Genomic DNA, 72,089 nt, shown 5'->3' with positions numbered 1-72,089 from the left:
CAGAAACTATTATCACCAGTTATTATATAACGCACACATATTCCGCAGCGCTGTACAGAGAATATTATTACCAGTTATTTATACAGCGCACACATATTCCGCAGCGCTGTACAGGGAATATTATTACCAGTTATTATATAGCGCACACATACTCCACAGCGCTGTACAGAGACTATTATTACCAGTTATTATATAGCGCACACATATTCCGCAGCGCTGTACAGAGACTATTATTACCAGTTATTATATAGCGCACACATATTCCGCAGCGCTGTACAGAGACTATTATTACCAGTTATTATATAGCGCACACATATTCCGCAGCGCTGTACAGAGACTATTATTACCAGTTATTATATAGCGCACACATATTCCGCAGCGCTGTACAGAGAATATTATTACCAGTTATTATATAGCGCACACATATTCCGCAGCGCTGTACAGAGACTATTATTACCAGTTATTATATAGCGCACACATATTCCGCAGCACTGTACAGAGAATATTATTACCAGTTATTATATAGCGCACACATATTCCGCAGCGCTGTACAGAAACTATTATTACCAGTTATTATATAGCGCACACATATTCCGCAGCGCTGTACAGAGACTATTATTACCAGTTATTATATAGCGCACACATATTCCGCAGCGCTGTACAGAGAATATTATTACCAGTTATTATATAGCGCACACATATTCCGCAGCGCTGTACAGAGACTATTATTACCAGTTATTATATAGCGCACACATATTCCGCAGCGCTGTACAGGGAATATTATTACCAGTTATTATATAGCGCACACATATTCCGCAGCGCTGTACAGGGAATATTATTACCAGTTATTATATAGCGCACACATATTCCGCAGCGCTGTACAGAGACTATTATTACCAGTTATTATATAGCGCACACATATTCCGCAGCGCTGTACAGAGACTATTATTACCAGTTATTATATAGCGCACACATATTCCGCAGCGCTGTACAGAGACTATTATTACCAGTTATTACATAGCGCACACATATTCCGCAGCGCTGTACAGAGAATATTATTACCAGTTATTACATAGCGCACACATATTCCGCAGCGCTGTACAGAGAATATTATTACCAGTTATTTATACAGCGCACACATATTTCGCAGCGCTGTACAGGGAATATTATTACCAGTTATTATATAGCGCACACATATTCCGCAGCGCTGTACAGAGACTATTATTACCAGTTATTATATAGCGCACACATATTCTGCAGCGCTGTACAGAGACTATTATTTCCAGTTATTATATAGCGCACACATATTCCGCAGCGCTGTACAGAGACTATTATTACCAGTTATTATATAGCGCACACATATTCCGCAGCGCTGTACAGAGAATATTATTACCAGTTATTATATAGCGCACACATATTCTGCAGCACTGTACAGAGAACATTATTACCAGTTATTATATAGCGCACACATATTCCGCAGCGCTGTACAGAGGATATTATTACCAGTTATTATATAGCGCACACATATTCCGCAGCGCTGTACAGAGAATATTATTACCAGTTATATTATATAGCGCACACATATTCCGCAGCGCTGTACAGGGAATATTATTACCAGTTATTATATAGCGCACACATATTCCGCAGTGCTGTACAGAGAATATTATTACCAGTTATTATATAGCACACACATATTCTGCAGCGCTGTACAGAGACTATTATTTCCAGTTATTATATAGCGCACACATATTCCGCAGCGCTGTACAGAGACTATTATTACCAGTTATTATATAGCGCACACATATTCCGCAGCGCTGTACAGAGAATATTATTACCAGTTATTATATAGCGCACACATATTCCACAGCGCTGTACAGAGACTATTATTACCAGTTATTATATAGCGCACACATATTCCGCAGCGCTGTACAAAGAATATTATTACCAGTTATTATATAGCGCACACATATTCCGCAGCGCTGTACAGAGACTATTATTACCAGTTATTATATAGCGCACACATATTCCGCAGCGCTGTACAGAGACTATTATTACCAGTTATTATATAGCGCACACATATTCCGCAGCGCTGTACAGGGAATATTATTACCAGTTATTATATAGCGCACACATATTCCGCAGCGCTGTACAGAAACTATTATCACCAGTTATTATATAACGCACACATATTCCGCAGCGCTGTACAGAGAATATTATTACCAGTTATTTATACAGCGCACACATATTCCGCAGCGCTGTACAGGGAATATTATTACCAGTTATTATATAGCGCACACATACTCCACAGCGCTGTACAGAGACTATTATTACCAGTTATTATATAGCGCACACATATTCCGCAGCGCTGTACAGAGACTATTATTACCAGTTATTATATAGCGCACACATATTCCGCAGCGCTGTACAGAGACTATTATTACCAGTTATTATATAGCGCACACATATTCCGCAGCGCTGTACAGTGACTATTATTACCAGTTATTATATAGCGCACACATATTCCGCAGCGCTGTACAGAGAATATTATTACCAGTTATTATATAGCGCACACATATTCCGCAGCGCTGTACAGAGACTATTATTACCAGTTATTATATAGCGCACACATATTCCGCAGCACTGTACAGAGAATATTATTACCAGTTATTATATAGCGCACACATATTCCGCAGCGCTGTACAGAAACTATTATTACCAGTTATTATATAGCGCACACATATTCCGCAGCGCTGTACAGAGACTATTATTACCAGTTATTATATAGCGCACACATATTCCGCAGCGCTGTACAGAGACTATTATTACCAGTTATTATATAGCGCACACATATTCCGCAGCGCTGTACAGGGAATATTATTACCAGTTATTATATAGCGCACACATATTCCGCAGCGCTGTACAGAAACTATTATTACCAGTTATTATATAATGCACACATATTCCGCAGCGCTGTACAGAGAATATTATTACAAGTTATTTATACAGCGCACACATATTCCGCAGCGCTGTACAGGGAATATTATTACCAGTTATTATATAGCGCACACATATTCCGCAGCGCTGTACAGGGAATATTATTACCAGTTATTATATAGCGCACACATATTCCGCAGCGCTGTACAGGGAATATTATTACCAGTTATTATATAGCGCACACATATTCCGCAGCGCTGTACAGAGACTATTATTACCAGTTATTATATAGCGCACACATATTCCGCAGCGCTGTACAGGGAATATTATTACCAGTTATTATATAGCGCACACATATTCCGCAGCGCTGTACAGGGAATATTATTACCAGTTATTATATAGCGCACACATATTCCGCAGCGCTGTACAGAGACTATTATTACCAGTTATTATATAGCGCACACATATTCCGCAGCGCTGTACAGAGACTATTATTACCAGTTATTATATAGCGCACACATATTCCGCAGCGCTGTACAGAGACTATTATTACCAGTTATTACATAGCGCACACATATTCCGCAGCGCTGTACAGAGAATATTATTACCAGTTATTACATAGCGCACACATATTCCGCAGCGCTGTACAGAGAATATTATTACCAGTTATTTATACAGCGCACACATATTTCGCAGCGCTGTACAGGGAATATTATTACCAGTTATTATATAGCGCACACATATTCCGCAGCGCTGTACAGGGAATATTATTACCAGTTATTATATAGTGCACACATATTCCGCAGCGCTGTACAGGGAATATTATTACCAGTTATTATATAGCGCATACATATTCCGCAGCGCTGTACAGAGAATATTATTACCAGTTATTTATACAGCGCACACATATTTCGCAGCGCTGTACAGGGAATATTATTACCAGTTATTATATAGCGCACACATATTCCGCAGCGCTGTACAGGGAATATTATTACCAGTTATTATATAGTGCACACATATTCCGCAGCGCTGTACAGGGAATATTATTACCAGTTATTATATAGTGCACACATATTCCGCAGCGCTGTACAGGGAATATTATTACCAGTTAGTATATAGCGCACACATATACCGCAGCGCTGTACAGAGACTATTATTACCAGTTATTATATAGCGCACACATATTCCACAGCGCTGTACAGAGACTATTATTACCAGTTATTTATACAGCGCACACATATTTCGCAGCGCTGTACAGGGAATATTATTACCAGTTATTATATAGCGCACACATATTCCGCAGCGCTGTACAGGGAATATTATTACCAGTTATTATATAGTGCACACATATTCCGCAGCGCTGTACAGGGAATATTATTACCAGTTATTATATAGCGCATACATATTCCGCAGCGCTGTACAGAGAATATTATTACCAGTTATTTATACAGCGCACACATATTTCGCAGCGCTGTACAGGGAATATTATTACCAGTTATTATATAGCGCACACATATTCCGCAGCGCTGTACAGGGAATATTATTACCAGTTATTATATAGTGCACACATATTCCGCAGCGCTGTACAGGGAATATTATTACCAGTTATTATATAGTGCACACATATTCCGCAGCGCTGTACAGGGAATATTATTACCAGTTAGTATATAGCGCACACATATACCGCAGCGCTGTACAGAGACTATTATTACCAGTTATTATATAGCGCACACATATTCCACAGCGCTGTACAGAGACTATTATTACCAGTTATTATATAGCGCACACATATTCCGCAGCGCTGTACAGAAACTATTATTACCAGTTATTATATAGTGCACACATATTCCGCAGCGCTGTACAGGGAATATTATTACCAGTTATTATATAGTGCACACATATTCCGCAGCGCTGTACAGAGAATATTATTACCAGTTATTATATAGCGCACACATATTCTGCAGCGCTGTACAGAGAATATTATTACCAGTTATTATATAGCGCACACATATTCCACAGCGATGTACAGAGGATATTATTACCAGTTATTATATAGTGCACACATATTCCGCAGCAATGTACAGAGATTATTATTACCAGTTATTATATAGTGCACACATATTCCGCAGCGCTGTACAGAGAATATTATTACCAGTTATTATATAGCGCACACATATTCTGCAGCGCTGTACAGAGAATATTATTACCAGTTATTATATAGCGCACACATATTCCACAGCGATGTACAGAGGATATTATTACCAGTTATTATATAGTGCACACATATTCCGCAGCAATGTACAGAGATTATTATTACCAGTTATTATATAGTGCACACATATTCCGCAGCGCTGTACAGAGACTATTATTACCAGTTATTTATATAGCGCACACATATTCCGCAGCGCTGTACAGAGACTATTATTACCAGTTATTATATAGCGCACACATATTCCGCAGCGCTGTACAGAGACTATTATTACCAGTTATTATATAGCGCACACATATTCCGCAGCGCTGTACAGGGAATATTATTACCAGTTATTATATAGTGCACACATATTCCGCAGCGCTGTACAGAGACTATTATTACCAGTTATTATATAGCGCACACATATTCTGCAGCGCTGTACAGGGAATATTATTACCAGTTATTGTATAGTGCACACATATTCTGCGACAATTTCCACACCTACTTCTGAACTGATGCTGATTTTAGTTCTACCAGCTATACCCTATTTATGCTGTATTTTATCACCACACCCTGTACGTTACCCTGTAATTTGTTTCTTGTTTGCTATGTACGGCGCTGCGGACACTTTGTGGCGCCTTATAAATAAACAAACTACTACTACTACAGTGATGGCATTGCTAGTGGACAGTGGTGAAACAGATAATCTGATGGGGCTGCACAGCTAACGGTGCCATAATGGTGCACATTTGGCAGACATGGAGGCATATTCAATGCCCTGATCTGCCGATAGCTCGCTGTCATAGCTCACCGTCAGTATTCAACCGCCCCCCCCCCTCTTCACTCGCCATTCTGAAAAGAACCAGTGAGGTGGAAACGGCGAGCGTGGCCATTAAAACGTTGAGGCTCGCCACAAATTGCGGCATTTTTGTCAAACCTCCCCATTTAAGGGAATTTCCATGGAACATTGAATAAAGCGAGTGATCCTCGCCTAAAACAACAGACCCTTTGCCAGAGCCGAATTTCCCATTAGGCACGTGAGGCACCGGCCTAGGGGCGGCACATGTTTGGGGGCGGCACTTGGATGCCTGTGATAGTACTGTCAGCCCAAAATGTACCAATAACTGCAAAATATCCACTGTACTGTACTATATTCCATCTTAAATAGAGTGTAAATGGATAGGGCATGCAGATACTGCCCCTATAAACTGTCCTACTTAGTAAACATTATTGTTGTGCCTAGGGGCGCCCTCATCCCTAAATCCGCCCCTGCCCTTTGCCGCACAAACACCCTCGCTGGCGGCATTGATAACCGCCCACAGAGAAACTCTGGCCCACAAAGCTTGCATTCTTATCATGACGCCCGGCACATCGACCGGCAATAAATATAAATCGGAGTATCTCTAACGCCACCTTTCCTTGTTTGAGCAAAGGTGACTTACTGTAATTAGTACCTCAGTCACTTTGATTTGACCATATGGACTCACGTTAATGCTATCCTTAATACCTGGACTGTAATGGCGGAGTTTGGGAAACCCTGTCCTAGCCTACAGGGAATATTAGAACTGCATACAAAGTCAAAGGTGCAGGTGCACAAATTAAACTCCCAATTTAAAAATGTTTGCAATAAAATTTTGCATTTTTAGCGAGGTTCTTCGCTTATTTATGGCCATAAGTAACGGCTTGCCCACCGCGTCCAGGTGACCTCAATTTTTAAATTGGGAGTTTAATTTGTGCACCTGTACCTTTGACTTTGTATGCAGTTCTACTGAAAGGTCTCCGCAGGGTCGCACCTCTCAATTGGTGTGCACCCCAGGACCCCACCCCTGTATATCTAAAGCCGTGTATTTCCATACACATTAGAAGGCCAGAGACCCCTTCTGCGCCTGGTGGTAGCACCCACGCCCACCTGTCCTATATATTGGTTTTAATTAGGTTCCTGACATTTCTTAGACTGCATGCAGAGCAAGGTGAGACCTGCACAAATGTTTAATGGATTATCAGATGGGGGGGTGCATTTCTGGGTTGTGGGCCCCCCTGGACTGGTGTGGCTGTTTGGCCTCAGGAGCAACACAAATTAACACTTATTTTCATTTTCACTTTCATCCCTATTGTGTGTTTTATTTCAATGTAATTCATTTCTCACCTTTACCTCTCACTACTTCACCTCTCACTACTTTATCTCTCATTTTTTTACCTCTCACCTACTTACCCCTGATATCTTTAGCAGCCTCTCACTAACCTATCCTCACTTTGTTTCACTATATATTTCTTTCAGTCTTGTGTTGCCCTGGGGTCACTCAGCTGCACCATTTTGGGGTGCCCTGTGCCCTAGATTTGTACCCCCCAAAATGTTAGGGACTTGCCCGACTAATGAGGTCACCTGGACGCGGTGGGCAAGCCGTTACTTATGGCCATAAATAAGCGAAGAACCTCGCTAAAAATGCAAAATTTTATTGCAAACATTTTTAAATTGGGAGTTTAATTTGTGCACCTGCACCTTTGACTTTGTATGCAGTTCTACTGAAAGGTCTCCGCAGGGTCGCACCTCTCAATTGGTGTGCACCCCAGGACCCCACCCCTGTATACAGGGAATATTAAGTATTGCTGGCTTAAAACCATTCTATTCTCGTTTTTTACTTCATAGCATCATATTTTCCTAGTTGGATGGGCACATTCATACAGCGTTCTATGTTTAGAACAGAACACAATAAAATGACTCTTCATACAATGTTAAAGCGCAGGAGGAGGGGCCGACACACGCAGATGTCAGGGGTCTGTCTCCTCGCCCAGCACTTACACGGACCTCCTACTGCTGCAGCCTTCTGTCCTGTGCTTGCAACATTTCTGTGTACATAGGGTAAGTATCTGAAATATGTCCCTGCCGCTGGTGACATCTTTGTTCCAAAGGGCGCCGGAATATCCAGATTGGCAGCACTAATAATAAATGCAAACGCATTGTGCAATCGGCTTTTATTTCCGGCCACAAAGCTATATTTATATTTGGTATGCGGACAGTGTCTACATAGACAGTCAAAAGGTTGAAGCCAAAATGTCGACATTGGCAAAAGGTCAATATGCACAAAGTCTGCATGCATACAGTTGACAATGACAAAAGATCAACACATCCAAATGTCAACACAATTTTTTTCTTCTTAATTTTTGGGACTTTTTCATACTTAACCATCACCGTGAACTCTGATCGGGAACGTTAAAGTGCACCGAGCGCAGTGATGACACAGTGAATGGCCTGACCTGGAGCATGAACGCTACACTAATCGGGGGTCCACCTGCTCCACCTGCTTACATGTAGACATTGACACAAAAAACCCCTGAAAAACTCATGTCGGACTTTTCATGCGTCAACCTTTTCCATTTGGACATTTTGCCTTTGTGCATGTCGACCTTTTGGTGTTGAACTATTGCCCAGCCAGACACTGAAGACCTTTTACTCCGGAACGTATATATAGCCCAGGAGCCGCACTTCTTAGTAAATCCTGGGGGAAAGGCTCCTGTCCCTCATTGCATGTAATGTCCCGGCCATCGCTGGGGAGAGAGAATGACGGAGATGTGTAATATGTGACGCACAGGTGTGAGACACAACTCTCTCCCCGCCGCAGGACTACATGGCAGAGGACAGACGCCATCTCTGCCTGAGGCCGCTACCTGATACCTGGTCTGCTACATTATGTAAACTCTCATCCCAGGAAGTAATCAGCAGGGAGACCGGTTCTATCGCTTATAATACAATGTTGTGGTCACATGTTCCCCTGCAACGCATGTCCCCATATATGAGCCCGTTACTTCTCCAGGTGCCCGATACTTGATAATGTGATGTCGATGGCAGGTTTGTCACCACTCCCAGTTACCGCCTCTGGCGGTCAGTAGCCGCCTGTTACTGAAGGCTCTTCTTCAGACGACCCGGCTGAGCCGTGAGCTGTTACCGGTGAGCCGCTGCTTCTGGAGTGAAAAAGCTCTTCTTTTCCAATCACTGACTGTCAGTGTAATGTGGGCTAGGTGACATGTGGGAGATTGCTAGACTAATGAGGGAGAGAGGGAGATTACTGCTATGTCAGGGAGTCTCCTGCAGAATGCAGGAGGGGAGGTAACTATGATGTAACAGTGTAATGTGGGCTAGGTGACATGAGGGAGATTGCTAGACTAATGAGGGAGAGAGGGAGATTGCTGCTATGTCAGGGAGTCTCCTGCAGAATGCAGGAGGGGAGGTAACTATGATGTAACAGTGTAATGTGGGCTAGGTGACATGAGGGAGATTGCTAGTCTAATGAGGGGGAGAGGGAGATTGCTGCTATGTCAGGGAGCCTCCTGTAGAATGCAGTAGGGGAGGTAACAATGATGTAACAGTTACATAATGTGGGCTAGGTGACATGGGGGAGATTGCTAGACTAATGAGGGAGTGAGGGAGATTTCTGCTATGTCAGGGAGTCTCCTGCAGAATGCAGGAGGGGAGGTAACTATGATGTAACAGTGTAATGTGGGCTAGGTGACATGAGGGAGATTGCTAGACTAATGAGGGAGAGAGGGAGATTGCTGCTATGTCAGGGAGCCTCCTGTAGAATACAGTAGGGGAGGTAACTGTGATGTAACAGTCACAGTGTAATGTTGACCTGATACCAGCATCACCAGGATGGGGGGGATGGGGGACCTAGTGACCCGATACCAGAGACCAGTGTCACCAGGATGAGGGGCCTAGTGACCTGATGTCGGAGACCAGCGTTACCAGGATGGGGGACCTAGTGACCTTATACCAGAGACCAGCGTCACCAGGATGGGGGACCTAGTGACCTGATACCAGAGACCAGCGTTACCAGGATGGGGGACCTAGTGACCTGATGTCGGAGACCAGCGTTACCAGGATGGGGGACCTAGAGACCTGATACCAGCATTACCAGGATGGGGGACCTAGTGACCTGATACCAGAGACCAGCGTCACCAGGATGGGGGACCTAGTGACCTGATGTCGGAGACCAGCGTTACCAGGATGGGGTACCTAGAGACCTGATACCAGCATTACCAGGATGGGGGACCTAGTGACCTGATACCAGAGACCAGCGTCACCAGGATGGGGGACCTAGTGACCTGATACCAGAGACCAGCATCACCAGGATGGGGGACCTAGTGACCTTATACCAGAGACCAGCGTCACCAGGATGGGGAACCTAGTGACCCGATACCAGAGACCAGCGTCACCAGGATGGGTGATATAACCCCAATGTCCAGCACACTGACGTCCCGTTATAATGTATGGTGATATAACCCCAATGTTCAGCACACTGACGTCCCGTTATAATGTACGGTGATATAACCCCAATGTCCAGCACACTGACGTCCCGTTATAATGTATGGTGATATAACCCCAATGTCCAGCACACTGACGTCCCGTTACAATGTATGGTGATATAACCCCAATGTCCAGCACACTGACGTCCCGTTACAATGTATGGTGATATAACCCCAATGTCCAGCACACTGACGTCCCGTTATAATGTATGGTGATATAACCCCAATGTCCAGCACACTGACGTCCCGTTATAATGTACGGTGATATAACCCCAATGTCCAGCACACTGACGTCCCGTTATAATGTATGGTGATATAACCCCAATGTCCAACACACTGACGTCCCATTATAATGTACGGTGATATAACCCCAATGTCCAGCACAATGACGTTATAATGTACGCTGATATAACCCCAATGTCCAGCATACTGACGTCCCATTATAATGTACGGTGATAAAACCCCAATGTCCAGCACACTGACGTTCCATTATAATGTACGGTGATATAACCCCAATGTCCAGCACAATGACGTTACAATGTACGCTGATATAACCCCAATGTCCAGCACACCGACGTCCCATTATAATGTACGGTGATATAACCCCAATGTCCAGCACACTGACGTCCCATTATAATGTACGGTGATATAACCCCAATGTCCAGCACAATGACGTTATAATGTACGGTGATATAACCCCAATGTCCAGCACACTGACACCCCGTTATAATGTCCAGCACACTGACATCCCGTTATAATGTCCAGCACACTGACGTCCCATTATAATGTACGGTGATATAACCCCAATGTCCAGCACAATGACGTTATAATGTACGGTGATATAACCCCAATGTCCAGCACACTGACGCCCCGTTATAATGTCCAGCACACTGACGCCCCGTTATAATGTCCAGCACACTGACGCCCCGTTATAATGTCCAGCACACTGAAACTATATAAAGCGCCCTAGTCCTGTGCCAATCCTGAGCACCTGGCAAAGGGGGGGAGGGTCCATACAGCAAACCAAAAAGCTGCTGCGGAACCTCTTTCGAAGCCTACACTAACGTTCTTCTAGAGGTGGCGGAAGAGTTGTTAAGGGCCCTGCTCTGGGGGCCCAGCGGTGAGTTGCACAAGTTGCGTAGCCATGTGTTCGCACGCCAGCCTCATTGCAGCTGTGCACCAGGCTCACTGCAGTCCAGCTGCCACGCAGAACGCTGGCATAGTATTCTACAGCAGCGGCACGCATTGCCCGTGCAGTGGGATGAGGCGAAGTACCCACCAGTGCCCCTCATCCCCCCAATATAACAGTATAAGAGGTAACTCACGCCCTAGCGTTCGGGAAGCCCATGGATAGGAGTATCTCCAGGGATGATCCATGCTTGATGGTCCCGCTGCGGGGCTGCCTGTTCCTCTTCGGGATGAGTTTGCTGTACAGGTCCTCCTTTGCAGCCATGGTCGGGAGAGGGTTAATGCACCATCGCTCAGCATTCAGCCATGTCACACACAAAGGGCTGTGATAGGAGACAGCACCAGCACCCTGTATCTGCAGCGTGGAGCTTCCTGGTGCTGCAGTCACACACAGCATAGGAAGTGACACATTGCTGTGAATGCTCCTGCAGCAGATCCCACACCCTCCTGTCTGCAGCCAGGTAGTGGGTCCTCTTCCAGTCATGTGTCAATGGATTAAAATATGTGTCTGTAGGGCATGCTTGCCCCCCGCCACTCCTTCTTAAAGTGGCAGTGTATGCATCCTATTTGTCAGTCAGAAGGAAATCATAGCAAAAGGGAGCTACTGCCCATTCTCTGCACATTCAATTCTTCTGAGACACATTGTTCCTCTCCAGATGCCCCCTGGTGGTAGAAGGTGACTACTGCAACAGGATACAATATTCTCTTGTGAATGGTGCACAATGGCCCTTATTCTGGTCGGTGCTGATATATCCGCGTGCGTTCGTGCCGCCGATGTTTTGTGTCTGCGCATGTGCAGAGGCGTCTCTGCGCATGTGCGAGCGGGGCGTATGGCCAAATCCCGCATGATATGTGAACACTCCGAACAGGGGGTGGAGAGGGGCGTGAAGGGCTATTTGGGCTCATTACCATATGCATACGCCCCGCGTTTCATGGGCGTTCCCATGCAAACGCTGGGCGTACGTATGGTAATGCGGCCGTGACGCACGTGTAGGGGGCGGACATATGACATCGCCGGATGTCAGCTGCCCGCCCAGATCCCTGCTTTTGCACAGAAACATGTCCGTGTGGTCTGAGGTTGCGGGAGCTGGTGGAGCACTCGGTCCTGCATTCGATGGTCTGCGACCATCGAATGATGGGGGAGGTTCCCTGAGATGGAGGAGGCGTATTCCGTGAAAAATACACGTGCGGTCCGTTCGGCCAGCTTCTTAGCGCATACGGACGGAGTTGGCGATCTGTATGGAAGGCGGGGTTTCGCACGCACGGTCCTGGCCGCATAATCGGACCCGGCCGCACCGATCAGAATAAGGGCCAATGTAAGGAATTGTATATTTGTAATTGTGTGTTTGAAGTGTTATTTCCTAATTGTCTATTCCACAAAGAGTGTAGAAAATGGCAATTACTCCGCACCAACTATGCTTCAGGGCCTGGACAGACATAGATTAATATGTGAAATGTTCAGATTCTCCATTTATTACCAGTTATTATATAGCGCACACATTTTCCGCAGCGCTGTACAGAGACTATTATTACCAGTTATTATATAGCGCACACATATTCCACAGCGCTGTACAGAGACTATTATTACCAGTTATTATATACCGCACACATATTCTGCAGCGCTGTACAGAGAATATTATTACCAGTTATTTATATAGCGCACACATATTCCACAGCGCTGTACAGAGAATATTATTACCAGTTATTATATAGCGCACACATATTCCGCAGCGCTGTACAGAGACTATTATTAACAGTTATTATATAGCGCACACATATTCCGCAGCGCTGTACAGAGACTATTACCAGTTATTATATAGTACACACATATTCTGCAGCGCTGTACATAGAATATTATTACCAGTTATTATATAGCACACACATATTCCACAGTGCTGTACAAGGACTATTATTACCAGTTATTACATAGCACACACATATTCCGCAGCGTTGTACAGAGAATATTATTACCAGTTATTATATAGCACACACATATTCCACAGCGCTGTACAGAGACTATTATTACCAGTTATTACATAGCACACACATATTCCGCAGCGTTGTACAGAGAATATTATTACCAGTTATTATACAGCGCACACATATTCCGCAGCGCTGTACATAGACTATTATTACCAGTTATTATATAGCGCACACATAATCCACAGCGCTGTAGAGACTATTATTACCAGTTATTATATACCGCACACATATTCTGCAGCGCTGTACAGAGAATATTATTACCAGTTATTTATATAGCGCACACATATTCCGCAGCGCTGTACAGAGACTATTATTACCAGTTATTATATAGCGCACACATATTCCGCAGCGCTGTACAGAGACTATTATTACCAGTTATTATATAGCGCACACATATTCCGCAGCGCTGTACAGAGACTATTACCAGTTATTATATAGTACACACATATTCTGCAGCGCTGTACATAGAATATTATTACCAGTTATTATATAGCACACACATATTCCACAGTGCTGTACAAGGACTATTATTACCAGTTATTATATAGTGCACACATATTCCGCAGCGCTGTACAGAGACTATTATTACTAGTTATTATATAGCGCACACATATTCCACAGCGCTGTACAGAGATTATTATTACTAGTTATTATATAGCGCACACATATTCCACAGCGCTGTACAGAGATTATTATTACCAGTTATTATATAGCGCGCACATATTCCGCAGCGCTGTACAGAGACTATTATTACCAGTTATTTATAAGCGCACACATATTCCACAGCGCTGTACAGAGAATATTATTACCAGTTATTATATAGCGCACACATATTCCACAGTGCTGTACAGAGAATATTATTACCAGTTAGTATATAGCGCACACATATTCCACAGTGCTGTACAGAGAATATTATTACCAGTTATTATATAGCGCACACATATTCCGCAGCGCTGTACAGAGACTATTATTACCAGTTATTATATAGCGCACACATATTCCACAGCGCTGTACAGAGAATATTATTACCAGTTATTTATATAGCGCACACATATTCCGCAGCGCTGTACAGAGACTATTATTACCAGTTATTATATAGCGCGCACATATTCAGCAGCGCTGTACAGAGACTATTATTACCAATTATTTATATAGCGCACACATATTCCACAGCGCTGTACAGAGAATATTATTACCAGTTATTATATAGCGCACACATATTCCACAGCGCTGTACAGAGACTATTATTACCAGTTATTATATAGCGCACACATATTCCGCAGCGCTGTACAGAGAATATTATTACCAGTTATTATATAGCGCACACATATTCCGCAGCGCTGTACAGAGAATATTATTACCAGTTATTATATAGCGCACACATATTCCACAGCGCTGTACAGAGACTATTATTACCAGTTATTTATATAGCGCACACATATTCCACAGCGCTGTACAGAGAATATTATTACCAGTTATTATATAGCGCACACATATTCCACAGTGCTGTACAGAGAATATTATTACCAGTTATTATATAGCGCACACATATTCCACAGTGCTGTACAGAGAATATTATTACCAGTTATTATATAGCGCACACATATTCCACAGCGCTGTACAGAGAATATTATTACCAGTTATTATATAGCGCACACATATTCCACAGTGCTGTACAGAGAATATTATTACCAGTTATTTATATAGCGCACACATATTCCGCAGCGCTGTACAGAGAATATTATTACCAGTTATTATATAGCGCACACATATTCCGCAGCGCTGTACAGAGACTATTATTACCAGTTATTATATAGCGCACACATATTCCACAGCGCTGTACAGAGAATATTATTACCAGTTATTTATATAGTGCACACATATTCCGCAGCGCTGTACAGAGACTATTATTACCAGTTATTATATAGCGCTGTACAGAGACTATTATTACCAGTTATTATATAGCGCACACATATTCCGCAGCGCTGTACAGAGACTATTATTACCAGTTATTATATAGCGCACACATATTCCGCAGCGCTGTACAGAGACTATTATTACCAGTTATTTATATAGCGCACACATATTCCGCAGCGCTGTACAGAGACTATTTATTCCAGTTATTATATAGCGCACACATATTCCACAGCTCTGTACTTAAATTATTATTACCAGTTATTATATAGCGCAGACATATTCCGCAGCGCTGTAGAGAGACTATTATTACCAGATATTATATAGTGCACACATATTCTGCAGCGCTGTACAGAGATTATTATCACCATTTATTATATAGCGCACACATATTCCGCAGCGCTGTACAGAGACTATTATTACCAGGTATTATATAGCGCACACATATTCCGCAGCGCTGTACATATATATTACCAGTTATTATATAGCACACATATTCCGCAGCGTTGTACAGAGAATATTATTACCAGTTATTATATAGCGCACACATATTCCGCAGCGCTGTACAGAGACTATTATTACCAGTTATTATATAGCGCACATATTCCGCAGCGCTGTACAGAGACTATTATTACCAGTTATTATATAGCGCACACATATTCCGCAGTGCTGTACAGAGAATATTATTACCAGTTATTATATAGGGCACACATATTCCGCAGCGCTGTACAGAGACTATTACCAGTTATTATATAGCGCACACATATTCTGCAGCGTTGTACAGAGACTATTATTACCAGTTATTATATAACGCACACATATTCCGCAGCGCTGTACAGAGACTATTATTACCAGTTATTATATAACGCACACATATTCCGCAGCGCTGTACAGAGACTATTATTACCAGTTATTATATAGCGCACACATATTCCGCAGCGCTGTACAGAGACTATTATTACCAGTTATTAAATAGCGCACACATATTCCGCAGCGCTGTACAGAGAATATTATTACCAGTTATTAGATAGTGCACACATATTCCACAGCGCTGTACAGAGACTATTATTACCAGTTATTATATAGCGCACACATATTCCGCAGCGCTGTACAGAGAATATTATTACCAGTTATTATATAGCGCACACATATTCCACAGCGCTGTACAGAGACTATTACTACCAGTTATTATATAGCGCACACATATTCCGCAGCGCTGTACAGAGAATATTATTACCAGTTATTATATAGCGCACACATATTCTGCAACGCTGTACAGAGAATATTATTACCAGTTATTTATATAGCGCACACATATTCCGCAGCGCTGTCCAGAGACTATTTATTCCAGTTATTATATATAGCGCACACATATTCCGCAGCGTTGTAGAGAGACTATTATTACCAGATATTATATAGTGCACACATATTCCGCAGCGCTGTACAGAGACTATTATTACCAGTTATTATATAACGCACACATATTCCGCAGCGCTGTACAGAGACTATTATTACCAGTTAATATATAGCGCACACATATTCCGCAGCGCTGTACAGAGACTATTATTACCAGTTATTATATAGCACACATATTCCGCAGCGCTGTACAGAGAATATTATTACCAGTTATTATATAGCACACACATATTCCGCAGCGCTGTACAGAGATTATTATTACCAGTTATTATATAGCACACATATTCCGCAGCGCTGTACAGAGACTGTTACCAGTTATTATATAGCGCACACATATTCCGCAGCACTGTAGAGACTATTATTACCAGTTATTATATAGCGCACACATACTCCGCAGCGCTGTACAGAGATTATTATTACCAGTTATTATATAACGCACACAGATTCCGCAGCGCTGTACAGAGAATATTATTACCAGTTATTATATAGCGCACACATATTCCGCAGCGCTGTACAGAGAATATTATTACCAGTTATTATATAGCGCACACATATTCCACAGCGCTGTACAGAGACTATTATTACCAGTTATTTATATAGCGCACACATATTCCACAGCGCTGTACAGAGAATATTATTACCAGTTATTATATAGCGCACACATATTCCACAGTGCTGTACAGAGAATATTATTACCAGTTATTATATAGCGCACACATATTCCACAGTGCTGTACAGAGAATATTATTACCAGTTATTATATAGCGCACACATATTTCACAGCGCTGTACAGAGAATATTATTACCAGTTATTATATAGCGCACACATATTCCACAGTGCTGTACAGAGAATATTATTACCAGTTATTTATATAGCGCACACATATTCCGCAGCGCTGTACAGAGGATATTATTACCAGTTATTTATATAGCGCACACATATTCCGCAGCGCTGTATAGAGACTATTATTACCAGTTATTATATAGCGCACACATATTCCGCAGCGCTGTACAGAGACTATTATTACCAGTTATTATATAGCGCACACATATTCCACAGCGCTGTACAGAGAATATTATTACCAGTTATTTATATAGTGCACACATATTCCGCAGCGCTGTACAGAGACTATTATTACCAGTTATTATATAGCGCTGTACAGAGACTATTATTACCAGTTATTATATAGCGCACACATATTCTGCAGCGCTGTACAGAGACTATTATTACCAGTTATTATATAGCGCACACATATTCCGCAGCGCTGTACAGAGACTATTATTACCAGTTATTTATATAGCGCACACATATTCCGCAGCGCTGTACAGAGACTATTTATTCCAGTTATTATATAGCGCACACATATTCCACAGCTCTGTACTTAGATTATTATTACCAGTTATTATATAGCGCAGACATATTCTGCAGCGCTGTAGAGAGACTATTATTACCAGATATTATATAGTGCACACATATTCTGCAGCGCTGTACAGAGATTATTATCACCATTTATTATATAGCGCACACATATTCCGCAGCGCTGTACAGAGACTATTATTACCAGGTATTATATAGCGCACACATATTCCGCAGCGCTGTACATATATATTACCAGTTATTATATAGCACACATATTCCGCAGCGTTGTACAGAGAATATTATTACCAGTTATTATATAGCGCACACATATTCCACAGCGCTGTACAGAGACTATTATTACCAGTTATTATATAGCGCACACATATTCCGCAGCGCTGTACAGAGACTATTATTACCAGTTATTATATAGCGCAGACATATTCCGCAGCGCTGTACAGAGAATATTATTACCAGTTATTACATAGCGCACACATATTCCGCAGCGCTGTACATATATATTATTACCAGTTATTATATAGCTCATACATATTCCGCAGCGCTGTAGAGATTATTATTACCAGTTATTATATAGCGCACACATATTCCGCAGCGCTGTAGATATATATTATTACCAGTTATTATATAGCGCACACATATTCCGCAGCGCTGTACATATATATTATTACCAGTTATTATATAGCTCATACATATTCCACAGCTCTGTACAGAGACTATTATTACCAGTTATTATATAGCGCACACATATTCCGCAGCGCTGTACAGAGACTATTAGGTACTCTTTACTTAGACTGGCGCCCGTCGTGGTGATCGCGGGTACATTTATGTCTGGCCACGACGCGACCGACGCGATGCCCGCGATTTCCCATTGAAACCCATGTTAAACATGGAAATCGTGTCGGTCGCGTCGCGGCCGGCCATAAATGTACCCGCGATGCCCGCGACGCGATGCTCCCGATTTGCCATAGGAATCAATGTTAAATGGGCCACAGAGCCCAATTAAGCACAATTAACCCTTAAATGTCCCCCCCAATTTTTAACGCCACCCCACGATCCACGCCAACCCGAAGCGTGGCGAGCGCAGCGAGCCCGCGAGGGGCGGCGGTACGCGTCCTCCGACCTTTTCATGCCCTACTATCCACTAGGGCGTGGAGTGAGAATAGAATAGTGTGGCGAGCGCAGCGAGCCACCGAGCCCGAAGCGTGGCGAGCGCAGCGAGCCCCGCGAGGGGACGCGGATACCTTCACAGGTAGACGCGTCCCCTCGCGGGCTTCACAGGTGTCCGTGGCGACGCGGACACCTGTGAAGCCCGCGAGGGGACGCGTCTACCTGTGAAGGTATCCGCGTCCCCTCGCCACGCTTCGGGCTCGGTGGCTCGCTGCGCTCGCCACACTATTCTATTCTCACTCCACGCCCTAGTGGATAGTAGGGCATGAAAAGGTCGGAGGACGCGTACCGCTGCGCTCGCCACGCTTCGGGTTGGCGTGGATCGTGGGGTGGCGTTAAAAATGTGGGGGGACATTTAAGGGTTAATTGTGCCTATTTGGGCTCTGTAGCCCATTTAACATTGATTCCTATGGCCAAATCGCGGGCATTGAGGCATTTTACATGAAAATCGCGCTCAATCAGCCTTTTTAACATTGTTCCCTATGGGAAAATCGCGGTCATCGCAGGTAGCAGATTTTTATGTACCCGCGATTTACCCGCGATGACCGCGATTTTTACCCCCGACGCCCGCGATTTCAATCGCGGGCGCCCATCTAGGTAAAGAGTACCGACTATTATTACCAGTTATTATATAGCGCACACATATTCCACAGCGCTGTACAGAGACTATTATTACCAGTTATTATATAGCGCACACATATTCCGCAGCGCTGTACAGAGACTATTATTACCAGTTATTATATAGCACACACATATTCCGCAGCGCTGTACAGAGACTATTACTACCAGTTATTTATATAGCGCACACATATTCCACAGCGCTGTACAGAGACTATTATTACCAGTTATTATATAGCGCACACATATTCCGTAGCGCTGTACAGAGACTATTATTACCAGTTATTATATAGCGCACACATATTCCACAGCGCTGTACAGAGACTATTATTACCAGTTATTATATAGCGCACACATATTCCGCAGCGCTGTACAGAGACTATTATTACCAGTTATTATATACCGCACACATATTCCGCAGCGCTGTACAGAGAATATTATTACCAGTTATTATATAGTGCACACTGTGGAAGTCGAGTTGCACACACGCCATTTTAGGATAGTATGGCCGCCATTTTGGTTCGCAGAGTTGCGCAAATAAAGTTTCCATACCCGAGTATGTGTGACAACGTGGACCAGAAGAGTAGCCATACTATCACACATAAATTCATAATAACATACTTACACTAAATAAAATATAGTTAAAGGTTTAGAACGCCACACATAGCTTAGTTAGCATTGCATACATCTATCTGTATAGTGTTTAGTACCGTTCCGTTCCGTTTCTTACGCGCAGTATTCCGGTCATTGCGAATATTTCGCAATAGACACGGCCCGATAGTTATGGACATAATTCCATATTCCCAAGACAGTTTCGGTTGAAAGTATATAACAAAGGAATCTAGATGTAACCGGTTTCTACAGCTATTTACGACTCCTGACGACGATACCGACAAACAAAGGACTCCTAAAGTTCACTCCCCTGCACCTATTCAAACCAGGTGCCTCATCTAACCCCCAATCACAGTGGACCTGACATACGATCTCTGACCAATGGGAATGGCCTTTGACCTCCCCTTTCTGACCCTATAAGATAGGCGACCCAGAACAGCCACGGTCACTTCGGCACATCTTTCTTTCCCTGACCTTCAACCGGGCTATAGTTCAACCCTGAACGATAGCGAGCTCTGACCGGACTGTGCTTCGCATATTTGATGAGACGGTAACGGTTGCATTCACGGTACTTATACTTATTGTATTGTTGGCTGATTGTATCCTGTATCTGTTTTTCTTCCCTTAGTAGAGCCTGATTATTGTATTCATTGTTAGTCTATTGCATTACTTGTTATACCTGAATCTTTTATTCCTGTAACCCCCTTTGTCCATTAGGGACTTAAATACAACCTTTTTGGGAGTTCTTATCTCCTTGTTTCTATACAGTGGTTTGTGTCTGTTATTCGCATTTAGCGATAAAGGTATATTACGGACACTGTCCTTAAAAGGTATATTCGCAGATTAGAGACAAAGTACTGCGAAGGGATCTCTTATTAAGGTATTGGTTCTTGGGTGTATAATACACAATAAAGGTACGCTACGCTTTGTTCGCACATAGTTAGGTATAAAGGGTACGCAGGTTACGGACATAATACGTAACCTGCGCTTTTCACTTATTGTTTCTTTGGTCATAATTCATCGGCATTAACAATTGGGGGCATCGTCCGGCCGTTTCACATTCCAGAACTCAGTACCAGGCGTGCGGCCCGACCTATACCAGCAAAAGGGTGGAAGTATTATTATTATCCATTGCTGGATAGGCCAGGTCCGCGGCGGTGCGGGGTTCGGGAAGTGCTAGCGTTGAACCCGAAGCACAATAAGTGAAAGCCACGTGTTTTAAAGCATATCATATCTAAGTGTTTAGTAAACTGTACTTCTGCCTGCCACAAGTAGTTTAACGGGGTATAGTGTCTTGGGTTGCTTGTTTATTACAGTATATTTGCCACGTGCGATAAAGTTCGCACACGTGGAAACAAAGGCCTGTGTTTTATTATAGTACATAGAGGATCCCTTCTGTGCAAAACTATAACTTTTATTGTTAGTTACTGCAGGGCCAGGGACTCCGCCACGTGGCGATAAGTTCTGGGCCTTTTACAGTAACGTAAAGCGTCTATTGTATATTACGCAAGGTGCGCGCGCACGTGCCCATATCGGGAAATTTTCGCATCTTTGTACGTGATTTACGGATTAAGTGCGGGATTTATTTCGCATCTTAATACGTAACTTTCGGACGGAGTTAAGGGATTTATTCCACATTTAGGCGCAATTACTGCGTATAGCGAAACCCGAGTGCAACCTTGCAAATACACTATAGAACACGTGGGTGGCCGATTTCATCAGCGGCCTGTGAACAACGCACGTACACACGTGGCTGTTCATTGGCACTGCACATGCAGCACACATAGGAACTCAAAAGGTGAACAGTGTTAAACCACTAGCCTTATTTAAAACAGTATAGTAATATACTGTGGATAAGGCGGTGATTAATAAAAGAAAATAAGTTTTTTTTCTTTTTGTTCATTTTCCAAAAACAAGCAACTCAAGCATTATTTTAATAGATTCCTATAGCTTTTTATAAGGGATTTATACCTGCATAAGTATCTAGTGAAAAGCTACCAGCCTGGGAAGATTTTCTGTACAGAAATATTTCAAAAATAAGCATAAGACCAAGGTGTAACTAGCGCCCAGTGTGAAACATAACTGAGGCGAACGGGTGTGTGACGGCACGACTCAAGCACAGTGTAGTCCAGTGTAGGACAGTCCAGGTAGGACAGGGTGCACGTGACGACGTGCCCATAGGAACTGCCCCTTCAGTGGAACTGATCCGCTAGGAGGGTACAAGAAGATACATCGGAACCCAGTGATCCGATTAGCTACTTTAGAAAATCCAGTTTTTGGGGGTACAGGAAAACAAGTTTGTTGTACCCTGGAAAAATTAGGCCGCACCTTGCAAGTTGACTAGAAGTTCGATGCTAGTTGAAAGACTTGGTGATTGAGTATCATACCTTGTATCCTTCGCACCCGCTTGATTGTGGGACTGTTCTAGGAAGCTGAAGAAGTGAGTGTTTGGGGAGCTCTCAGACAAGTAATAACCCACCGGTATCTATTAAGCTGTGAACGTTTATTCCTGTAATTATGGGTAATAACGGGTCACGCTGTGATAACGTGCAAGTTAGGGAGGAAGCAAGCCGACCAAAAGGATCGGCGGCTTTTATTATGTGCTGTAAGCACGGTGAACGAGCAGTTGTTTACCAAAATAAATGGAGAAAAATGACACAAGGCAGCAAGTTAGAATTTCCCAGTGTTGGTAGCTTCGATCCAGAAATCTTATCGGCAGTAAAAGATGAAATATGTCTACTCTCCAATCGTAAGAAGAGAGTTAAGCACATAGAAATTCTTAAATTGTGGCAGAAGGAAGGGCAGGAACAATGGGGAATCAGATGTCTGGCAGTGCCAGATACAATCAGCCACAATAAAAATGCAACCGTAGCCGCAACAGCTCCCCCACCCCCATATGTGCCGAAGGGGTTAATGACTAATAAGCGAGACCTGAGTAGTAATTTACCTGTTGCTAATTTGTACCCTGTCTTATCCCCTTATAAGGAAACCCGAGAGGAAAACGAGCAGCTGTTGGCACTGGCCGTCTCCCATGCAATTAACATGATTGAGGGAAAAGCTGAACCGGCTAAACCTGCTGCTGGGGCTCCAGCACAGGAAGAGGAGACGGCTGATGCCAACAGCATAGTATTGGACCCAGGTAAGAAAGCACTGCACAGCACAGACACAGACGACTCCCAAGAAGGTCCCAGTAATGCAAATGTGGTACAAACATACCCTGTACGCACACTGGAGGTTCCCTATGGTAAGGCAGACAGAGAGGGTGTGATACCTACCAGAAAGATGACCATGCTAAACCCATGGACACGGTTAGAGCTGCGGTCCATCATTACAGATTTCCCTGATCCTAGGAAAGATCTGGCATTGTGCCGGAAATTTGTAAGGGATCTGGGAAACTCTGATGAGCCCACCAACAAGGATTGGAGAATCATGTTGAGGGCCTGTCTCCCCACTCACATAGACATCCCGAAATTCATTCAGGATAGTGGATTGAAAGTGGACAAGGAGATAAATGATGAGATCAACCAGGAAAATATACGCCTAATCAACTTACAATTGGGAGTATATTTTCCTGCGGCAGTGGAATATAGCAAGATTTTCACCATCAAACAAAAGGATGGCGAAACTGCTGCTGATTATTTCACTAAGGCCTTACTGGAGGTATCAAAATACACTGGTGTCTCCGAGCCTAAGGATGACCCCCACCTGAGGGAGATGATTGTCTCTGTGCTGGTGGAAGGGCTTAGGGAAAACCTGAGAGCCAGAGTCCAAACTTCTTTCCCAAATTGGCGTGGAATGACTGTGGATGCCCTACGGGAATCTGCTGTGGACCACGACCGCAACATTAAGAAGCACAGGGAACTGCAAACTGACAAACTGATGATGGTTAGCATCCAAGCCCTTACAAATGCCCCAAATAAAGCTGCATACCAACGAAACACCAGGGACACAGGTAGAAAGCCAATTATCTGTTACAACTGCAATAGGGAAGGTCACTACTCAGCTCATTGTAAGTCAGGAAACCCCAGGAGTTACAAAACACATAGGCGAGAATGGGAGCCTCACCAGGGTGAGACAAGGAAATACCCAACCCCTAGACAATGGGAGGAGACAGACAGGTCACGCAACATGCCTCCTCCCCATCTGATGGCTGACACTGTACTAAGGGCAACCCAGGTAAGACAATAGGAAACAGGTCATACCTGTATCCTACAGCCAGTTAGACTAACACAACACCTTAGAGAGGAACCTCAGGTGGAGGTTGATATAGTTGGAGTAAGGCAAACCTTCTTGGTTGATACAGGGGCGGCCAGATCTGTTCTCAACACTCCTCTTCACTTGGGTTTCACTGACCAATCAGTAGCAGCAATTGGGGTAACAGGAAAAATACAACATTACCCACTGACGAAACCAGCAGAGGTTACAATCGGGCCTCTGCATACCAAACACTCTTTTCTGTTGGCTGCAGCAGCCCCGACTAACCTCCTGGGTAGAGATTTACTATGCAAAATGGGATGTGTCATCTATTGCACCCCCGATGGGGTATTCCTGGACACTACTAAAAATCTTACACAAGAAGTGCAAGATATGCTGGACAGTCCTCAGAGGTTAATGTTGTATTCCACTGTTGTAGAGTCAAATCCATCTAGGGTAGCTGAAATTACAGCACAAATACCGGGTTCCCTTTGGACTAAAGATGGACAGGATGCTGGGCTGATGGCAAATGTAGCTCCAGTAGAGATCCGCTTAAAAGAAGGCAGGATAGCCCCAAAAATACCGCAATACCCTTTAAAACCTGAAGTTGAGCTAGGAGTATTCCCAGTGATCCAACGATTGCTCCAACAGGAAATCCTAGTTAGAACTTCCAGCACGGCCAATAGTCCCATCTTTCCTGTGAAAAAGAGCGGGGGGAGGGGCTACAGACTAGTGCAGGATTTAAGAGGGGTAAACAAAGTAGTTGAGAGCCAATTCCCCGTAGTGCCAAACCCAGCTGTCATCCTAATGCAAATCCCACCTCACTGTACTCATTTCACAGTCATTGACTTGTGTTCAGCGTTCTTCTCTGTCCCTTTACACCCAGACAGCCAGTATCTGTTCGCCTTTACCTACAGAGGAGTACAGTATACCTGGACACGACTCCCCCAGGGATTCATAGACAGCCCCAGCATCTTCTCCCAGGCCTTGCATGATTGTTTGCAATCCTTTCAACCCCTGAGTGGTTCGATACTGATACAATAGGTCGATGACTTATTGTTGTGTTCTGAGTCACTGGAGTCATCAGTGGATGACACTAGACAGCTGCTGATGCATCTCTCAGAGACAGGACATAAAGTATCAAAGGATAAGCTGCAATTATGCCAGACCAGGGTTAAGTATCTGGGCCACTGCCTTACCCAAGGGCTGAGACACCTCACCGACGACTGAATCCAAGCGATTCAGAACATGGTACTGCCACAGACCCAGCACCAGATCCGTACGTTCCTAGGCATGTGTGGATACTGTCGCAATTGGATCCCAGGATTCTCTATTCTGGCATTACCACTACAAGAGATGGTTTCCTCAACTAAGCCAGATCGGGTCTCTCATACTGAGGAATCTGAGCTGGCTTTCGAGGAACTAAAGGTGAGCCTAACAAAGGCCCCAGCACTGGGAATGCCAGATTATGGGAAACCCTTTGAACTGTACGGAACTGAATCAGCTGGGTGTGCGGCAGGAGTACTTGTACAAAAACATGGTGATGCCAACCGACCAGTAGCGTACTACAGTGGCCAGCTGGACACAGTAGCACGCTCCCTCCCAACTTGCTTACGAAGTGTGGCCGCAATAGCACAACTAGTAAGCAAGAGTGAGGACGTGGTGTTGGGACACGATTTAACTGTTCATGCTCCCCATGCTGTCTCTGCCCTCCTAAATTCTGCCTAAACACGTCATGTGTCCTCAGCACGGTTCACCAAGTGGGAACTGGCGCTGATGGCCCCAGTAAATATTACCATCAAAAGATGCAACACACTAAACCCAGCCACATTCCTTCCTCATGTGCCCTCCAAGGCACAAAGGGTGGAGAGTGATGGGAATGTTGCTGAAAATGGTAAAGCAGAGTTTAGTGATGGTGAGGATAAGCATGATTGCATGACCTACCTGAATCAGACCTTTACAGCACGTCCTGACATAAGCGACAGCCCATTAAGAGAGGTAGACATAACCTTATTCACAGATGGTAGCTGTCAGACAGACAGAGACGGGAGAGCTGTGCACAGGCTACGCGGTAGTAGATGGAGAAGGTATTGTGGAAGCTGAACCCTTGGGACCACCCCACTCGGCACAAGTAGCGGAACTGGTGGCATTGACCAGAGCATGTGAACTGGCCAAAGGAAAATCAGTTAACATATATACCGACTCCACATATGCTTTCGGAGTAGTACATGATTTTGGAGCCCTATGGCGCCTCCGAAATTTCATGACGGCGGCTGGCACACCAGTGGCGCATGCGACATACATTAGGAGACTTCTGGGAGCTATCCAGCTTCCAGACAGAGTGGCTGTTATCAAGTGCAAAGCTCATACATCAGAGAAGGACCCGGTGTCACTTGGTAACAGCCGCGCTGATGAGGCAGCGAAAAGGGCCGCATGCCCTGTAAATATTTTCACCCATCCTACCAACCTTTGTACACTGAACATGGTATCCACATCCAAACTGATAGACATGCAGAATTTGTGTTCCCCACAGGAAAGAGCAGTATGGAAGTCGAAGGGATGTGGCCAAAAGTCCACCGGACTTTGGAGAGATGGACACGGGAAACCAGTGGCCCCCAGGGCATACCTTCCTAGTCTAGCCGAGGCGGCCCATGGGCTGACACATCTTGGGAAGGAAGGTATGTGCAAGCTGGTAAAGGCCTACTGGTGTGCACCAGGGTTCGCTTCTCAAGCAGGTAGAGTGGCAATGTCATGCCTCACCTGTTTGAGGAAGAACGTTGGAAAAGCCATCCCAACAGAGCCATCCCACATCCCTCCTACAGAAGGCCCTTTCCAGGTAATACAAATCGACTTCATACAGTTACCACCCTGTAGAAATTTGAAATATGTATTAGTTTGTGTTGACATGTTTTCCAGCTGGGTGGAGGCTTTCCCCGCTGCCTCCAACACTGCTACCTTTACAGCAAAGAAAATATGTCAGGAGTTTGTCTGTAGATATGGTATCCCAAAGGTCATTGAGAGTGACAGAGGCACTCATTTCACAGGAGAGGTCTTCCAAATCATGTGTAAACTCCTGGGGATTAATAGTAAACTTCATACTCCATATCGTCCCCAGGCGAGCGCCAAAGTTGAGAGAATGAATGGTACTATTAAGAACAAATTGGGTAAAGTTATGGCTGAAACAGGGTTGGTATGGCCAGAGGCATTGCCTATTGTGCTGTATAGCATTAGGACCACTCCCAGGACTCCGCTCAACTTGTCCCCCTTCGAGATATTGTTTGGTCGGCAGCCACACATCATGATAGACCCACAGGATGATCTCAAATGTAATAATGAGTTAACTGTACAGTATATCCTAAAGCTAAACAAACAGCTAAGGAAACAACAAAAGCAGCTGAATTTACTGAACCCCGATATGCCTACCGAGAATTGTCATAATCTTAAACCAGGAGACTTTGTTATGATCCGAAATTTTTTACGCTCAGGTTGTTTGATAGACCGTTGGGAAGGACCGTACCAAGTTTTGTTGACCAGCACTACATCAATTAAAGTCGCAGAGAGAGAGACTTGGATACATTCGTCCCACTGCAAGAAAGCCAGTAACCCAGAGTCCCAGTGTGCAGAGAGCGAAAGAGAAGAAGTCTCGCTAGAAGCATTGTTCCGGGAAGACTGAGAAGCAGCCAAGGTCAAGCAACCTGAGCGAGCAAAGGTCCAAGAGCAGAGCAAATAAAAGTCCCCTGGTAGAGATGATGGAAGGACTCCAAGCAACAGGTTCACAGTTATGCATCTATTTCTTTGTTTTCTTTCTGTTCCCTCTTCTTCATCCAAGGATACTCGGTGGCTGCCACATTCTAGAGCGATCGGAGCGGAGTTCTGACAGTGTAATAATGGACCCAGATAGGGGTGAGGTAGAATCCCTAAATCAGCTTGATACTTTGCCCATGACAGGAGAAGGTAAAAAGTATGAGGAAATCGTAGTTCAAGGGCTATGTGATGGGTTATTGTCTGGTGAGTACTGTGTCTGTAGATATTGTCAACCTAAAATGGAAGAAGAATGCATCCAGCGATGTCAGTCGACAAGTAAGGCAACTACCGGCCGACATCCCTTGAGTGATTACCACTCACTAGTGGGTAAGGTCTTAAACCAAACAGAATGCTGGGTGTGTTCACAAGTGCTACATAAAAGGAGTAGTGTAGGCCTAGTCCCATACCCGCTTAATATTTCTGAGATTAGTGTACTAAATAAAGGGAGGCCACTGGATAAGAGATACCTGTATACCAGGTCCCCTAGTCTTAGATTACACCCATACCAAGTGGACAAATCCCTGGTATGTATGAACTTCTCTAGTTCCAGAACGATTGGTACTTGGGAAGTGACATGGCACAACCAGACAATAACTTACTCCCAGCGTCCAGATGGAGAGCCTATTGATAAGGAATTATTGTTAAAAATCCGAACCAGTGGGAGACACTATAAATATGTCTACACGGTGAAGAAAAGTAAAATGATGGCCGGCAGAGTATCAGCCGGCTACTGTAATATGACCCTACAGCCAGAAACTTGTGAGGAACAAGTCAGGGAGCAGGGGACGGGAATGTTCTTATGGATAATGTGTGACAAGATCATGAAATACTCTGTCCCTTATTTTCTCCCTGACGACGTTTATTATATTTGTGGTAGAAGGGCGTACAAATGGCTCTCCATGAACTACGTTGGTATTTGTTATTTAGGCAGAGTATTACCTGAAGTGATGACCCTCACACATGATGAGATGGTGAGCATACACAGAGGTATACCTCCTCCTTACACTCATACCCATTATGATCAAATCCACAAAAGGGATTTAACAATCAAGAAAGAACCCCTAGCTTCTGAAATGATACACGAGTCGTTCGGTATCCAACTCCTCATTGCATTAGATATCACCCATACCGCCAGAGGAGTCATAAATTTTAAATATATACAAGCATTAGCCAGCTTGATAGATAACATCACTGAGATTTATGATGACACTTTTACATACACTGGGAGGGAGTTGCAAGCGTATAAAAGAGAGCTAGTCCAACATCGGATGGTGTTGAACTATCTGACAGCTATGACAGGAGGATATTGTGTCACCCTCTCTACACAGTTTGGGGTGAAATGTTGTACATATATCACCAACAATACTGAAGACCCAGAAGAAATCATCGATCATCGGATGGATGAGATTCTTCAGCTTAAATGGGAATTTAGAAGGGAACATAATATCAGCCTGGCAGAAATAGGTAACAAAGTTAGCGAATGGACCTCCTGGTTGAATCCAATGCACTGGTTCTCCGGTTTAGGAGAATGGGCGCAAGGAATCATCGCTAACATAGGGAAACTCCTTCTCTGTATCGGTGGTGTCATCATAGTCTTTGTGCTATTGTTCAAATGTTTAAAGGTGGTGACCCGGGGAAAGACAAAACGTACCGAAATCATGAGTGTAAGAACGAGAGATACAGAGGAAGACCAGGGTTTGGTATATGACCCTAGAATCAAAACCACCTCCCTTTAAAGAAACCATATTTGTGAAAGTATATATGTTGTAACCACCCCTGTTTTTATTTTTATCCCAAAATTGTACATTATCCTTCGTGACCCTGAGTAGATTGTTCGATAAATGCGGCCCGATAAATGCGGCCCATCGTTTATCCATGATCCTGGATCGGCCGAGAGCAGATGGTTTACTCCCCTTATATGTTTAATTCATGTATCCCAATTTCTCTGTTAGGATTATGAATTTCTGTATTGCTGTGTAAAATGTTTTGTATTGTAACAGTTTTATATTTACTGTTAAAGGGTGGACTGTGGAAGTCGAGTTGCACACACGCCATTTTAGGATAGTATGGCCGCCATTTTGGTTCGCAGAGTTGCGCAAATAAAGTTTCCATACCCGAGTATGTGTGACAACGTGGACCAGAAGAGTAGCCATACTATCACACATAAATTCATAATAACATACTTACACTAAATAAAATATAGTTAAAGGTTTAGAACGCCACACATAGCTTAGTTAGCATTGCATACATCTATCTGTATAGTGTTTAGTACCGTTCCGTTCCGTTTCTTACGCGCAGTATTCCGGTCATTGCGAATATTTCGCAATAGACACGGCCCGATAGTTATGGACATAATTCCATATTCCCAAGACAGTTTCGGTTGAAAGTATATAACAAAGGAATCTAGATGTAACCGGTTTCTACAGCTATTTACGACTCCTGACGACGATACCGACAAACAAAGGACTCCTAAAGTTCACTCCCCTGCACCTATTCAAACCAGGTGCCTCATCTAACCCCCAATCACAGTGGACCTGACATACGATCTCTGACCAATGGGAATGGCCTTTGACCTCCCCTTTCTGACCCTATAAGATAGGCGACCCAGAACAGCCACGGTCACTTCGGCACATCTTTCTTTCCCTGACCTTCAACCGGGCTATAGTTCAACCCTGAACGATAGCGAGCTCTGACCGGACTGTGCTTCGCATATTTGATGAGACGGTAACGGTTGCATTCACGGTACTTATACTTATTGTATTGTTGGCTGATTGTATCCTGTATCTGTTTTTCTTCCCTTAGTAGAGCCTGATTATTGTATTCATTGTTAGTCTATTGCATTACTTGTTATACCTGAATCTTTTATTCCTGTAACCCCCTTTGTCCATTAGGGACTTAAATACAACCTTTTTGGGAGTTCTTATCTCCTTGTTTCTATACAGTGGTTTGTGTCTGTTATTCGCATTTAGCGATAAAGGTATATTACGGACACTGTCCTTAAAAGGTATATTCGCAGATTAGAGACAAAGTACTGCGAAGGGATCTCTAATTAAGGTATTGGTTCTTGGGTGTATAATACACAATAAAGGTACGCTATGCTGCGCTACGCTTTGTTCGCACGTAATTAGGTATAAAGGGAACGCAGGTTACGGACATAATACGTAACCTGCGCTTTTCACTTATTGTTTCTTTGGTCATAATTCATCGGCATTAACAACACATATTCCGCAGCGCTGTACAGAGACTATTATTACCAGTTATTATATAGCACACACATATTCCGCAGCGCTGTACAGAGACTATTATTACCAGTTATTATATAGCGCACACATATTCCGCAGCGCTGTACAGAGATTACTATTACCAGTTATTATATAGCGCACACATATTCCACAGCTCTGTACTTAGATTATTATTACCAGTTATTATATAGCGCACACATATTCCGCAGCGCTGTACATATATATTACCAGTTATTATATAGCGCACACATATTCCGCAGCGCTGTACAGAGACTATTATTACCAGTTATTTATACAGCGCACACATATTCCGCAGTGCTTTACAGAGAATATTATTACCAGTTATTATATAGCGCACACATATTCCGCAGCGCTGTACAGAGATTACTATTACCAGTTATTATATAGCGCACACATATTCCACAGCTCTGTACTTAGATTATTATTACCAGTTATTATATAGCGCACACATATTCCGCAGCGCTGTACATATATATTACCAGTTATTATATAGCGCACACATATTTCGCAGCGCTGTACAGAGATGCCCTACAACAGCCAGCATTGGCCACAGCGGTAGGGCCAGTATAACAATGGAGGGTCACTTCTCCCTGCTTATCCTTTTGGACCTATCTGCTGCCTTTGACACTGTGGATCACCCTCTCCTCCTCCACACACTCCAAAACATTGGCCTCTCTGGCACAGTCTTCAACTGGTTTTCCTCTTACCTCTTCAACCGTTCCTTCTCAGTCTCTGCCTCTGGCTCTACCTCACCACCTTCTATCCTTCCTGTCGGGGTCCCTCAGGGTTCCGTCCTTGGCCCCATTCTGTTCTCTCTGTACACCTCCTCTCTGGGTGCACTCATTAACTCCTTTGGCTTCCAATATCACCTCTATGCAGATGACACCCAAATCTACCTCTCCTCTCCTGATCTGTCCCCCACTGTTTTCTCTCAAGTTTCCAACTGCCTCGCTGCCATCTCTACCTGGATGTCTGAGCGATTTCTGAAGCTGAATATGGACAAAACCGAACTTATTATCTTTCCCCCACCCAGAGCTATGCCCCCTACTAATATCTCTATCACTGTTAACAACACCATCATCTCCCCTGTTCCCCAACTCCGCTGCCTGGGTGTCACACTTGACTCCTCCCTCTCCTTTGCACCCCACATCCAAGCCCTGGCCCATTCTTGCCGGTTCCAGTTACGCAACATTGCTCGCATCAGGCCCTTTCTCTCACAGAGTGCAACTAAGCTGATCATCCACTCATTAGTCATCTCACGGCTTGACTACTGTAATGCTCTTCTCACTGGCCTCGCTCAATCCCAACTAGCTCCTCTCCAATCTGTCCTCAATGCTGCAGCCAAGCTTATCTTCCTCTCCCGCCGCTCTAAAGGTGGACATACATCAGAAAGATATTGTACCCAATCATACAATCTCAACTGATTGTAAGATGGATTGTATGCAGATTGTGTGCACATCTTATGTACATAATCATACAATCAATCAGCAGATGGATTGTATGACTGATTGTAAGATGGATTGTAAGATGGATTGTATGCAGATTGTGTGCACATCTTGTGTACACAATCATGCAGTAGATGGATTGTATGATTGATTGTATGATCGATTGTATGATCGATTGTGTGTAGGTTGTGTGTCCAAAAACCACCAAGGACTGCCGGGGATTTCAAGGGAAATTGTACACAATCATGAGCGCAATCGATCTTAAGATCGATCTTTCTGATGTATGGCCAGCTAAACTCTGCTACTCCCCTTCAACAAAATCTGCACTGGCTTCCATTCCCCTACAGAATCCTCTTCAAACACCTCACACTCACATACAGGGCCATCTCTAATTCCATTGCTCCATATATCTCTAACCTCATCTCCATTCATACACCCTCCCGCCCTCTACGGTCAGCTGACGACTGTCGTCTCTCCTCCACCCTGATCACTGCTTCCCATGCTAGAGTACAGGACTTTGCCCGTGCTGCACCCCTTCAGTGGAACGCACTCCCTCGCTCCATTAGACTCTCCCCGACCTTGCAAAGCTTCAAACGGGCACTGAAAACTCACCTATTCATCAAAGCGTACCCTTCCACTGCATAAACCAGCTGGTTCTCCGACCCCTTGCCTGTTTCCTGTTTACATCCTGCTATCTAACCACCACCCCCTCGCTTGCACCTCTTGTAATCTGTCTGTTTCCCCTTCCTACTAGATTGTAAGCTCCTCCGAGTAGGGCCCTCTTCCCTCCTGTTGTCAAAGCCCACTTCTCTTCACATTTCACTCACAGCTCTCCTTTACTCCAACACTCAGTGACCATCTTCATACTCATCTCCATCATTGGCCTCAAGCCTCTAGTTGTATGTTGATTGGGTCCTCACTACTTACATTTAAGCTGTAATGTGTATTGAACTGTGGTGCTCTTTATTTGTACTGTATTTTTGTTATTTATTCAATGTTATGCCAAGTTTTTGTCTCCCTGTAATGTTCCTTTGTACGGCGCTGCGAAACACTTGTGGCGCCTTATAAATAAAATTATAATAATAATAATAAAATGATGATCACCACACACCAGCTGGCCAGAAGTATAAGTAATTTTCACCATGTTGAGCTTTTCCATGAGTTGACCTATGGCCTGCCGACCACACCCAGTAGTGTATGGGTTGTACATGACTACATGGCATCTGTCTCACCTCCCCCTTATCTGGCCCTGCACAGTGGGCAGAGTGTGGGGATCAATACCATGAAGTAGGAGCCGCTGGTTGAGTCCAGGAAGATTCTGCTTCCTCCACTACATCAGTTTGGGCCTTATGGATACTTATCTCCCCTCTCAGATTCTATCTGCCCTGGTGCAGTGGCCAGAACGGGCAGCATAACAAAGGAGGGGGAGTCATGTCCCAATAATGCAATTCTATGCGAATCGTGTCATTTTTAGCTCCACCTCTACAAATTTAGTCCAGTTGCGGTATTTTCCCTGCACAGGGTGGAGCTTAATGGCACAATTAGCCCGACGCCCCCCACCTGCTTCTACTCCCCAGGTCAGGGCCATCTTAACATCTGGGCTCAACAGGCAGCTTTGCATGGGGCCCTTAAGCTGTGGCAGATTGGGTTGTGGGCAGTGGCCCCCTGAGCTTCTTGGGAGGCAGTAGAGAACGCTGCCTGGTCGCCCTGATTGTGCATCTCACACAAACAACCAAGCAACCTTCACTTCCTGATTCCCAGCCTACAGCCAGACAGTGATTGGAGGATGGCTGGAGCTATTAACCAATCAGAGCCAAGCATTCTCTACCTACCTCCCAGCCTACAGCTAAACAGTGGATGGCTGCCAGCATGGTGATTGGTAGATAGCACCATCCTTCCACCATAGTGCCGACAGCCATTATCTGTATGACAGTAAGTGGAGATATGGCGCATGGGCACAGAAGGGTTTATGATATTTTTGGTCTCCTATTTTTGTATTCGTGAATGGGTGCGGAGGGGCCCGGAATGCATTGCTTTGCCCGGGAACAAATTTCACCCAATGACTCAACACTCTAGAAGAGGATTCCACGTTGGAGACTGGATGTCCCTGGAGTGCAGAGGATTTGATGGTAGCTTAGTAGCCTGCACCTTAGGTCTGGTCCGGGTAGGAGGTGAAACCTGCTAAGATGGTTCCCTTATTGAGGTCCAGCGGTGGAGGGGATTCAATAGAGAGATCGCTACTTGGGGTACCAGTGATGCATTTTGCCGGGTAACCCAGCTTTTTCCTTTGGAGTCTGAATACTCTCAGACATCATAACGAGAACATGATGGAATAGAACCGCCTGCGAGAAGCAGGACATGCAGGATTTCCTGAGAGAAGTGGCTATCATTTACAAACCACAATCACATCAGGTCCCAACCAATTCCCACACCTCAACGCACAAATCCAATACTAATGATCAGTGTGTCTGATGTTCCATCCAAATGGGGGATTTCCACCCTAATTCTACCCTCACCCCCTTCTGTAGTGCCCACCCACATCATTGAATTGTTGACGACCATGGTATGATATGGAATGTGCACGCATATCTAAGTGATTGTCATGTCACAGGCCGATTGCCATGGGAACGTATACTCACCTACACCATCAGGATTCCTCCCTGCACGATGCCAGCGTCAGTATATATAGTGACCACCGGTCATCCGTATGTATCCCCTGATCACCGGAAGCCAACAGCAGGTACATTTGATGCCTTGTTACCTATCAGGGGATGCAGTCAAAATCCCGACATATAGAATGTACAGGTGAAACAGTCAACATGACTTTCCATCGCAAGGTCGACATGGGTTTTTTCACTGTTTTTGACCCGACATGTGCCGACAGGCGGTATTTTATGGCCTACCATTCACAAGGGCAGGGCAACACCAGCTCTCCAGATGTTGATGAACTACAGATCCCAGCATGCCTTGCATCAGTTTCAGCATGGCCACATAGCGAAACTAATGCAAAGCAACCTGGGATGTGTAGTTCATTAACATCTGGAGGGCCGGTGTTGCCCAGCCCTGATCTAGGGTGTGGTGGGAGAATAAAAGTGCGCCCGAAGCATTACAAGCGATGCGAGGAGCTGCGGTTTACTTCCAACTGTGTCCATGTCGACATTTGGGTAAAAAAAAGTGAAAACCCATGTCAACCTCAAACCTGTCGACAGAAAGTCATGTGGACTGTTTCACATGTACATTCTATATGTCGGGATTTTGTCCTTGTCGGGATTTCATACCGAATCCCCTATCGGCCCTCTGGTGCACCTGCCTGCGTGTGATCTGCCCCCTTCGCAGGGCCATGGAGAACAGACAGGACAGCCACTTGCACCAGTGATTCGCCACAATTCACATCATTCCTCAGTGATGCTCCTAATTAGAAACACCATAGGTATGTACCCCCAGGGAAGTACTGTGCCATAGCCCAGGCATCCGACCACTGTGCACCGCTGCACTCATCAGTCTGTCTCCTAGCGTACTTATTCAGCTTTATCGGGTGCCAGAAAGAGTTCAGTGCCTTAGAGTACATATATAACGTGATAACACGATGTAACATACATGACATTAGCACACAAAACATACTAGAGATGTTGCCAGATGGTGGTGCGCCAGTGCTGAACCGCTGGCACACCTACTTTCTAGTGGCTTTCCCATGAGAGCCCACGCCAATAACGCTGTGCACCATTACTAAGGTCTGGCTTACCGCTACTATATCCCCAGCAGCCACCTCGCTCCTGTCCTCAGAGATCCTGTGGTGTAGGTGTCCCACACATATCGCTGTACAAATCATTTCTGGAACACTCCATCCTCCTTCCAACCGTCGGGTCTAATTCAAGGATCCAGAGTTCTGCCAGTGGCATTATCTGGGATGGGAGGTAATAGAACAAAAGTACTGGTCCAGTACAAAACTGAGAAGCATCAGATTCTACCTGAACCTGCACCAGTGACCTATACTGAACCAGGCACAGTATCTAGATGAGGCCGCACCAGTGACCTATACAGAACCGGGCACAGTATCTAGACTAGGCCACACCAGTGACCTATACAGAACCAGGCACAGTATCTAGACTAGGCCACACCAGTGACCTATACAGAACCGGGCACAGTATCTAGATGAGGCCGCACCAGTGACCTATACAGAACCAGGCACAGTATCTAGACTAGGCCACACCAGTGACCTATACAGAACCGGGCACAATATCTAGTTGAGGCCGCACCAGTGACCTATACAGAACCGGGTCCAGTATCTAGATGAGGCCGCACCAGTGACCCATACAGAACCGGGCACAGTATCTAGATGAGGCCGCACTAGTCACCCATACAGAACCGGGCACAGTATCTAGATGAGGCCGCACCAGTGACCTATACAGAACCGGGCACAATATCTAGATGAGGCCGCACCAGTGACCTATACAGTACCGGGCACAGTATCTAGATGAGGCCGCACCAGTGACCTATACAGAACCGGGCACAGTATCTAGATGAGGCCGCACCAGTGACCTATACAGAACCGGGCACAATATCTAGATGAGGCCGCACCAGTGACCTATACAGAACCGGGCACAATATCTAGATGAGGCCGCACCAGTGACCTATACAGTACCGGGCACAGTATCTAGATGAGGCCGCACCAGTGACCTATACAGAACCGGGCACAGTATCTAGATGAGGCCGCACCAGTGACCTATACAGAACCGGGCACAATATCTAGATGAGGCCGCACCAGTGACCTATACAGAACCGGGCACAATATCTAGATGAGATCATACCAATGACCTATACAGAACCGGGCACAGTATCTAAATGAGGCCGCACCAGTGACCTATACAGAACCGGGCACAGTATCTAGATGAGGCCGCACCAGTGACCTATACAGACCCGGGCACAATATCTAGATGAGATCATACCAATGACCTATACAGAACCGGGCCCAGTATCTAGATGAGGCCGCACCAGTCACCTATACAGATACGGGCACAATATCTAGATGAGGCCGCACCAGTGACCTATACAGAACCGGGCACATTATCTAGATGAGGCCGCACCAGTGACCTATACAGAACCGGGCACAATATCTAGATGAGGCCGCACCAGTGACCTATACAGAACCGGGCACAGTATCTAGATGAGGCCGCACCAGTGACCTATACAGAACCGGGCACAGTATCTAGACTAGGCCACACCAGTGACCTAAACAGAACCAGGCACAGTATCTAGATGAGGCCGCAGCAGTGACCTATACAGAACCGGGCACAGTATCTAGATGAGGCCGCACCAGTAACCTATACAGAACCGGGTACAATATCTAGATGAGATCATACCTATGACCTATACAGAACCGGGCCCAGTATCTAGATGAGGCCGCACCAGTGACCTATACAGAACCGGGCCCAGTATCTAGATAAGGCCGCACCAGTGACCTATACAGAACCGGGCACAGTATCTAGACTAGGCCACACCAGTGACCTACACAGAACCGGGCACAGTATCTAGATGAGGCCGCACCAGTGACCTATACAGAACCGGGCCCAGTATCTAGATGAGGCCGCACCAGTGACCTATACAGAACCGGGTCCAGTATCTAGATGAGGCCGCACCAGTGACCCATACAGAACCGGGCACAGTATCTAGATGAGGCCGCACTAGTCACCCATACAGAACCGGGCCCAGTATCTAGATGAGGCCGCACCAGTCACCTATACAGAACCGGGCACAATATCTAGATGAGGCCGCACCAGTGACCTATACAGAACTGGGCACAGTACCTAGACCGCACCAGTGACCTATACAGAACCGGGCACAGTATCTAGATGAGGCAGCACCAGTGACCTATACAGAACCGGGCACAATATCTAGATGAGGCCGCACCAGTCACCTATACAGAACTGGGCACAATATCTAGATGAGGCCGCACCAGTGACCTATACAGAACCGGGCACAATATCTAGATGAGATCATACCTATGACCTATACAGAACCGGGCACAGTATCTAGACTAGGCCACACCAGTCACCTATACAGAACCGGGCACAGTACCTAGATGAGGCCGCACCAGTGACCTATACAGAACCGGGCCCAGTATCTAGATAAGGCCGCACCAGTGACCTATACAGAACCGGGCACAGTATCTAGATGAGGCCGCACCAGTGACCTATACAGAACCGGGCACAGTATCTAGACTAGGCCACACCAGTGACCTATACAGAACCGGGCACAGTATCTAGACTAGGCCACACCAGTCACCTATACAGAACCGGGCACAGTACCTAGATGAGGCCGCACCAGTGACCTATACAGAACCGGGCCCAGTATCTAGATGAGGCCGCACCAGTGACCTATACAGAACCGGGCCCAGTATCTAGATGAGGCCGCACCAGTGACCCATACAGAACCGGGCACAGTATCTAGATGAGGCCGCACTAGTCACCCATACAGAACCGGGCCCAGTATCTAGATGAGGCCGCACCAGTCACCTATACAGAACCGGGCACAATATCTAGATGAGGCCGCACCAGTGACCTATACAGAACTGGGCACAGTACCTAGACCGCACCAGTGACCTATACAGAACCGGGCACAGTATCTAGATGAGGCAGCACCAGTGACCTATACAGAACCGGGCACAATATCTAGATGAGGCCGCACCAGTCACCTATACAGAACTGGGCACAATATCTAGATAAGGCCGCACCAGTGACCTATACAGAACCGGGCACAATATCTAGATGAGGCCGCACCAGTAACCTATACAGAACCAGGCACAGTATCTAGATGAGGCCGCACCAGTGACCTATACAGAACCGGGCACAGTATCTAGATGAGGCCGCACCAGTGACCTATACAGAACCGGGCACAGTATCTAGACTAGGCCACACCAGTGACCTATACAGAACTGGGTACAGTATATAGATGAGGCCGCACCAGTGACCTATACAGAACCGGGCACAGTATCTAGACTAGGCCGCACCAGTGACCTATACAGAACCGGGCTCAGTATCTAGACTAGGCCGCACCAGTGACCTATACAGAACAGGGCACAGTATCTAGACGAGGCCGCACCAGTGACCTATACAGAACAGGGCACAGTATCTAGATGACGCCACACCAGTGACCTATACAGAACCGGGCACAGTATCTAGATGACGCCACACCAGTGACCTATACAGAACCGGGCACAGTATCTATACTAGGCCACACCAGTGACCTATACAGAACCGGGCACAGTATCTAGATGACGCCACACCAGTGACCTATACAGAACCGGGCACAGTATCTATACTAGGCCACACCAGTGACCTATACAGAACCGGGCCCAGTATCTAGATGAGGCCGCACCAGTGACCTATACAGAACAGGGCACAGTATCTAGATGACGCCACACCAGTGACCTATACAGAACCGGGCACAGTATCTAGATGACGCCACACCAGTGACCTATACAGAACCGGGCACAGTATCTATACTAGGCCACACCAGTGACCTATACAGAACCGGGCCCAGTATCTAGATGAGGCCGCACCAGTGACCTATACAGAACCGGGCCCAGTATCTAGATGAGGCCGCACCAGTGACCTATACAGAACCGGGCCCAGTATCTAGATGAGGCCGCACCAGTGACCTATACAGAACCGGGCACAGTATCTAGATGAGGCCGCACCAGTGACCTATACAGAACCGGGCACAGTATCTAGACGAGGCCGCACCAGTGACCTATACAGAACCGGGCACAGTATCTAGACTAGGCCGCACCAGTGACCTAAACAGAACCGGGCACAGTATCTAGATGAGGCCGCACCAGTGACCTATACAGAACCGGGCACAGTATATAGATGAGGCCGCACCAGTGACCTATACAGAACGGGCACAGTATCTTGATGAGGCCGCACCAGTGACCTATACAGAACAGGGCACAGTATCTAGACTAGGCCGCACCAGTGACCTATACAGAACCGGGCACAGTATATAGATGAGGCTGCACCAGTGACATATACAGAACCGGGCACAGTATATAGATGAGGCCGCACCAGTGACCTATACAGAACTGGGCACAGTATCTAGACTAGGCCGCACCAGTGACCTATACAGAACCGGGCCCAGTATCTAGATGAGGCCGCACCAGTGACCTATACAGAACAGGGCCCAGTATCTAGATGAGGCCGCACCAGTGACCTATACAGAACCGGGCCCAGTATCTAGATGAGGCCGCACCAGTGACCTATACAGAACCAGGCCCAGTATCTAGACTAGGCCGCACCAGTGACCTATACAGTGACATTACTACTTCTTTCTTCGTGCTGCTTATTCCTCTCCCTATGCACCAAGCGTCATACTTGTCTTCCTCATTGCTTACCTGCCTTTTGGTCACCAGAGATACTGACTACTAGATCCCTTTCCTCCTCATCTAGATTCCCTTACCCTGGGGACATTTGATAACATTAAGCAGATTATCAGACTCTCCGGCTTGGTGGTTATAGTAACTTTTACACAAGAGCTAGAACTCCAGCAGAGAACACCGCTGACTACTCTGGTGTCAGCCCATATACTGGTTTGTACAAGTGCCCCATTACCGCCTGTGTAACTACTTTGTGACATTCCAATTCTTAGTCATTTGTATAGCAGATGTGAAAGGATTTTTTTTATTATTAAGTACAAGAATTTGCAATAAAGTTTTTTTGCAGAAAAAAAAAAAAAGCCAGAGACGGGCCGGCACCTGACCACGATAAATAAGGAACACGATGCAATGGTGTAGAGCAGGTATCTTTAATGATCGCTTCCAGCAACATTTATGCCACTAGTACACAAGCGCCACCAACTCCCTTGATCTTCTCCTCTGCGCGTCGACTGAAGAATTTTGCCTTAACAATCACTGGCTGTTTGGGGAGCTTTCCTTTACCGAGCACCTTGTAATAACCCTGAGGGACGGATGGAGGAGTTAGGCATGACGTACAGAAAAGGATACAGGTTATACGGGCAGGACACAATGCATCTCACTACAGCCACTTACCGCATGTACGGCATCAATGATTGGTGCTGGCCCATCGGGTTTGTTGGCGTGGTTCAGCCTGGTCTGCTCACTGACCAGAGTCCACAGCTTGTCCAGGTTGATGGTGGGACAGAAGTGCTGGTTCTTCTTTAAGTGGTAATGTCTCATACCGACTTTACCGAAGTAACCGGGGTGACTGGAAAATAAGAGGAAGTCTTAAGGTCTCAAGTGTGGCGTTTGTATATTCTCCCCATGCCTGTATGGGTTTACTCACGTTCCCTCCCACAACCCAAATATATACTGGTGGGTTAAATGGCTCCCAACAAATTAACCCTAGTATGTCTGTGCGTGTACATGTGGTAGGGAATATAGCCTGTAAGCTTCACTGGGGCAGGGACAGACTTCAGTGTTCAAATATTCTCTGTACAGCGCTGCGGAATGTGTGCGCGCTATATAATAACTGGTAATAATATTCTCTGTACAGCGCTGCGGAATATGTGTGCGCTATATAAATAACTAGTAATAATATTCTCTGTACAGTGCTGCGGAATATGTGCGCGCTATATAAATAACTAGTAATACATTTGATCAACATTCATCAGCAAGGAGATACTCGTGGGTTCTTAATGACTAACATAACTGGGGTGCATGAGATTCGAGCAGCAGGGAACAGCTCTTTCTGGGAGTCCCCATTGCAGCCATGTGTAAACAATTGGAAGGAGCTTGAGCCCCGAGGTGCTTTTCTGTATTGCCTGTAATATGAGGGGAGGAGTTTACCATTTGAGACTGAGAATGTTAGTTGTGGTTTTCTCCTGTCCTATAGGATTATTGAGGGGAGGAGTTTGCAGAGTTTACAGATGCTAAGCAGATTTAGTTCCTCCCTGATCTGGTTCACCATCCCCATTCCTGTTCTGTGAGACTGGTTCAGCTCAAACCAATAAAGTTACTAGGCAACAAGAATGTGAAACTACCAGGGGGATTCCCTTACAGTTGGCATTTTTTCTTAAAAAAAAAAAAAAAAAAAAAAAAAAAAAGCACCCCCCCCATTAAGGTGGTTTTAAACACACATTTGTTTAAAAATCAGCCAACCTGGTCTCAAACCAAGTGGTAACTCCTGTAGACCTTCAGGCACCATTTGTTTATACAGTCAGGGCAGCCCGAGGTGCCACGGCTTGGCACAGCATCTTTGGGTGACGGGGCTAAAGTTTCAGCACAGTTTGAAACATAATGTTCTATTTCTACATAATTAGGCAGAATGGTCACAAAGGCAGGTATTCAATCCGTTATTTCCCCTTGTGCAGCGAATCCTGTTTTGGATTCGCTGCACAATCGCCAGGTTCCGGAGGGCTGCAGCATTCGCTGCCAGCCCTCCCTCACCCCCTATTCAACACCTCAGGGGCTTGCTGCCAGGGCGGCAAATTTTAACCCCCCCCGGTGAATGCCACCGGGGGATGGCTGTAGGCAGGGAGTCTCCCTGCCTGCGCCGGACACTGTGGGGGTGGAGGGCTGTGGGGGACACAGGGCGAGCCCCCCAGAGCTGACAGGGGGCTGCATTAGGGAGCCGCAACACACTGGTCCCGATCGTGCATGTGTAATGATCGGGATCAGTGTGCAGTTTATATGAATATTAGTGAGCGGCTCCCGGCTCGGCCCCCTGCTGGTGAAAAACCCCAATGAAAACCACTGGCGAATTGCGGAGAATCACAAACGGCAAATCGCCAGACATTCGCTCTTCATTTGCAGAGAATTGTGTCCATTGAATAGGGCGAATAGTTTTTTCTGTGAGAATTCCCTGTAAACCCGGGGAATTGCCTGATTCCCCAGAAAATATGACGAATCAGAGGCATTGGATACTGGCCAAAGTGTCACTGAACCGGTGACTGGTTGAGTTACATTAGGAACCAACCAGTGAATAAAGTACAGTGGTTACTCTCCGAGTACTCTAGCACACCAAAGCCATTAGTAAAGCAAAGATGTGACTCTAGTCTCAGGTGGGGGGGACATGGCATCAGACCAGTGGCTCTCTTCTCCACTATGAAAATGACTTCATGTTTCCAGGGTTTCCATCGTGCCAAAGTGAGTAATTATACCACTTGCCTATGGAGCAGGAGTAAGACAGCTGTAAGGCTTGGACCACGCACAGCAGCCAAGCAGGTTCCGTTCAGCGGAAACCATTTGGCTGGAGGGAGGCTGTTTGGAGTCACAGCGTTGTGGACGGATCATGCAGAACTGGATTTCAACGGGAACACAGTATAGCTGCACTGTGAATGCATACATTCAAATGTATGTTCACCTGGAAATCCAGTCATCCCGTCCAACCAAGGCATGCTGCAGTAGGACCCAGCAGCTGCGTCCCCGTTGCCTACTTGTGGATGCTGCATAGGAGCCTTTGTGCAGGCTACTTCTGACCAAGCTGGTCGCACCCACGTGGCTGCTATGTGTGGCCCCAGCCATAGCAATTAGGAGAGGAGAACCACAGGTCGCAAAAAAGTATGTAAGGAAGCATGCATGTGTGATGTCATTTAAGGCAACAAGATTCAGAAATAAAGGAAGTAAGTAGACCGGCCCTATTAAAATGCTCAGACTGATCAGAACCATGCGTATCAATAAAAAGAAGTTACTTAAGTAATTTGCACACTCACTATTTATCAAAGTTAATTCTGTGGTGATGCATACCACCGGCATTACCGCGTCCACCAGGATGCTTCCTGTGCTTGCCTAGAAACAGAATATTATAAAATCACATAATGATTAAAAAATCCTAATCCACAGCCCAAAACAAATTCCTAAGCATTATATACAGAGCAGTCATCAGAACAGACCCTGCGGTTGTCACAGGCAGGAGACGAGACTGAGAAATAACAAAATGTCACTGAGCCGGTGACTGGTTGAGCTACGTTGAGAACCAACCAGTGAATAAAGATCAGTGATTAATCTCCGAGGACTCTAGCACAGCACAGACATGGTCAGGCCTGAGATGTGACTCTAGTCTCGTAGGAGAGACCCCCACTCATTCTGTAATGCAGGATTATAGGGACACTCAAGAGTTTTGCGGTATTGTTTTTGGCAGACACATCACTGCTATATTGAGAATTGTACCAAGCTAGTGGAGTAAGCCAATAGCATCATAAGTACCTACCCCAGGGCTTGACAAATTTTTAAAAAAATCTAGGAGCCAGGATGAAAATGTAGGAGCCAGAAAAAAAAAATAGTGACAATGCCCATTACGCCACACACTGAAAAACCTTTTGCCTACTATACCACACACAAAAATGCCCATTACATATACCCCACACACCGTAATGCCCATTACGGTGTAAACCAAACACCGTAATGCCCATTACATTTATTACCACACGCCGTAATGCCCATGGCATTATGCCACAGTGCTGCTTACCTACATGCTCATTGCTATGGGTTTGTGGCTTGATGCCAGGCAGGGGCAGACTGAGAAAAAAAACCTCTGTTCTCTGGAGCCTCTGCATAAGCAGCGGGTCCCCATGGTGGGTTATAGTGTTCAATGCAACAGCCAGCATAGTGGCAGCCCGGTAAAACACAGGAGATGGACAAGGAGAGGCAGGGAGCTGGCAGCAGCGTCTGTAAGCAGCAGGTCCCCGTGGCTGGCTATCCTATCAGCACTTACAGCAGCCTTGGGTGCCCGTTTCAGACACGTAAAAAGATGGCGCCACAGTGGGTTAATGTTCAATATAACAGGCAGCACGGCGGCAGCCCGGTGCATAACTTTCCCGGCTGCCGTTGTATCAGCAGGGCGCCTATTTCAAAGCTCAAGCACAGCTCCCGATTAGCTCGTGTAATAGGCGCGCTGCTGACCTGCTCTGATGCAGCAGCAGCTGAGTTCCGCACCGCTCTGCCGCCGTGCTGGCTGTTCTATTGAACATTAACCCACTGTGGCACCATCTTTTTACATGTCTGAAACAGGCACCCAAGGCTGCTGTAAGTGCTGATAGGATAGCAAGCCACGGGGACCCGCTGCTGCCAGCTCACTGCCCATCTCCCGGCAGCCGGGAGAGTTGTGAACTGCGCTGCCCGCTGCTATCAAGCCACCAAATCTGGTTGCCAGGAAGCAGAATCTGGTGTGGCGACCTGGCCCCCCGGGGTTTTGTCGAGCTCTGACCTACCCTAACATAATACTTTCTTCTACATACACTAGGCTTAATATCTGTAGTCTTCCCAGATGGTACCTCACCATTATTGGATCACTCAGTGATTTCTACTATCATCAGAAAAAAATTCTGACCCAAATCCCTATAACATCTCCTATTCCCCTCTAAGCTTCTGCAGAGTCTTACCTACAATCACTTCACAAACGGATTCACTTTTGGGCAATATTCTTCTAGGGCAGGCATTCCCAACCACGGTCCTCAAGGCACACCAACAGTGCAGGTTTTAGTGATATCCAGGCTTCAGCACAGGTGGTTTAATCAGAATCCCTCAGATACTAATTAAGTCACCTGTGCTCAAGCCTTGATATCTACACAACCTGTACGGTTGGTGTGACCTGAGGACCGTGGTGGGAATGCCTGCTCTAGGGACATACAAAGTGTATCCAAGCCTGATAGCAATGGAACACAGCATCAGTAAGACAGCAGAGCCCATGCAGCATTCAACAGAATAACCCCCGCTAATGACACTAAACCACTACCCCCCTACACGCAGGGCCGGCAAAGTAAGTCGCCAACAGCTTTCAGGATGTCGTCCATACCAAGCTCTAGGTGGGCAATGACACCAAAATCCCCTTTTACACAGAAACACAGATTATCGGATCAAAGGTTTCTCCCAAGAAATCTCCTATTCAACACTGGTTAATTTGTTATGTGCACTGATATTGCTGACCCCCTGTAAGCGATCTAGACATATCACTAAGGGATTTTGTTGTTTTCTATGTATGTTGGCCCCATAATTCTCCTAGGTTTCTGCTGAAGTTGACATTAATGAAACCTCACTTAAACTACATTTCCTAGGTCTAAAGAACTATAAACCTGTCCTTGTTCCGATACGTTTATTTTTATGTATAAACATTACTTTTAGCCTCAAGGGTAACTAGGTTACTAGAGATACATATACACAATATATTATTATGTCTTTTAAGTTAACATTACAAGCAGGAGGGGCCATGGGGTGCACGTTAAGGCACAGAGCGCCCCTTGTTGCCCACCACTGATACTCACCTATACGGCCATGTCCGTGGCTGACATGTCCACGCAGCTTCCTGGTCTTCCTTAGTTTAGTTGGCTGTAGAAAGACATGACAATTAGGGGTGATAAAAAGGAAACAATGCATCTTAATGTGAAACAATTTGTATGAGACATGTCACTGAGCCGGTGACTGGTTGAGCTACGTTGAGAACCAACCAGTGAATAAAGATCAGTGATTAATCTCCGAGGACTCTAGCACAACACAGACATGGTCAGGCCTGAGATGTGACTCTAGTCTCGGGTGGGAGCACAGCGTAAATTCTAGTTCATGGTGGATGTATGTATATTGCCACCTATAATACAATCTGCTGCGCTGGGTAATAACCACCCCCCATGCATCCATACTGAGACCCTAATGAGCTGGGGTCCTCAAGGACTAGCACCGACAAGTTGCCCAAATACCTCCTAGGCAATACCTGGCCTGCACACAGCAACCCCCTGAGCAGATGTGTAATAATACGGCATGGCGACGGGAGCCCCTAGTGTGGTTTATGGACCCCAAAATGTCATTTTATCAGTGTAGGGCTCAGGATATACATAGGCGACTAATGCACAAATATAGATATATACACACACATATATATATATATATATATATACATATATACACATATATATATATATATATATATATATATATGTGACGATAGAGAGATATGTGACGAGATATATTTATATATTATTTTTTTTGCGTTCTATTAGTTAAGTTGAGCTTGTGTCATGACGGGCAGTTTACCCCATGTCCTTATAAGAACGCCTGACTATATGTATATTCGGTAGTTATCTGGGCGCCCACTGAGCTATTTGCCTGGTTCTCCGCGCCCGCTCCCCACACTGTATAAACCAGCCCCATGCCGACATGGATCGCGGCAGTATGAGCGCAGTAACTCACAGAAGTACCGTATGTTCTCCCGGACCCCGCAGCGTGAGGAGCCAATGCCTTCCCAGAGCACATGTGGCTCCCCCAGTCCCCTCACACCACCACCACCCCGGGGGCCCCATTCCCCGGCCGCATCCTACCAGACAGGCACGGGACGCGGCTGTAACCCGCCCAGGCCGTGTACGGCACCCCCGGTAGAAATAATCCCAGTCCCCGGACGCCGCGCCTCAGGCCCAGCCACCTACCATGGCGGCGGCTGCAGGAGAAAGAGAGAGAGAGCCCAGAAGATCCCGCGAGAAGTGGCTGCTGCCGTGATGACCTTACTTCCGGGGGAGGGCGGAGATCACGTGGAGCCCCGCCCCTCCCCCTTCGCATGGAAGGCTATCGATGATGGTGATGATGATGGTGATGATGATCTCGCGAGAGTGGGCGCGCGGCGGCGGCGCTGGTGGTTAAGCACTAGGGGAGAACACAGCACTGCACCGTGTGACTGGCGGCCCTGGCTGGCCTGCGGGGCGGACATTTTGTGGGAGACACGTGATCTGGTACTGTATATACATAGAGGTGGGTAGGTGTAGTAGTAGTGGGGACATTGGAGGTCTGACCGTGCCAGGTGCTCTGTATACTCCCATAGCAACACCAAGTGGTGCCCAACACTGCATAACAACACCAGGAGCACCCCGTACCCGCATAGTAACCCCCTAATAGTACCTCATAGCAACACACAGGGGTACCTTACACCCCACAGCAACACCAAGTGGTGCCCAACACTGCATAACAACACCAGGAGAACCCCCTACCCGCATAGTAACCCCCTAATAGCAACACACAGGGGTACCTTACACTCCATAGCAACACCAAGTGGTGCCCAACACTGCATAACAACACCAGGAGCACCCCGTACCCGCATAGTAACCCCCTAATAGCAACACACAGGGGTACCTTACACCCCACAGCAACACTAAGTGGTGCCCAACACTGCATAACAACACCAGGAGCACCCCGTACCCGCATAGTAACCCCCTAATGGCAACACACAGGGGTACCTTACACCCCATAGCAACACCAAGTGGTGCCCAACACTGCATAACAACACCAGGAGCACCCTGTACCCGCATAGTAACCCCCTAATAGTACCTCATAGCAACACACAGGGGTACCTTACACCCCACAGCAACACCAAGTGGTGCCCAACGCTGCATAACAACACCAGGAGCACCCCGTACCTGCATAGTAACCCCCTAATAGCAACACACAGGGGTACCTTACACCCCATAGCAACACCAAGTGGTGCCCAACACTGCATAACAACACCAAGAGCACCACGTACCCGCATAGTAACCCCCTAATAGTACCTCATAGCAACACACAGGGGTACCTTACACCCCATAGCAACACCAAGTGGTGCCCAACGCTGCATAACAACACCAGGAGCACCCCGTACCCGCATAGTAACCCCCTAATAGCAACACACAGGGGTACCTTACACCCCACAGCAACACTAAGTGGTGCCCAACACTGCATAACAACACCAGGAGCACCCTGTACCCGCATAGTAACCCCCTGATAGCAACACACAGGGGTACCTTACACCCCATAGCAACACCAAGTGGTGCCCAACACTGCATAACAACACCAGGAGCACCCTGTACCCACATAGTAACCCCCTGATAGCAACACACAGGGGTACCTTACACCCCATAGCAACACCAAGTGGTGCCCAACACTGCATAACAACACCAGGAGCACCCCGTACCCGCATAGTAACCCCCTAATAGCAACACACAGGGGTACCTTACACCCCATAGCAACACCAAGTGGTGCCCAACACTGCATAACAACACCAGGAGCACCCCGTACACGCATAGTAACCCCCTAATAGCAACACACAGGGGTACCTTACACCCCACAGCAACACTAAGTGGTGCCCAACACTGCATAACAACACCAGGAGCACCCCGTACCCACATAGTAAACCCCTAATAGCAACACACAGGGGTACCTTACACCCCATAGCAACACCAAGTGGTGCCCAACACTGCATAACAACACCAGGAGCACCCCGTACCCGCATAGTAACCCCCTAATAGCAACACACAGGGGTACCTTACACCCCATAGCAACACCAAGTGGTGCCCAACACTGCATAACAACACCAGGAGCACCCTGTACCCGCATAGTAACCCCCTGATAGCAACACACAGGGGTACCTTACACCCCATAGCAACACCAAGTGGTGCCCAACACTGCATAACAACACCAGGAGCACCCCGTACCCGCATAGTAACCCCCTAATAGCAACACACAGGGGTACCTTACACCCCACAGCAACACCAAGTGGTGCCCAACACTGCATAACAACACCAGGAGCACCCCGTACCCGCATAGTAACCCCCTAATAGTACCTCATAGCAACACACAGGGGTACCTTACACCCCACAGCAACACCAAGTGGTGCCCAACACTGCATAACAACACCAGGAGCACCCCGTACCCGCATAGTAACCCCCTAATAGCAACACACAGGGGTACCTTACACCCCATAGCAACACCAAGTGGTGCCCAACACTGCATAACAACACCAGGAGCACCCTGTACCCGCATAGTAACCCCCTAATAGCAACACACAGGGGTACCTTACACCCCATAGCAACACCAAGTGGTGCCCAACACTGCATAACAACACCAGGAGCACCCTGTACCCACATAGTAACCCCCTGATAGCAACACACAGGGGTACCTTACACCCCATAGCAACACCAAGTGGTGCCCAACACTGCATAACAACACCAGGAGCACCCTGTACCCACATAGTAACCCCCTGATAGCAACACACAGGGGTACCTTACACCCCACAGCAACACCAAGTGGTGCCCAACACTGCATAACAACACCAGGAGCACCCTGTACCCGCATAGTAACCCCCTAATAGTACCTCATAGCAACACACAGGGGTACCTTACACCCCACAGCAACACCAAGGGGTGCCCTACACCCTATAGCAACACCAGGAGTACGTTGTTTGTCATTACAATCATAATAAAACACAGGGGTACACTACACTCCATAGTAACACACAGATTTACCCATGCCCCCACAGTAACACAATTCCCGATACCCCCATAGTAACACAGGTATTCCTGTTAGCCCCATAGTAACAAAGGAGTTCCCTAAAGACCACAATAACACACAGAACCTTATACCCATATACCTTATGCCCTAGGCCGCAGTACTGTCGACACACCTTTTCCAAGCTCACTGCCTTTGTGGGTGTGCTTATGCAGATTTGATGACTGCTCAGATGCAGGACTGGGGGTGAACATTGTGTGCACATTTTGGGGCACCACTGTGTCCGGCTTTGTACCAGCCCAGTGTCTTATGGTGTGTACACTCTTGTACAATGTACATGAGATTTTGACTATATAGTCAAAATCTCATCTGGATCTCATGCAGATCACACAGGTTTTAACCCTTGCGATCCCGATGCGATATCCCGTATCACAGCCAGAAAGTCTTGGCTGCATTGACTATATAGTGCAGTCTAAATTGTATGCAGATAGTCTAAATTGTAATATAGTCTAAATTGTACAAGTGTGTACACACCATAACTCAAAACTTTTTTTCACAACAAGTAGAAATTTCTGGTGACATAACCATGTAACAGCAGTTCCGATCTCTGTAGTATCACTCTGACTATGTATTGGAGTATGAGGCTTTCTAACTACTCTGTATTATATGTGAGTAACAGATGTACCCACGCTTTCTGAGGTTAATAGAGGACCATCATTGACATTAATTACTTTGATTTTTCTCCAGTGGACAAGGAAAACCAGTAGAGGAAAAATGACGGTGTGCGCCATGTTTGGGTGCAAGAATCGGATGCACAAAGGGTGCGGGAAGCACTTTTTCAGGTAACATGCGCAATAGGTCTTAGATGTATGTTGTATTTTATTGTCGGAAGCACAGCTGAGATTTTATTTCCCATCAGATGTAGTATCCAACTTCATACAATTCTGTTCTTTACCATTTTCTCTTTGGTTTATTTCCTCAAGCTGCTTATAAAGATTTATAATTCTGTAGTGTCATGTGAATGCCATGCCAGCCACAGTCACATGTACTGAGCAGAGAGGCTATGGAACATCACTTTGAGCTCTCTCATGTGTACTAAGACCGCTTAAGAGTTACATGACTTGCTGCTTATAGAAAAAAGAAAAAAAATATTTTATGAGCTTGATAATTGATTTATGAACGGTTTCTTATACAGCGCAGCAAGTTAGGTTGTGCTTTACAATTGAAAAGGGATAAAACAAAGTGGGTAGTTATAGACAGCAAGCTTACAATCTATATAACCTGACCCTCTGGAGTGTTTGAGATCAGCTTTATATTAATTATACTAATTATAATGTTGTGTAAATTATTATTACCAGTTGTGTATCTAGCACACACATTTTTCTGCACAGTATCTTTGAACATTCACACCAGTCCCTGCTCCAGTGGAGCTTACAATCTATATTCCCTACCACATGTACACACACATTCATTCTAGGGTTAATTTTTGTTGGGAGCCTCAAGTATATTTTTTGGGTCCCAGAGGAAACCCACACAAGCACGGGGAGAATATACAAATGGTTAGGACCATGGTGGGAATAGAACCCATAACCTCAGCGCTGTGAGGCCGTAATGCTAACCATTACACTGTCCGTACTGATTCATATATATAACACATGGTGGGAATAAAACCCATGACCTCAGCCCTGTGAGGCAGTAATGTAACCATTACACCGTCCGTACTGCCCCGTATATATAACACATGGTGGGGATAGAACCCATGACCTCAGCGCTGTGAGGCAGTAATGCTAACCATTACACCATCCGTACTGCGCCGTATATATAACACATGGTGGGAATAGAACCCATGACCTCAGTGCTGTGAGGCAGTAATGCTAACCATTACACCATCCGTACTGCCCTGTATATATAACACATGGTGGGGATAGAACCCATGACCTCAGTGCTGTGAGGCAGTAATGCTAACCACTACACCGTGCGTACTGCCCCATATATATAACACATGGTTGGGATAGAACCCATGACCTCAGCACTGTGAGGCAGTAATGTAACCACTACACCATCCGTACTGCCCCGTATATATAACACATGGTGGGGATAGAACCCATGACCTCAGCACTGTGAGGCAGTAATGTAACCATTACACGCCCGTACTGCCCTGTATATATAACACATGGTGGTAATAGAACCCATGACCTCAGCGCTGTGAGGCAGTAATGTAACCATTACACCGTCCGTAATGCCCCGTATATATAACACATGGTGGGGATAGAACCCATGACCTCAGCGCTGTGAGGCAGTAATGCTGACCATTACACCATCCGTACTGCCCTGTATATATAACACATGGTGGGAATAGAACCCATGATCTCAGCGCTGTGAGGCAGTAATGCTGACCATTACACCATCCGTACTGCCCCGTATATATAACACATGGTGGGAATAGAACCCATGACCTCAGCACTGTGAGGCAGTAATGTAACCATTACACCATCCGTACTGCCCCGTATATATAACACATGGTGGGTATAGAACCCATGACCTCAGCGCTAACCATTACACCATCCGTACTGCCCCGTATATATAACACATGGTGGGAATAGAACCCATGACCTCAGCGCTGTGAGGCAGTAATGCTAACCATTACACCCCCCGTACTGCCCGGATATATAACACATGGTGGGGATAGAACCCATGACCTCAGCGCTAACCATTACACCATCCGTACTGCCCCGTATATATAACACATGGTGGGGATAGAACCCATGTCCTCAGTGCTGTGAGGCAGTAATGTAACCATTACACCATCCGTGCTGCCCCGTATATATAACACATGGTGGGGATAGAACCCATGACCTCAGCGCTGTGAGGCAGTAATGCTAACCATTACACCATCCGTACTGCCCCGTATATATAACACATGGTGGGGATAGAACCCATGACCTCAGCAGTAATGTAACCATTACACCATCCGTACTGCCCCGTATATATAACACATGGTGGGGATAGAACCCATGACCTCAGTGCTGTGAGGCAGTAATGCTAACCATTACACCATCCATACTGCCCCGTATATATTCCACATGGTGGGAATAGAACCCATGACCTCAGTGCTGTGAGGCAGTAATGATAACCATTGCACCATCCGTACTGCCCCGTATATATAACACATGGTGGGAGTAGAACCCATGACCTCAGCGCTGTGAGGCAGTAATGTAACCATTACACCATCCGTACTGCCCCGTATATATAACACATGGTGGGAATAGAACCCATGACCTCAGTGCTGTGAGGCAGTAATGCTAACCATTACACTGTCCGTACTGCCCCGTATATATAACACATGGTGGGGATAGAACCCATGACCTCAGCGCTGTGAGGCAGTAATACTAACCATTACACCGTCCGTACTGCCCCGTATATATAACACATGGTGGGAATAGAACCCATGACCTCAGTGCTGTGAGGCAGGATTGTAACCATTACACCGTCCGTACTGCCCCGTATATATAACACATGGTGGGGATAGTACCCATGACCTCAGCGCTGTGAGGCAGTAATGCTAACCATTACACTATCCGTACTACCCTGTATATATAACACATGGTGGGGATAGAGCCCATGACCTCAGTGCTGTGAGGCAGTAATGTAACCATTACACCATCCGTACTGCCCCGTATATATAACACATGGTGGGGATAGAACCCATGACCTCAGTGCTGTGAGGCAGTAATGTAACCATTACACCGTCCGTACTGCCCTGTATATATAACACATGGTGGGGATAGAACCCATGACCTCAGCGCTGTGATGCAGTAATACTAACCATTACACCATCCGTACTGCCCCGTATATATAACACATGGTGGGGATAGAACCCATGTCCTCAGTGCTGTGAGGCAGTAATGTAACCATTACACCATCCGTGCTGCCCCGTATATATAACACATGGTCGGGATAGAACCCATGACCTCAGCGCTGTGAGGCAGTAATGCTAACCATTACACCATCCGTACTGCCCCGTATATATAACACATGGTGGGGATAGAACCCATGACCTCAGCAGTAATGTAACCATTACACCATCCGTACTGCCCCGTATATATAACACATGGTGGGGATAGAACCCATGACCTCAGCGCTGTGAGGCAGTAATGCTAACCATTACACCATCCGTACTGCCCCTTATATATAACACATGGTGGGGATAGAACCCATGACCTCAGCGCTGTGCGGCAGTAATATAACCATTACACCATCCGTACTGCCCCGTATATATATAACACATGGTGGGGATAGAACCCATGACCTAAGTGCTGTGAGGCAGTAATGTAACCATTACACCATCCGTACTGCCCCGTATATATAACACATGGTGGGAATAGAACCCAGGACCTCAGTGCTATGAGGCAGTAATACTAACCATTACACCATCCGTACTGCCCCGTATATATAACACATGGTGGGAGTCGAACCTATGACCTCAGTGCTGTGAGGCAGTACTGTAACCATTACACCGTCCGTACTGCCCAGTATATATAACACATGGTGGGGATAGAACCCATGACCTCAGTGCTGTGAGGCAGTAATGCTAACCATTACACCATCCGTACTGCCCTGTATATATAACACATGGTGGGGATAGAACCCATGACCTCAGCGCTGTGAGGCAGTAATGTAACCATTACACGCCCGTACTGCCCTGTAGATATAACACATGGTGGGAATAGAACCCATGACCTCAGTGCTGTGAGGCAGTAATGCTAACCATTACACCATCCGTGCTGCCCTGTATATATAACACATGGTGGGGATAGAACCCATGACCTCAGTGCTGTGAGGCAGTAATGTAACCATTACACCGTCCGTACTGCCCCGTATATATAACACATGGTGGGGATAGAACCCATGACCTCAGTGCTGTGAGGCAGTAATAATAACCATTACACCATCCGTACTGCCCCGTATATATAACACATGGTGGGGATAGAACCCATGACCTCAGTGCTGTGAGGCAGTAATGCTAACCATTACACCATCCGTGCTGCCCTGTATATATAACACATGGTGGGGATAGAACCCATGACCTCAGTGCTGTGAGGCAGTAATGCTAACCATTACACCATCCGTACTGCCCCGTATATATAACACATGGTGGGGATAGAACCCATGACCTCAGCAGTAATGTAACCATTACACCATCCGTACTGCCCCGTATATATAACACATGGTGGGGATAGAACCCATGACCTCAGTGCTGTGAGGCAGTAATGCTAACCATTACACCATCCATACTGCCCCGTATATATTCCACATGGTGGGAATAGAACCCATGACCTCAGTGCTGTGAGGCAGTAATGATAACCATTGCACCATCCGTACTGCCCCGTATATATAACACATGGTGGGAGTAGAACCCATGACCTCAGCGCTGTGAGGCAGTAATGTAACCATTACACCATCCGTACTGCCCCGTATATATAACACATGGTGGGAATAGAACCCATGACCTCAGTGCTGTGAGGCAGTAATGCTAACCATTACACTGTCCGTACTGCCCCGTATATATAACACATGGTGGGGATAGAACCCATGACCTCAGCGCTGTGAGGCAGTAATACTAACCATTACACCGTCCGTACTGCCCCGTATATATAACACATGGTGGGAATAGAACCCATGACCTCAGTGCTGTGAGGCAGGATTGTAACCATTACACCGCCCGTACTGCCCCGTATATATAACACATGGTGGGGATAGTACCCATGACCTCAGCGCTGTGAGGCAGTAATGCTAACCATTACACTATCCGTACTACCCTGTATATATAACACATGGTGGGGATAGAGCCCATGACCTCAGTGCTGTGAGGCAGTAATGTAACCATTACACCATCCGTACTGCCCCGTGTATATATAACACATGGTGGGGATAGAACCCATGACCTCAGTGCTGTGAGGCAGTAATGTAACCATTACACCGTCCGTACTGCCCCGTATATATAACACATGGTGGGGATAGAACCCATGACCTCAGCGCTGTGATGCAGTAATACTAACCATTACACCATCCGTACTGCCCCGTATATATAACACATGGTGGGGATAGAACCCATGTCCTCAGTGCTGTGAGGCAGTAATGTAACCATTACACCATCCGTGCTGCCCCGTATATATAACACATGGTGGGGATAGAACCCATGACCTCAGCGCTGTGAGGCAGTAATGCTAACCATTACACCATCCGTACTGCCCCGTATATATAACACATGGTGGGGATAGAACCCATGACCTCAGCAGTAATGTAACCATTACACCATCCGTACTGCCCCGTATATATAACACATGGTGGGGATAGAACCCATGACCTCAGCGCTGTGAGGCAGTAATGCTAACCATTACACCATCCGTACTGCCCCATATATATAACACATGGTGGGGATAGAACCCATGACCTCGGCGCTGTGCGGCAGTAATATAACCATTACACCATCCGTACTGCCCCGTATATATATAACACATGGTGGGGATAAAACCCATGACCTAAGTGCTGTGAGGCAGTAATGTAACCATTACACCATCCGTACTGCCCCGTATATATAACACATGGTGGGAATAGAACCCAGGACCTCAGTGCTATGAGGCAGTAATACTAACCATTACACCATCCGTACTGCCCCGTATATATAACACATGGTGGGAGTCGAACCTATGACCTCAGTGCTGTGAGGCAGTACTGTAACCATTACACCGTCTGTACTGCCCAGTATATATAACACATGGTGGGGATAGAACCCATGACCTCAGTGCTGTGAGGCAGTAATGCTAACCATTACACCATCCGTACTGCCCTGTATATATAACACATGGTGGGGATAGAACCCATGACCTCAGCGCTGTGAGGCAGTAATGTAACCATTACACGCCCGTACTGCCCTGTAGATATAACACATGGTGGGAATAGAACCCATGACCTCAGTGCTGTGAGGCAGTAATGCTAACCATTACACCATCCGTGCTGCCCTGTATATATATAACACATGGTGGGGATAGAACCCATGACCTCAGTGCTGTGAGGCAGTAATAATAACCATTACACCATCCGTACTGCCCCGTATATATAACACATGGTGGGGATAGAACCCATGACCTCAGTGCTGTGAGGCAGTAATAATAACCATTACACCATCCGTACTGCCCCGTATATATAACACATGGTGGGGATAGAACCCATGACCTCAGTGCTGTGAGGCAGTAATGCTAACCATTACACCATCCGTACTGCCCCGTATATATAACACATGGTGGGGATAGAACCCATGACCTCAGTGCTGTGAGGCAGTAATGTAACCATTACACCATCCCTACTGCCCTGTATATATAACACATGGTGGGGATAGAACTCATGACCTCAGTGCTCTGAGGCAGTAATGTAACCATTACACCGTCCGTACTGCCCCGTATATATAACACATGGTGAGGATAGAACCCATGACCTCAGCGCTGTGAGGCAGTAATATAACCATTACACCATCCGTACTGCCCTGTATATATAACACATGGTGGGGATAGAACCCATGACCTCAGTGCTGTGAGGCAGTAATGTAACCACTACACCATCCGTACTGCCCCGTATATATAACACATGGTGGGGATAGAACCCATGACCTCAGTGCTGTGAGGCAGTAATGTAACCATTACACCATCCCTACTGCCCTGTATATATAACACATGGTGGGGATAGAACTCATGACCTCAGTGCTCTGAGGCAGTAATGTAACCATTACACCGTCCGTACTGCCCACAAGCTGTTTTCCAGCAATGCCAAGTAGAATGCTTGACTGCTACTCGTCGCCAGTTTCTGCAGTAAAAGTTTATTATTTGTTACTAATACCCCCTTTCACCAAGTCGGGTTGGACCAGGGAACCTGGGTCCGGCGTTTTCACATTATACCGGGGTTGCCCAAAATGCAGAGGGTGACCTGGGTTTAACAATTCTTATAGCCCAGGTCGAATTGCTGGGTTGGTCGACCCGGGTTCTAAGCTTTGGTGATAGGGGGTATCATTTATTTTCCCCTCGGCCAGAGCAGAGTTGGGACATGATTATCTTTCATACGGTATAATAATGTATCTTAGGGTGGCAATGTTATTTAAACATGTTACTGTCAATTTGCAGGTTTCCCATGAAGGACCCAGAGCGTCTGGCCAAGTGGATTGAAGCGGTCCAGCGTGATGAATGGACACCAACTGTTCACAGCAAAGTGTGTAGTGACCATTTCACAGAGAAGGACTACATGATTCGTCCAGGAGCAGCATGTCCCTATCTCCGTATGGACGCGGTACCAGTGTCCCTTTATCCTGTCCAACGGAGAAGGAAATCCAAGAAGAGGAAATACACAAGAAAATCAGTAGGTGAAATTCAGGTGACGATTCAGAATGACGGCCCCAAGGATTCCATGATAAGTGACGGCCATGAAATGATGATGGAAGTGCGGGATGTGCAGGATGCGGAAGCACAGCTGCAAGTGGTACTAGATAGAGCTCAGGAGGAGGTAGAACAAGGCAGGAAGCGGCAGGCGGAGGTGAAGCGACAAGCGGAGGAACAGCGGCAAGTGGAGAGAACAGGAGAGAGCAAGGAGTGTGGACAAGTAGCACTTAGTGAGAAGCAGGGTGATGTAGTGCCAGGCATGAGGCAGGTGGAGGAAACACAGAAGGAAAAGAAAGGAGAGGTAGCGCAGGGTGACGCAGTGCAGAGTGAGAAGCAAGGGCAGATGTCACAGAGGGAGGAGCAGGTAGCAATAACTGAGAAGCAAGGGGGGGTGGCATCGAGCGAGAAGCAGGGGGAGGTGGCATCGAGCGAGAAGAAGGGGGAGGTGGTATCGAGCGAGAAGAAGGGGGAGGTGGTATCGAGCGAGAAGAAGGGGGAGGCGGTATCGAGCGAGAAGAAGGGGCAGGCGGTATCGAGCGAGAAGCAGGGGGAGGTGACATCGAGCGAGAAGCAAGGGGAGGTGACATCGAGCGAGAAGCAGGGGGAGGTGGCATCGAGCGAGAAGCAGGGGGAGGTGGCATCGAGCGAGAAGCAGGGGGAGGTGGCATCGAGCGAGAAGCAGGGGGAGGTGGCATCGAGCGAGAAGCAGGGGGAGGTGGCATCGAGCGAGAAGCAGGGGGAGGTGGCATCCAGCGAGAAGCAGGGGGAGGTGGAATCAAGCGAGAAGCTGGTAGCGGTGCCAAGCGAGAAGCTGGTAGCGGTGCCAAGCGAGAAGCTGGGGGAAGAGGCACAGAATGAGCAGGCAGCAGAGATGGAAGTCGATGAGGGGGATACACAGGGCAGGAAGAACATGGCAAGGAACCCGACTGAGGTGCAGAATGCGGAAACAGAGAACTCAAGCCCGCCAAGTGACAAAGCCGTAGAATATATTCCGGTTGACCACGCATATTCGGCTGTCACTAGTGACAAGGAAAACGATATCCCTGCTCCTTCTGGGAATCCCAAAGTTGTCAAACTGAGGAAAAAAATTAAAACGTTACAAAAACAAGTCCTGAGGCAGGGGGTCAAGATTAAGAGCCTGAAACAAACACTGGTTGATTTACGGAGAAACAACATGATGGAGAAGGACCCTGAGTGGGTGATCTCAGAAAACTGCAGCGGGCTGGCCCTGGCTTTGTTCGCAAATCAGCTGAAAAACGGACACAAAAGGTACACCGCCATCCAATACTGCAGCCTCATGAAGAAGTTCTCCCTAAAACTATATTACGCCTCTCCAAAGGCCTATAAATTCTGCAGATTGTTTCTGTGCCTGCCTCACCCTGTATCATTGAGACATTGGAAGACAGCAAGCGAGGGGAACCTTTCTGAGCCTTTACAGGAGGCACCAGTACAAGGAGGACCCATGCAGGATGCACAGTTACAAGGGGAACCCTTGCAGGACGGACAGTTACAAGGAGGACCCTTGCAGGATGGAGAGTTACAAGGAGGACCCTTGCAGGATGGAGAGTTACAAGGAGGACCCTTGCAGGATGGAGAGTTACAAGGAGGACCCTTGCAGGATGGAGAGTTACAAGGGGAACCCTTGCAGAATGGAGAGTTACAAGGAGGACCCTTGCAAGATGGAGAGTTACAGGTGGAACCCATGCAGGACGTACAGTTACAAGGGGAACCTTTACAAGGGGAATTTTTACAGGAGGGATCTTTGTAGGAAAGAACATTTCCAAGGATGTTCATCTTGGTGCCGTATGTTAGCCCCATTATGTATGTGTGTGTGTGTTTGTATATATAATTTTCTATAGGGAATTAAGACTTTATCGTTGCACTTTGTGTCTGTCTATTGGACAATGCAGGTCTTGTTCCTTGCAGCTCCCCTGTGATCGGTGTGATCCGGGCAGTCACGGCATTCCGTACTGGTTTATGCACCCCAGAGCACCCGCCTATAGACAACAGGCTAGAGCATTTCCTGCAGAAAGAAAGAAACTATAGTCAGCTGTTATATGTCTTTTCTCATCCATTTCAAATTGTCTTCACTTCTCAACTTAATAAAAACAAAAACATTTATTTAGGCCGTTTTCTTGCTTCTATCATCGAGTTGTTGTTTGTGGTTTTCTAGCTGCCAAGTGTTTGGTGCTTTAAATCAAGGCAACCCAAAGGTTTAGATCAGGGGTGGGGAACCTTTTTGTGTCAAGGGCCGTTTGGATGGGGAAAAAATGCTTCGGGGGCCATGTGTAAAAATGTATTTTACAAATTGTCCTGCTGCAGCTGTCCTACACTCCGGCGGCTGCCGCTGAATAGGACTGACAGCCTCCGGCTGCTGTTGATCAAGAGGAATCTTGCAAGAACTACCGACCTATCACAAGAATTTCCCTGTACTTGACTCCTGGCAAAGCCGCCGGACGGGTGGGCAGGCCACTCAGACCGGCTACGGGAGCCTGAGGTTCCCCACCCCTGGTTTAGATTTTAAGTTTATCAATGCTTGGCCACAGGTGACTTAATTAGCACCTCAGTCAATTTGATTAAGCCACCTGTTCCTAGCTATGGATATACCTAAAACCTGCACTGCTGGAGTGCTTTGAGGACTGTGTCTTTGAGAACCTCTGCTCCATTCAAAACGATATTGCTGATGAGGAAGTTCATGTTTGAGGACTACCGAAAGGATTCACTCCAGTGTGTGTGTCTGCGCACGTGCAGGGTGCTGGTCACTGAGGTGGGCACATTTTCATTTTAAATGGCAAAATTTGGATGTGTTGCTGTAGTTATTGGAATACATTATCAATGTTGCATTATATGTACTGTAATATAATGGCCCAAATTCATATTATGCAACACAGCAGTGTCAAAAGGTCATAATGTAGTACCCACCACTCATACCACAGTAATGCCTGCCACTCATATTATACCACACAGCAATGCTCACCACTCATTATACCACACAGTAATGCCTTCTATTCATGTCTCACAGCAATGCCCACCACTCATATTATACCACAAGTAATACCTTCAGTTCATGTCACACAGCAATGCCCACTACTCATATCATACCACACAGTAATGCCTTCTGTTCATATGTCACACAGCAGGATCCACCACTCACATTATTTGACAGTAATGCCATCAGTTTATATTATTTCACACAGTAGTGCCATCAGTTTATATTATTTCACACAGTAGTGCCCACCACTCACAGTAATGCTTTCTGTTCATGTGTCACACAGCAGTGCCCACCACTCACATTATCCCACAGTAATGCCATCAGTTCATATTATTTCACACAGCAGGTTCCACCACTCACATTATTTGACAGTAATGCCATCAGTTTATATTATTTCACACAGTAGTGCCATCAGTTTATATTATTTCACACAGTAGTGCCCACCACTCACAGTAATGCTTTCTGTTCATGTGTCACACAGTAATGCCCACCACTCACATTATAAGTTAGCACACAGTAGTGCCCACCACACATTATACCACACAGTAATGACTTCAGTTCATATGTCACACAGCAGGTTCCACCACTCACATTATTTGACAGTAATGCCATCAGTTCGTATTATTTCACACAGCAGTGCCCACCACTCACATTATACCACAGTAATGCTTTCTGTTCATGTGTCACACAGTAATGCCCACCACTCACATTATAAGTTAGCACACAGTAGTGCCCACCACACATTATACCACACAGTAATGACTTCAGTTCATATGTCACACAGCAGGTTCCACCACTCACATTATTTGACAGTAATGCCATCAGTTCGTATTATTTCACACAGCAGTGCCCACCACTCACATTATACCACAGTAATGCTTTCTGTTCATGTGTCACACAGCAGTGCCCGCCACTCACATTATACCACAGTAATGCTTTCTGTTCATGTGTCACACAGCAGTGCCCACCACTCACATTATACCACAGTAATGCTTTCTGTTCATGTGTCACACAGCAGTGCCCAACTGACATTATACTGCAGAAATGCTTTCTGTTCATGTGTCACACAGCAGTGCCCACCACTCACATTATACCAAAGTAATGCTTTCTGTTCATGTGTCACACAGCAGTGCCCACCACTCACATTATACCACAGTAATGCTTTCTGTTCATGTGTCACACAGCAGTGCCCAACTGACATTATACTGCAGAAATGCCATCAGTTCACTCAAATAGTTCCAGTCTTCACAAGACACTGCTTACTCATGAAAACTTCTGTTCTTTACTCCTGTACAGGACAAATGTATACTCCGAGGAGTAATCCGTTTTCATGTGCCATTGATTTCCCCTCCCCCAATTTGCTTGAGTTGAGGGATGTCGGACAATTTCAGACCTTTAAGGCCTTGTAAATTGTTGCTTTACAAAAAAAAAAAAATTGGAGATTGACCAGCATCCCTTACCTCAGGCAAACACAGAACATACGTGACATATGTCCCCTAATGTTCAAAGAATATGTTGTAACTGTAATCGTATCGCGATAGCTCTTGAAAAAGTTGCAGAGAAGCAAATATAATTGGTAAGCTCTGGAATCTTCCACCCATGGTTCCTTCCAGATGTAGATGCAGGTTACTGGCAACTAACAACTAATCCCAACGCCCTTTGTGCCTCTGAGACTCTTCCTCAGGGCTGTGTGTCAGTGTTATTTTACATTAACCCTCATAGATCAATCTTATGATATTATTGTGATACAGTATATTGCCTAGGAAAAAATCAGGATTGCATGAATAAAGAAAACTAATTGGTACTTGTGTAGTTTCACGGCGGCAGTTACGTAGTCAGTGTAGTGTTTCCACGGCCAGCGTAGTCAGCGTCCCTGTCAGTATCAGCGTCGTGTTCCCACGGCCAGCGTAGTCAGCGTCCCTGTCCGTATCAGCGTCGTGTTCCCACGGCCAGCGTAGTCAGCGTCCCTGTCCGTATCAGCGTCGTGTTCCCACGGCCAGTGTAGTCAGAGTCCCTGTCCGTATCAGCGTCGTGTTCCCACGGCCAGCGTAGTCAGCGTCCCTGTCCGTATCAGCGTCGTGTTCCCACGGCCAGCGTAGTCAGCGTCCCTGTCAGTATCAGCGTCGTGTTCCTGCAGCCAGCGTAGTCAGCGTCCCTGTCAGTATCAGCGTAGTGTTCCCACGGTCAGTGTCCCTAACAGTATCAGCGTTGTGTTCCCACGGCCAGCGCAATCAGCATCCCTGTCAGTATCAGCGTAGTGTTCCCACGGTCAGTGTCCCTGTCAGTATCAGCGTAGTGTTCCCACGGCCAGCGTAGTCAGCGTCCCTGTCCGTATCAGCGTCGTGTTCCCACGGCCAGCGTAGTCAGCGTCCCTGTCCGTATCAGCGTCGTGTTCCCACGGCCAGTGTAGTCAGAGTCCCTGTCCGTATCAGCGTCGTGTTCCCACGGCCAGCGTAGTCAGCGTCCCTGTCCGTATCAGCATCGTGTTCCCACGGCCAGCGTAGTCAGCGTCCCTGTCCGTATCAGCGTCGTGTTCCCACGGCCAGCGTAGTCAGCGTCCCTGTCAGTATCAGCGTTGTGTTCCTGCAGCCAGCGTAGTCAGCGTCCCTGTCAGTATCAGCGTAGTGTTCCCACGGTCAGTGTCCCTAACAGTATCAGCGTTGTGTTCCCACGGCCAGCGCAATCAGCGTCCCTGTCAGTATCAGCGTAGTGTTCCCACGGTCAGTGTCCCTGTCAGTATCAGCGTCGTGTTACCACGGCCAGTGTAGTTAGCATCCCTGTCAGTATCAGCGTAGTGTTCCCACGGTCAGTGTCCCTGTCAGTATCAGCATCGTGTTACCAAGGCCAGCGTAGTCAGCGTCCCTGTCAGTATCAGCGTAGTGTTCCCACGGTCAGTGTCCCTGTTAGTATCAGCGTAGTGTTCCCACGGCCAGCGTAGTCAGCGTCCCTGTCAGTATCAGCGTAGTGTTCCCACGGTCAGTGTCCCTGTCAGTATCAGCGTTGTGTTCCCATGGCCAGCATAGTCAGCGTCCCTGTCAGTATCAGCGTAGTGTTCCCACGGTCAGTGTCCCTGTCAGTATCAGCGTAGTGTTCCCACGGCCAGCGTAGTCAGCGTCCCTGTCAGTATCAGCGTAGTGTTCCCACGGCCAGCGTAGTCAGCGTCCCTGTCCGTATCAGCGTAGTGTTTCCACGGTCAGTGTCCCTGTCAGTATCAGCGTTGTGTTCCCACGGCCAGCGTAGTCAGCGTCCCTGTCAGTATCGGCGTAGTGTTCCCATGGCCAGCGTAGTCAGCGTCCCTGTCAGTATCAGCGCAGTGTTCCCACGGCCAGCGTAGCCAGCGTCCCTGTCAGTATCAGCATAGTGTTCCCACGGCCAACGTAGTCAGCGCCCCTGTCAGTATCAGCGTAGTGTTCCCACGGCCAGCCTAGTCAGCGTCCCTGTCAGTATCAGCGTAGTGTTACCACAGCCAGCCTAGTCAGCGTCCCTGTCAGTATCAGCGTAGTGTTCCCGCGGCCAGCCTAGTCAGCGTCCCTGTCAGTATCAGCGTAGTGTTACCACGGTCAGCGTCCCTGTCAGTATCAGTGTAGTGTTCCCGCGGTCAGCGTCCCTGTCAGTATCAGCGTAGTGTTCCCACGGCCAGCGTAGTCAGCGCCCCGTCAGTATCAGCGTAGTGTTCCCACGGCCAGCCTAGTCAGCGTCCCTGTCAGTATCAGCATAGTGTTCCCGCGGCCAGCCTAGTCAGCGTCCCTGTCAGTATCAGCGTAGTGTTACCACGGCCAGCCTAGTCAGCGTCCCTGTCAGTATCAGCGTAGTGTTACCACGGCCAGCGTAGTCAGCGTCCCTGTCAGTATCAGCGTTGTGTTCCCACGGTCAGTGTCCCTGTCAGTATCAGCGTTGTGTTCCCACAGCCAGCGTAGTCAGCGTCCCTGTAAGTATCAGCGTAGTGTTCCCACGGCCAGCGTAGTCAGCGTCCCTGTCCGTATCAGCGTCGTGTTCCCACAGTCAGTGTCCCTGTCAGTATCAGCGTTGTGTTCCCATGGCCAGCGTAGTCAGCGTCCCTGTCAGTATCAGCGTTGTGTTCCCACGGCCAGCGTAGTCAGCGTCCCTGTCCGTATCAGCGTTGTGTTCCCACGGCCAGCGTAGTCAGCGTCCCTGTCAGTATCAGTGTAGTGTTCCCACGGCCAGCGTAGTCAGCGTCCCTGTCAGTATCAGCGTAGTGTTCCCACGGCCAGCGTAGTCAGCGCCCCTGTCAGTATCAGCGTAGTGTTACCGCGGCCAGCCTAGTCAGCGTCCCTGTCAGTATCAGCGTAGTGTTACCACGGCCAGCCTAGTCAGCGTCCCTGTCAGTATCAGCGTAGTGTTCCCGCGGCCAGCCTAGTCAGCGTCCCTGTCAGTATCAGCGTAGTGTTACCACGGCCAGCGTAGTCAGCGTCCCTGTCAGTATCAGCGTTGTGTTCCCATGGCCAGCGTAGTCAGCGTCCCTGTCAGTATCAGCGTAGTGTTCCCACGGCCAGCGTAGTCAGCGTCCCTGTCAGTATCAGCGTAGTGTTCCCACGGCCAGCGTGGTCAGCGTCCCTGTCCGTATCAGCGTCGTGTTCCCACGGCCAGCGTAGTCAGCGTCCCTGTCAGTATCAGCGTAGTGTTCCCACGGCCAGCGTAGTCATCACCCCTGTCAGTATCAGCGTGGTGTTCCCACGGTCAGTGTCCCTGTCAGTATCAGCGTAGTGTTCCCACGGTCAGTGTCCCTGTCAGTATCAGCATCGTGTTACCACGGCCAGCGTAGTCAGCGACCCTGTCAGTATCAGCGTAGTGTTCCCACGGCCAGCATAGTCAGCGTCCCTGTCAGTATCAGCATAGTGTTCCCACGGTCAGTGTCCCTGTCAGTATCAGCGTTGTGTTCCCATGGCCAGCGGAGTCAGCGTCCCTGTCAGTATCAGCATAGTGTTCCCACGGCCAGCGTAGTCAGCGTCCCTGTCAGTATCAGCGTAGTGTTGCCACGGCCAACATAGCCAGCGTCCCTGTCAGTATCAGCATAGTGTTCCCACGGCCAGCGTAGTCAGCGCCCCTGTCAGTATCAGCGTAGTGTTCCCACGGCCAGCCTAGTCAGCGTCCCTGTCAGTATCAGCGTAGTGTTACCACGGCCAGCCTAGTCAGCGTCCATGTCAGTATCAGCGTAGTGTTCCCGCGGCCAGCCTAGTCAGCGTCCCTGTCAGTATCAGCGTAGTGTTACCACGGTCAGCGTCCCTGTCAGTATCAGCGTTGTGTTCCCAGGGTCAGTGTCCCTGTCAGTATCAGCGTTGTGTTCCCACGGCCAGCGTAGTCAGCGTCCCTGTCCGTATCAGCGTCGTGTTCCCACGGCCAGCGTAGTCAGCGTCCCTGTCAGTTTCAGCGTTGTGTTCCCACGGTCAGTGTCCCTGTCAGTATCAGCGTAGTGTTCCCACGGCCAGCGTAGTCAGCGTCCCTGTCCGTATCAGCGTTGTGTTCCCACGGCCAGCGTAGTCAGCATCCCTGTCAGTATCAGCTTCGTGTTCCCATGGTCAGCATAGTCAGCGTCCCTGTCAATATCAGTGTAGTGTTCCCACGGCCAGCGTAGTTAGCGTCCCTGTCAATATCAGCGTTGTGTTCCCACGGTCAGTGTCCCTGTCAGAATCAGCGTTGTGTTCCCATGGCCAGCGTAGTTCGCATCCCTGTCAGTATCAGCGTAGTGTTCCCACGGCCAACGTAGTCAGCGTCCCTGTCCGTATCAGCATTGTGTTCCCACGGCCAGCGTAGTCAGCGTCCCTGTCAGTATCAGCGTAGTGTTTCCATGGCCAGCGTAGTCAGCATCCCTGTCAGTATCAGCGTTGTGTTCCCACGGCCAGCGTAGTCAGCGTCCCTGTCAGTATCAGCGTAGTGTTACCACGGCCAGCCTAGTCAGCGTCCCTGTCAGTATCAGCGTAGTGTTCCCGCGGCCAGCCTAGTCAGCGTCCCTGTCAGTATCAGCGTAGTGTTACCACGGCCAGCGTAGTCAGCGTCCCTGTCAGTATCAGCGTTGTGTTCCCACGGTCAGTGTCCCTGTCAGTATCAGCGTAGTGTTCCCACGGCCAGCGTAGTCAGCGTCCCTGTCAGTATCAGCGTTGTGTTCCCACGGCCAGCGTAGTCAGCGTCCCTGTCAGTATCAGCGTCGTGTTCCCACGGCCAGCGTAGTCAGCGTCCCTGTCCGTATCAGCGTCGTGTTCCCACGGCCAGCGTAGTCAGCGTCCCTGTCAGTATCAGCGTCGTGTTCCTGCAGCCAGCGTAGTCAGCGTCCCTGTCAGTATCAGCGTAGTGTTCACACGGTCAGTGTCCCTAACAGTATCAGCGTTGTGTTCCCACGGCCAGCGCAATCAGCATCCCTGTCAGTATTTGCGTAGTGTTCCCACGGTCAGTGTCCCTGTCAGTATCAGCGTAGTGTTCCCACGGCCAGCGTAGTCAGCGTCCCTGTCCGTATCAGCGTCGTGTTCCCACGGCCAGCGTAGTCAGCATCCCTGTCAGTATCAGCTTCGTGTTCCCATGGTCAGCATAGTCAGCGTCCCTGTCAATATCAGTGTAGTGTTCCCACGGCCAGCGTAGTTAGCGTCCCTGTCAATATCAGCGTTGTGTTCCCACGGTCAGTGTCCCTGTCAGAATCAGCGTTGTGTTCCCATGGCCAGCGTAGTTCGCATCCCTGTCAGTATCAGCGTAGTGTTCCCACGGCCAACGTAGTCAGCGTCCCTGTCCGTATCAGCATTGTGTTCCCACGGCCAGCGTAGTCAGCGTCCCTGTCAGTATCAGCGTAGTGTTTCCATGGCCAGCGTAGTCAGCATCCCTGTCAGTATCAGCGTTGTGTTCCCACGGCCAGCGTAGTCAGCGTCCCTGTCAGTATCAGCGTAGTGTTACCACGGCCAGCCTAGTCAGCGTCCCTGTCAGTATCAGCGTAGTGTTCCCGCGGCCAGCCTAGTCAGCGTCCCTGTCAGTATCAGCGTAGTGTTACCACGGCCAGCGTAGTCAGCGTCCCTGTCAGTATCAGCGTTGTGTTCCCACGGTCAGTGTCCCTGTCAGTATCAGCGTAGTGTTCCCACGGCCAGCGTAGTCAGCGTCCCTGTCAGTATCAGCGTTGTGTTCCCACGGCCAGCGTAGTCAGCGTCCCTGTCAGTATCAGCGTCGTGTTCCCACGGCCAGCGTAGTCAGCGTCCCTGTCCGTATCAGCGTCGTGTTCCCACGGCCAGCGTAGTCAGCGTCCCTGTCAGTATCAGCGTCGTGTTCCTGCAGCCAGCGTAGTCAGCGTCCCTGTCAGTATCAGCGTAGTGTTCCCACGGTCAGTGTCCCTAACAGTATCAGCGTTGTGTTCCCACGGCCAGCGCAATCAGCATCCCTGTCAGTATTTGCGTAGTGTTCCCACGGTCAGTGTCCCTGTCAGTATCAGCGTAGTGTTCCCACGGCCAGCGTAGTCAGCGTCCCTGTCCGTATCAGCGTCGTGTTCCCACGGCCAGCGTAGTCAGCGTCCCTGTCCGTATCAGCGTCGTGTTCCCACGGCCAGTGTAGTCAGAGTCCCTGTCCGTATCAGCGTCGTGTTCCCACGGCCAGCGTAGTCAGCGTCCCTGTCCGTATCAGCGTCGTGTTCCCACGGCCAGCGTAGTCAGCGTCCCTGTCCGTATCAGCGTCGTGTTCCCACGGCCAGCGTAGTCAGCGTCCCTGTCAGTATCAGCGTTGTGTTCCTGCAGCCAGCGTAGTCAGCGTCCCTGTCAGTATCAGCGTAGTGTTCCCACGGTCAGTGTCCCTAACAGTATCAGCGTTGTGTTCCCACGGCCAGCGCAATCAGCATCCCTGTCAGTATTTGCGTAGTGTTCCCACGGTCAGTGTCCCTGTCAGTATCAGCGTAGTGTTCCCACGGCCAGCGTAGTCAGCGTCCCTGTCCGTATCAGCGTCGTGTTCCCACGGCCAGCGTAGTCAGCATCCCTGTCAGTATCAGCTTCGTGTTCCCATGGTCAGCATAGTCAGCGTCCCTGTCAATATCAGTGTAGTGTTCCCACGGCCAGCATAGTTAGCGTCCCTGTCAATATCAGCGTTGTGTTCCCACGGTCAGTGTCCCTGTCAGAATCAGCGTTGTGTTCCCATGGCCAGCGTAGTTCGCATCCCTGTCAGTATCAGCGTAGTGTTCCCACGGCCAACGTAGTCAGCGTCCCTGTCCGTATCAGCATTGTGTTCCCACGGCCAGCGTAGTCAGTGTCCCTGTCAGTATCAGCGTAGTGTTTCCATGGCCAGCGTAGTCAGCATCCCTGTCAGTATCAGCGTTGTGTTCCCACGGCCAGCGTAGTCAGCGTCCCTGTCAGTATCAGCGTAGTGTTACCACGGCCAGCCTAGTCAGCGTCCCTGTCAGTATCAGCGTAGTGTTCCCGCGGCCAGCCTAGTCAGCGTCCCTGTCAGTATCAGCGTAGTGTTACCACGGCCAGCGTAGTCAGCGTCCCTGTCAGTATCAGCGTTGTGTTCCCACGGTCAGTGTCCCTGTCAGTATCAGCGTAGTGTTCCCACGGCCAGCGTAGTCAGCGTCCCTGTCAGTATCAGCGTTGTGTTCCCACGGCCAGCGTAGTCAGCGTCCCTGTCAGTATCAGCGTCGTGTTCCCACGGCCAGCGTAGTCAGCGTCCCTGTCCGTATCAGCGTCGTGTTCCCACGGCCAGCGTAGTCAGCGTCCCTGTCAGTATCAGCGTCGTGTTCCTGCAGCCAGCGTAGTCAGCGTCCCTGTCAGTATCAGCGTAGTGTTCCCACGGTCAGTGTCCCTAACAGTATCAGCGTTGTGTTCCCACGGCCAGCGCAATCAGCATCCCTGTCAGTATTTGCGTAGTGTTCCCACGGTCAGTGTCCCTGTCAGTATCAGCGTAGTGTTCCCACGGCCAGCGTAGTCAGCGTCCCTGTCCGTATCAGCGTCGTGTTCCCACGGCCAGTGTAGTCAGAGTCCCTGTCCGTATCAGCGTCGTGTTCCCACGGCCAGCGTAGTCAGCGTCCCTGTCCATATCAGCGTCGTGTTCCCACGGCCAGCGTAGTCAGCGTCCCTGTCCGTATCAGCGTTGTGTTCCCACG

General features: G+C 47.2%; 3 protein-coding genes and 3 non-coding genes across 7 annotated transcripts in view; 1 reads left to right on the top strand and 5 right to left on the bottom strand.

The window, feature by feature from the left end:
* Positions 1-12,232, bottom strand: part of UBASH3B (ubiquitin associated and SH3 domain containing B) — a 160,506-nt gene extending 148,274 nt beyond the window's left edge. The window contains exon 1 of one of the 2 annotated variants that reach the window (XM_083163582.1): positions 11,752-12,232. In XM_083163582.1, coding sequence (XP_083019708.1) covers positions 11,752-12,098 — 347 coding nt within the window. In that variant the 5' untranslated portion in view covers positions 12,099-12,232. The remainder of the gene's footprint in view (positions 1-11,751) is intronic. The other variant, XM_083163583.1, reaches the window with a different exon arrangement.
* A 29,959-nt stretch (positions 12,233-42,191) lies between these two features.
* On the bottom strand, positions 42,192-48,860 carry RPL27A (ribosomal protein L27a). Its single transcript, XM_083163578.1, has 5 exons — positions 48,772-48,860; positions 47,620-47,683; positions 45,073-45,148; positions 42,452-42,626; positions 42,192-42,359 (listed from the first exon to the last, which is right to left on the bottom strand). Exons 1-5 carry the CDS (start codon positions 48,772-48,774, stop codon positions 42,231-42,233), a joined length of 447 nt encoding a protein of 148 aa, XP_083019704.1. The 5' UTR covers positions 48,775-48,860; the 3' UTR covers positions 42,192-42,230.
* On the bottom strand, positions 44,291-44,422 carry LOC146044517 (small nucleolar RNA SNORA3/SNORA45 family). Its single transcript, XR_014464953.1, has one exon. It is a non-coding gene; the product is annotated as a small nucleolar RNA SNORA3/SNORA45 family (small nucleolar RNA).
* Positions 45,295-45,426, bottom strand: LOC146044520 (small nucleolar RNA SNORA3/SNORA45 family). The gene has a single exon (XR_014464957.1). It is a non-coding gene; the product is annotated as a small nucleolar RNA SNORA3/SNORA45 family (small nucleolar RNA).
* LOC146044519 (small nucleolar RNA SNORA3/SNORA45 family) lies at positions 47,757-47,888 on the bottom strand. The gene has a single exon (XR_014464955.1). It is a non-coding gene; the product is annotated as a small nucleolar RNA SNORA3/SNORA45 family (small nucleolar RNA).
* Positions 48,861-48,875: 15 nt separating the features above from the next.
* LOC146043137 (uncharacterized) lies at positions 48,876-62,142 on the top strand. Its single transcript, XM_083163577.1, has 3 exons — positions 48,876-49,071; positions 52,343-52,437; positions 59,770-62,142. The coding sequence occupies exons 2-3, from the start codon at positions 52,370-52,372 to the stop codon at positions 61,787-61,789; spliced, it is 2,088 nt and encodes a 695-aa protein (XP_083019703.1). The 5' UTR covers positions 48,876-49,071; positions 52,343-52,369; the 3' UTR covers positions 61,790-62,142.
* The last annotated feature ends 9,947 nt before the right edge of the window (positions 62,143-72,089 follow it).

This window comes from Crinia signifera, chromosome 19, assembly GCF_055691185.1.
Source record: "Crinia signifera chromosome 19, ASM5569118v1, whole genome shotgun sequence".
In the NCBI taxonomy this organism is placed as follows: domain Eukaryota; kingdom Metazoa; phylum Chordata; class Amphibia; order Anura; family Myobatrachidae; genus Crinia; species Crinia signifera.
This window is presented reverse-complemented; position numbering and strand designations above follow the sequence as displayed.

Bases quoted from the DNA above. Each gene is read 5' to 3' on its own strand.
- LOC146043137 (XM_083163577.1), top strand. From the start codon at position 52,370: ATGACGGTGTGCGCCATGTTTGGGTGCAAGAATCGGATGCACAAAGGG. The intron at 52,438-59,769 runs GTAACATGCGCA...GTCAATTTGCAG, and splicing joins TGCGGGAAGCACTTTTTCAG to GTTTCCCATGAAGGACCCAG.
- RPL27A (XM_083163578.1), bottom strand. The intron at 45,149-47,619 runs GTGAGTATCAGT...TTCTGTTTCTAG, and splicing joins CCACGGACATGGCCGTATAG to GCAAGCACAGGAAGCATCCT. The intron at 42,627-45,072 runs GTGAGTGTGCAA...CTTATTTTCCAG, and splicing joins AGAATTAACTTTGATAAATA to TCACCCCGGTTACTTCGGTA.